This window comes from Chenopodium album, chromosome 13 (genome assembly GCF_948465745.1).
Source record: "Chenopodium album chromosome 13, dcCheAlbu1.1, whole genome shotgun sequence".
Lineage (NCBI taxonomy): Eukaryota > Viridiplantae > Streptophyta > Magnoliopsida > Caryophyllales > Amaranthaceae > Chenopodium > Chenopodium album.
In genome coordinates this window covers 24,263,742-24,335,830 of record NC_137846.1, presented here as the reverse complement: position 1 = coordinate 24,335,830, position 72,089 = coordinate 24,263,742, and the positions used below count along the sequence as shown (strand labels likewise).

Below are 72,089 nucleotides of genomic sequence, written 5' to 3'. Positions count from 1 at the left end.
AAATATTATATGTATATGTATTTAAGTTTATTTACATTTATTTATTCATAAATTATTTTATTCACGATTTAAAAATAAGACGGTTGGAGTGAATGGCTTTACACTTCTTATATTTGACCGATCCAACTTATTTTATTTGGGCTCGGACTTAAATTACTTACATTGTCTTATATGCGGTGGTCAAGTATGCTTAGTGTATATAGATTTAAAGTTAAATGTATCAAAATGTTATTAGTTAGGATCCCCTTTATTAATATTAATTGTAGTCTATGTTGGTTGAACATGGATTGTGTTTATTGTATTGTTGGTCATTTCCTTATAAAAAAACCTAAATAAAGATTATGAATATGTTAGGTCAATGGAATATTGGCTATTGGATTATGAGTACAAGTGGCCAAATAATTAAATTTAGTGCAAAAAAGAGAATATACATTTATGAAAAAGCGTACTAAGTGGAGATATAATATAGCCTATTTTGTTATTACATGCAATAATGTATTAAATCATGTAAACATGCATATTTTTTATATATAAAAATTGCTTTTTTATCTCAAAAAAGAAATGTGGACCTTATTAACTATAGAAGGAATTGTGGGTGTTATTAACTCGAAAAATACTCTTATTTTAACCCAAAAAACATAAACATAAACATATATAATCTTGAAAATATATTTAGAAAGTCTAGTTGATTTTGACTTAAACAAAGTTGCTCAGTTAGACATATGGACATATAATAGTAATTAACTATAGGTTGCTCTTGTTCCCCCCCCCCCTCTCTCTCTCTCTCTCACTCTCACCCCCGACCCTTTTATCTTTCCCGGCCTCTCTCTCTCTCTCTCTCACTCTCTTTATCACTCTATCTATTTCTCTCTATTTCTCTTCTGACCCTTGTCTTTCTCTCTTTCTTTCTCTTTCTACCCCTTGTTCTCTCTCTCTTCTCTCAACCCTTTTTCCTCTCCTTTTATTATCTTTCCCGACCTCTTCCTCTCCTAGCATGCTCTCTTCTCTCTTAGTCTGCCCCCCCTCTCTCTCTTCCAGCCGTTCTCTCCATTCCTAGCAAGGTCTCTCCTCTCTCTCTCTCCTCTCTTAGAACTTATTTGCACTTATTGAGTGACCATCTCTCTTTCTTTCTCCTTCTCTCTCTTTCTCTCTCGGGATCCCCCCCCCCCGACGGCAAGATAAATAAAATTTGTGGTTAAGTTGTGTTCGGTTTTTGTGATATTCGTGGTTATGTTCGGATTTTGTAATAGCAAGGATACAAGTAGTAACAAGGAGTAGTGATAAAGTTTCTAAGGAGAAATATATATGGAAAAATAATTTTAATAAGTGAAGTTATCTAGAATTTGGTAGTTAATTAAACATGTATCTCTAAAGTATTAAGTAGAGTATAACTACTCACTTAGTTTTTACAAAGTGTCTTATTAGTTTCGAACAGTAGAGTAAAATGGAAATGAGTGGAAAAAGAGGATAATTTGAAAAGGGTGGTAAGAAGCAAGTGATAGGGGAACAAGTCCAACCTTTTAATTTCTTTGTTGCCCTATATTGTCATTCTCTCTTTTTCCTTTTCTTTTCCCCTTGCCTTGTCTTAATTGTTCTTTTTCTATGGATTTGAAAGTTATTGGTCGACTTGCTCCTCTCTCACTCATTCCTTCTTTTATTGACCTAAACTCTTTCTCTCACTCTCTTCTTTCCTAATCTTTCTTGTCCTTGTTCCATCCTCTAAAAGGTTGTGAAAATTAATAGGTTATATTTGCTCCCTCTCCCCTAGCCTTACTCTCCCCCTGGCCCTTCTATCTCACCCGACTTCTTTTTATCCCGCTCATTCTTTCAGCCCCCCCCCCTCTCTCTTTATCAGTTTCACTTTATCTCTTTCTTTCTTTATCGATATATTTGTCTCTCTTCTAACCCCCGTCTTTTTCTCTTTCATGACCCTCCTTTTCTCACTCTCCTTCTCTCTCTCTTAAGTTCTCTTCCAGCTCTTCGTTCTCTCTCTCTCTCTCTCTCTTCTCTCGGCTCCTCTCTCCCTGACCTTTTTTCTTTCATGCTCTCTCTTTCCTCTCTCTTGACCTTCTAACTCTCAACGCATCTACCTTTTTCACATTCCCCCTCTTTCTCTCTCTAATTCTTTCTCCCCCCCTCCCTCTCTCAACGCATCGTTCTTACACCCATCCCCCTTCGCTCTCTCTCTCTCTTTCTCCCTCTCTCATCCACTTCCTCTCCTATGCTTCAATTCCACCATCTCTTTTTCTAAAGTTATCTATTACTATGGTTGTATAAACATAATTAAAAACACTTACTTATATATTAACTCAGCACGACGATTCTACAATAATGTTAAAATTTTCATTCTAAAAGGTGCTATTAATTAGTTGACTTCCTCATAATTGTTACAAATCCATGTAGGTTTAATCACAACATTTTTTTGATGAAAGGAGTTTGTTGAGATCTAATTGTTGAAATCTTCTCCCCGCTTCTTGCTTACTCTGTTTCTGCTTCCTTTTAGCTTTATGATTTCTCTAATTAGGATTCCTACTTCCATTCAGCTTTATGATTTCTCTAATTACAATTTCTCTTATTTTTAAAAAAATTTCCTACTTTTATAAAGCCAATTTTAAACTTATATTTATGAATTTATCACCCTTACCTTCCCCCTAACTCTTAATGTATAGAATAATTCAAGGTATGAGGCAATTTTTTTACACGCAAATTAAAGTTTTTTTTTTTGTTAATTTTATGTCAATTTTGACTAAAAAGTAAACTCTTGACGGTTAATATGATTCCCAAAATCTTTACCGAATAACTTATTCGACATGTAATCAAAATGATTTTTGAACACGTAAATTGAGGGAAAATTAATAATCGAGGAATACATAGAACGCACCATCACATTAGATCATCCAAAGCTTAAAAAACCCCTAATTATTTCTCATAAGTTTTAAAAAAAATCATCCATTTTTGTTAAAGAAAAAAGCAATAATTTAAAAAACCCTCCTAGTCATTATTTATTTAAAATAGAGATGTATTCCATGGTTAGATTACTCTAACATTTAACACGCCTCAAGTAGTTAGCAAAACATTTAAATTTAGAAACTGTGACACTAATGTAAGATCAACAATATTTTTTAAGGTACAATTATGAGTTCTTTAATGACTCATTATGATATTCTTGATAATCTGGCAAGGGAGCTTAAATAGATGACATCTTACAAATCTGATCTAGATTAGTACTATATATTGCTTGTATCTTGGATGTTTTCTAGCTCTCAACATCTCTGCAGCAATGTTTCCTGACTTGTAAAAATGTATCATACCATACACTTCATCAAAAATTGCATTCCGGTAATAAAAAAAATAAAACAAACATACCATACATTTCAGTCATTACTCAATAATCGGCTAATCAGGACACCATCTAATCTGTATTTTAGTATTACCTCTTCAAGATACAAACCACTTTGCAATTCTGCTGCCCGACAATCAATAAAAGAGTAAGTTGTACTAATTGTCACTAAGGAAACTATTTCTATCCTTATTAATAACCTAATTGGTTTGGCAAATACACAATTTCTAGAAGAAATGGCAATGTATGTCATAACAAAGCTTGAGTATATATAAAACCTAACAATTGTTAGATTAAAAGTTAAAATTCTAATGAAGCTGCTGAGTACAAATATGGTTTTTTCTGAGACAAATCAATCATATGAAATATAACCAGCACAAGTGAACAAACTATGCAGTATTTGATAGCCTAATACTATTTTTCCAGATCAGATGCACAATTACCCTCTTAAGGTGGCTACTACTTTTCCTTAAAAAAAAAAAGAAAAATAGAAGGAAAAAAAGGGTGGCTACTAAGAAATAATGTCCAGGGAGAAGGGGACAGGAGCCTTGAACCCAGGACGACCTAGGTAGTGAGCTGATGGAAACCAGGGCGTCTAATCACTTGACTCTACTCAATTCTTGATTAATAGCTTAACACTACGATCTAGGAAATTGCTAGCACTAATAAACTAGAAATTAAAAAATCAATCCAAGACCAAGCTCCAAAGTTCATCTATATACATATAATAGCAGCAACTCATATATTTTTGACTTCCTAAGTATGAAACAGAATCAGCATCACCTGGGGCAAAAATCTTAGTATCATCATAATTTAATTTGACTAATAATAAGTCAATATATATTTCATATAGTTGATTAAAAGATGCACATTCAATAATTGAATAATTGAAGAAAATATGCAACTGAAAAAAAAGAAATCAGGCAAAGAGCTAACCATGCAAAGAAGAAAATCTTGCTATTTTGGCAATTATCAGATGTCACAAAATCATAACCAATGACCTCATATCAACAGTCATTTTCCGATAAGGCAGCCAAAAATTCATCTTATCTTTTGGCTGGATTGCCATCCTTCTCAACTACAACTCCTCTTCTTCTCATCAATGTCGTCTCCATCGCTGCATTCACCGCACTTAAATTCATTATTCCTGTGAACAATAAAACAAAATCAGCAAAAAATATGTCAACAAATCAATTTAAAAACAGCATCAAAGCAAATTAAGAAATGATAAATGAAAAGAACTGTGTAAAGCTTTCTTCAAGTCTGCTTGAAACCTTTCCTCTTCATCTTCTTCAGCTTGTAATTGTCGAAGCGTTTTTTACCCACCGTCCCCAACTGATTAACAAGCAAGCACATAACCATTATCTTCATTCTCCGAGAAAATAGATCATAAATTAATTTAATAAAGCTTCAGAAAGTAATGACCAATGGTAACAAAAGGTAATCATGGAAAATGATAAAGCTAGTTAGTGTTTTCCCAGTATCTACCCACTAATAGTGGCTTTTCATCAGATCAAAACTCGAAAAAAACCTTGACAGTTATAGAGCAGTTGCAATTCTGTTGATTTTCGTATAAACTGATATTACCATGTGTTAGCTCTTTCTTTCACATCCTCTTCATTTTCATAAATATAAACAAATACTACCTATAGACAAGCCTTATTTTGATTTGGATTGTTTGTGTGCCCCAATTTTTGGTTTATTCTTTGAATGTAGAATATGATCAAGTTTATTTTGTAATTTAGACCTAGCTAAATGTCTAGAAATCAACAACTAATACAAAAATGCACATAATTGATAGAAAAATAAGCATTATAATACAAAACCCAAAGCAAATTTAAGGAGTAAGAGATAACCAAGATGAACCCTTGCTTTCCAAGAGTCCAGTAATACTAACACTGACTGTAGTTGGACCTGAAGACAGCATCAGCAAAAAATCAATTCAATCCACCATAACAAATTTAAAACAAAAATAGCAAAATTACAAGAAACAAAGGGTTACGCATTTATCGGTGGTAGAGTGTGGAAAAAGATGATAATTCAGCACTTGACTATAACTATGAAGGGGTGAGGCCCGTGAGGATGAGAGTGAGTGTGAGGTTAAATGCAGTTTTTTTCTCAGTATTCTAGTTCTATCACTTTTCAAACAGGAGGTGACAAGAGTATCTAAATGCAAGTTGTGACTCTTAATAGCATATGACTAAATATTTAGAAAATAACAAGAACTTGTAGGCAATTAAAACTTGCTTTGAACCAATAATATTATGCATTGTAGTTAAAAAGCTAATACTTGGACATAGAAAAATCTATACACATAGACATCCTTCCCAAATATATATAAACCAACATAAAAATGATGTAATAAAACACTTTAATACATGTACCCAAGCAGAAACACCCTACCCAAAAGAAAGGGGGAAAAGGAAAAGAATACAATAATTCAGAAAGCCCCAACTTTGGCAAGGTATGAGCGAGGAGAAGACAAAGGATGAATGAGAAAATTTGTCCAATGTGATCAGCACCAGAAACAACCCCACAACCCAACAATTTAATAGTCAATTTAGGATAAGCAAATCGCTCAATTACTCTTCAATTTGCCCCAAAAGGTGGATAATCATCCTAAAATCTCCCATTTCTCAAAACCAGGCTACCCAAAATAGCTCATATCTTAATCAAGCATTTAACATATGACACAAGCATCATAAAATTCACAAAATCAGAACACCAAATCATGCAAATCAAAGATAAAAACACTCTAAATATGTCCCAAAAAAACAACCAACAGAACTATAATCAAGGGAGACTAACACTAACACTTTCCTCGGTATCCTCACCACCAGTAAAACTCTGAGTAGAAGAACGACCACCATCAAACTCACTTCTTGAACCGTTGGTATTAAAAAAAAAAAAACCAGTCAACATTCATATAAAACTATAAAAGGTTAAATCCAATAGAAAAGACGAAAATTTAACCAATTATAATAGGAAAGAGAAAGGAGACAAATATGGTATCCACAACACATTAGTATCAAATTGCAGGAATAGGTTTATAATTTGAGAGCAGAAGATAATTTGTAATCTAAGCAAAACCTTGAATAGAACCTAACCAATCACAATATATTCAACATACAATATCACAAAACTATAAAGATACTTCTAGGGGAAGCTTGAATTTGGTTTGAGGGTTGTATAAAGTCGAGAAGAAATAAGAATACACCCTAATTTTGTTCAAAATTCCAAACAAACTTGATAATTATTTTAAAATCCAAGTACAATAAGAACCTAATTAGATTAACGATGAAATGCTAGATCGAGAAATGATTTTCGATTATTAAAAAACAAACATCTAAATTAAAGAATTTGAGCAAAAACCCGGGGGGAAAAAAAATTAAAGCCTAATTTTCCAGAAATGAGCAATTTTTACATCTTTCTATTCAACCACATCAAATTGAAGGAGAGAAAATACCTTACAATATTATATGTATATGTATTTAAGCTTCATCAAGCAGAGTGTCCCCCCAACCTTTTATATGTATATGCATAACCTTTTAGTAGCCACAATATAAATTAGAAAACTCCAACTATTCACAAGAATGGGTTTAACACATATTTCAACCACTTGTCATCTGCACTCATCAAATATATACCGTATGTAGGTCATAACTATCAGCAATACATGCAACTAAATACAACAAGAAATACTAATATGTGATTTTATCTCAAAACTGCATGGTTCAAGTCCTGCACAAGAGATATAATGATCCAAACTGAACTAAAGTTTACGGTAGCTTGCTCGACTCAAACCAAGTCAAATTCATTTTTAGTTTAGAAACTTCAAACTCAAAAGATTTTCCACCGATGATATTCATATATCTGACCTATAATCAATTTAAACATACAACTCAGAAATATTACATCTGTGATAATCATATATCTGACCTTTAATATATACTTCGTATCATTACTCACATGCTTACAAATCACTTTTTAATTTTCATTTGATAAAGACATTTGAACCTACACAATGCATGCTAGCATTTCACATTTCAAACTCTGCTTGATCAGCTGATTTCAGTTAAGTCAAGAGACGACCTTTGACTGAATTCTTGCTGGGTCTCAAGCAGCTTGCTAATAGAATAGACTCACTAAACCTAGTTATCGTGCATACTGCCGCATTTCTTAGCATAATTAAGTACATCTATTTTTGGGTGAAAAAGTCATAAAGTAAATCTATGAGACTCAACCAAGAGTTTTCTCAGTAGAAAACTAAACAAATCATTCAAAAAACGAACCAAAATGCAGATAAGCAAAGTAAATTACTACTATAAAAGAAATTGTCAAAAGGCCATAAAGATCGAAACAACAATGCTAACATAAGATCCAAATTGCAAGTGTAAAATAGGTGCTGAACGAAAATCTAAATACTATGTATTTAGGATGCATCTTAATAAGTGGTGTAAATTGTATTAGGGACTCCAACTACACAAATTTATCAAAACATGATCATATTATCAAACCAGATCAAACAGGCCACTGAAATTCTTACCTTTGCAACGACATCACATAAGTACTTAGCATGATAAGCTCCAAATGCAACTGCCCAGTCTGACCTTTTGTTCCTCTTTCTCCCTTCTAGCATCGCTCTACATCCTCAATAGCTGCTATCGGAATGTCACCTATAACCTCCATTTTGATTAATACCTAGTTCATTAAATTCAACATTAATCACTGTTAAAAATTTTAAAAATCAATCTCCAATCAACAAATTTGAAATTAAGTATCCCCTAATAAATCAATCTTTCACCTTATAGTTCAAACTTCATATAAAAAATGGTAGCACTACTAAATCAACTTCAAAGTAGATTACAACAAAAATCAAAGCTTAACAAATACCCAACTAAAAATTGCAATCACAATATTAGATCCCAAGAAATCACACTATCAGAAAAACACAAGTAAAAATAACAAAAACCCATCAAGAAATACACCAAGCAAATCTTTAGCAATTGAATAACACGATGCTAGGATCTTAGTCAACTACAAATGAAGATTAACAAAGTCAATGTCTCAACAATTCATAATTATTTCATCTTTAACAACAAATGAAACAATTCTTCAAGTTCAAAATTTAAACCCTTTAATTGCACCAACCTAAACTACAATTCTAAGAATTAAAGCAAAGTAGAAAACCCAATTCTAAAATCCAACTAAACCCATTACAAATCAAAGAAAACCCTACAAAAACATAGCTCAATAACATCAAAGTTTACCGAAAATGGAGAGAAAAAGACGGCAGAAAAACCTGTGAGATCGCTAGTGATAAGAACAAGAGAAGGGTTGAAAATTGAACCAATAAGAACAAGAAAGAGAAAGGAAACAGATATTTATACACAACACATCAATATTTCTATTAAACTGTAGGAATGTTCTCAAATATCCAAAACAAATCCAAATATTCCTATTATAAGTGCAGAAATTTACTCAAATATCCAAAATACATCCAAACCCCTATTTAAATGCCATAATCTTAGTATACATGAAAATACTCCTATAAAGCTGCAGGAATTTTCTAAATTATACAAAATACATCAAATATATGCATATTCAAGTATCAAATCGCAGTCATTCGACCAATATACTATGTTCAGTAACTTAACAAACAACATTAAGCACTTGTTTAGCGATTGTTAGCTCGAATCTCAGTTATTCTTCCATATCTCAGTATATAGAGCAGCAAAATTAGAAAATAAATTCAAAATAACAAATACAAATCGAATTAAATCTTTTATTAAGACAGATCTCTGCAAAATTGAACATCTAAACCCTAAAAACCAGAAAAAAAAAACAAAAAAATTAAAGAAAACACACAAACCTAAGCAGCTTTGTAAGCATTCAAAGTATCATCAGCAGTAGTTTTCCTTTCATCAGCAGTTTTAAACTCAGTCAATTCTCTTATCTTTTCTCCTTTCTCAGGTCAAAATCAAAAGGGAGAAATCACCACTCCTTCATCAAGAAATAGTTCGATTTTTCAATCGAAATTCAGAAAATTAATTAAGAAGAATTACCTTTGATTTTTCAATCAAAATTCAGATTATTAATTAAGAAGAATTACCAAAAAAAACATAGCACAAAAAAGGATTAGTGGACTTCTATGAAATTAAAGCTATACCCTTTATTGTCAAATTGATATTAGATGCTTGAAAAGGATAAAGATCTTACCCCAAAGAAGAACCGAAGCTCCATAACCATCATCGAATGGATGATCGGTGATTGCTGAAGGTGTCGAAGGTTTCTCTCTCTAGGTTTCTGAGAGAGAGCGAAGGAAGTCGGTGAAAAGGAGAGTTAAGGAATGATAAAGAGCAGCTAAGCATCAACCTACCTTAGGTGACAGTCAAAGGAAGGGAAAGCAAATGCAATTGGCTAAGCAAGGGCAATTTTGACAATTCATTAAAAGTAAGGGTGTCTATGTAAAGCACTATTCACAAGGAACAGTAACTTTGTTTTACATTTTTATAAGGGTTATAGATTTAGTATTATATCCTGAATATCAAGAATGAGTCATAGGATAATGACCATTACTTCGTACATTAGGAACCTTCGAACTGCTACATGACAACTTTTAATCAAACCATCTCGAGATCTCCTTTTTGATGAAACAATCATGGTCTCCATCAAGGCCCAAGTGGAGGGTGAAACCCGCATCATTGCTTTATCAGTTTCTTCAATAAGAGTTTTTTCTCTCTGCCTCCATCTTTTCTAGTTGATGGGCAGGAGGTTTTCTATTGTCTTGTGCTTCTTCGCCATTGGCTAATTCTCTAGTCAAACTATCTGCCAAAGAATTCTTCGATCCTTGTATATGTTCAATTGTAAAAGAGAATTGGTTTAGCCATAATTGCCAACGCAGGATTCTCCCTTGCACTTGCATATTAGACAAATTCTTTTTAATAAAACCGAGTATGCCTTCGCAATCGATTCTTATTAAGAACTGTTTAGGGGCTAAGAAGATAAAGAACTTCTCAATCCCTCTAATGACTGCAAGGATTTCCTTTTGCATTGTAGGATAATTTAACTCAGCTTTATTAAAACTTTCACTACTGTATCTGCATAGTCTTTCTCCTTCTTTGAATTTCAACATAGCACTCCAGTGCTCATTACTAGCATCTGTTTCAAGGATTAAATCATCTTTACTAGTAGGTAGTGTTTGTTTTGGAAGATCTTTACACATAGCTTTTAAATCTTGAACAATTTTGGAATCACTTTCCTTCCAGTTCCAAGTTATTCCTTTCTTGAGTTTTTGTTGTAATGGTTTTCTTAATAGAGAAAGATTTTCTATGAAATCAGAAGCATAGGTTAAACATTCTAGAAATCTTTCTAGTTGTTTTCTATCTTCAATTTTATCTGGGAATTTTTCAATCTTTTACAGAATATGTTTTTAAAATATTATTTTTTCCGCTTTAATCTCTAATCCTAGAAACTCAATTTCTTGTTTAGCATAAACACATTTATCTTTTCCAAGGATTATACTATGCTTATCGCATTTCTGAGTTACCGCTTTAAGATCATTCTTATGTTACTCTAAATTTTTTGAAAATATTAGAATATCATCTACATAGACCAAACAAAAAGATTAAGTTCTCTAAAAATATTATCCATTCTTCTCTGAAATATTTGTGGAGCATTTTTTAATCCAAAAGGCATTGCTAACCATTCCTAATGCCCTCGAGGGGCACTAAATGCAGTTAATGGAATGCTTTCTTCTTCCATTTTAATTTTGCTAGTAGCCACTCTTACAATCCATCTTAGAAAACCATGTGGCTCCTTGTATTCTATTAAATAACACAGTTTTAATAGGAATGTAATAGCCATCAAAAACAATATTGTCATTTAGCTATTTATAATTAATGACCATTCCAGCTTTACCTCCTTTTTCTTCTGCATGATTCCTTACCATGAATGCTGGACTATTATGAGGACTCTTGCTATTCCTAATTAACTTTTTATTCAACAATTCTTTTATTTGTTTATCAAATTCCAGTATATCCTGGTAGGTATAGACCATTTGTCTTACTCTAATAATCTTATTAGGATTTGTTAGAGTTATCTTAGCAAATGCCGTATCCTTTTCCCAATGTTCTAATGGATTTGTTGAATATAATTTTTCACATAATTTTTCTCGTTGTTTATTTATCTGATCTATTAATGATGAATCACACTAAAAAATTCTTATTGCAACCTCTCGTTGTGTAGGTGTAACCCTATCACCACACTAGCTGCGCGTAAATTCCATAGTCTAATGAGTATAGGCCTTTGTTATTTTCTGTATAGGAATATAATGACCATTAATAGTAAAGATTATTTAATCAATGGTTTGAGTGCATGGAGAGTATAATCTTTGAAAATTATTTCCTATTATCATATAATGACTAGGTTGATTAGTTGTCCATAAAATAGGAATAACACATTGAACTCCTCTAATTTCTATTGGTAATTCTTCAATTATTTTCGTATGCATCATGACACTATTATTAGTAATTCTAACTTGCATAGGATTTTTAACCTTTTTCCACAAGAATTATAGAAATAATGACCTTTTTCCAAAACATGTAGAACAACCATACCAATGTATGCACATAATTTATATTTATTATAATCTTCAATGCATATATCAATTGGAATATAAATGCTATTAGGATTAGTACTAAATATTTCATTACAAGCTTCCATTTGCATATTATCTTCATCTTCATATATTGGTTCACTCACAGTTTTGGTTTTATATCCAATTACCTTTCTTTTATCAATAATAGAAATATTCGGATCTTCATGCATTTCTAAATTAGAACATGAACCAATATCTATACTATGCCTTGCTGGTTGCTTCCATGCTTTCTTAGCTTCATATTTTTCATTTAACTTTTTTATTAAAGCTAATATTTCTTCTTCATCTTCTTCGGGTTTTTAATTGACTTGTTTTTTCATCCTTATTATAGTTGAATTTTGTCTACTTAGACTTGGTGTTTTAAGAATCATACTTCTTTGTATTTTAGGATTTAATCCAATATGAAGTAATCCTGATTCATCAATTAACATCTTACTTGTCCTATTTTTTTACTGTAGGATTCATGAAGAATTCTTCCCATGTTTTTTCAATTTCTATTTCATTAGGATTTACCTTTATAGGGCTAATTTTCTTCTTAGGACCTCCTCCTTGCTCATATTTATAAGCATCTACTATTTGTTTCTTAACAGATGAATCTATAGTTGTAGATACCTAAAAATGTCTCCCCAAAACCAAGCCCAATGATGAACAACCTTTTGCCGCCAGTTGAGTATTTAATCTTGGAGTGCTTAAATCCATATTCAATCCCAATAAATTTCATAAACCAACCCAATTCCTAGCCCATTTCTCCAAACCATAACTTATTTTCCTCTTTTTGTGCCTTTAAACCTTTAAATCCATTCATTTTGTATCCTTTTTATAAAAATGTTTAGACCAGTTTATTTTGGTCCATAGTCTGGGTCCAATGATTGAATAGTTGGATGAGGGTTGAAAAGAGCTCCAACGATATATTATAAGCCCAAATTTGAGTTATAACGAATAAGTTATGGCCAAAAGACTAAACCGAGCCCAAACCGAACCTGAGCCCTCCTTAGCTACGACCCAATGATCATGTGGAGGGTCCAAAGGCTTTAATCCCATTAATAAACCAATTAGGATTAATTAGAAGATTCTTTAAGTTTCTAAAAGATCTATCTTAATCATCCTTTTGAAAAGATAAGATTGAAGATTTTGAAATTGAATAAAACCCCTCTTTTTAAAAGTCCTAATTCTATTCGAATTAAAAGAGGTTCAAAGATATTCAGATCCGATTTTCGTGCCTCATAGTTTTTATCCAAATATTAGATGGTTAGATAGCCCTTGAAATTATCTTTTCAATGATACATTATAATATTAATTCCGAGCTATACGAAAAAGATATAAAAGAAATACGAAACTCTATCCAAAACTAACACCGTCCCACTATTTTGGCTATATCTGTTATTCTACAAATGATTTTAATATTATTATAATTGGGTTAGAAATTACACTTCAAGATCTGTCCAACGACATATGATTTATCTTATTCCAATCGTAGGATCAAAAGATATGATAAAAATAATAACCGCAAAAAATGTTGTTTATCGCAAGAGTTTTATTCCGATTCAAATTCGGATCTTTTCTTGATTCTTCGACCCTTATTTTTTCTTTATAAATAAAGGTCATATCACCCCTTTTTCAATCATCAACAAGCTTGAACACCAAAAATCATTCTCTCTTTTCTCTCATATTCTAATCCTTAAACCTATATTCCCAATTACATCATTCCTTCCTTAAGCACTCTAAGGATTCCATACTTTACTCGAGGTTCCATCCTTAAACCAAGGCCTGAAAGGTAGAATTAACTGAGGGTGTGGACCAAATCAACTCTACCTTTTATTTAATTCAATTTCAATTTGATTTATTTTTATTGAAGTTACTAACAATTTGTTCTTGATGTAGCAATTCAAGGAAACGCGGAAAGTGAGTAATTAATCACTTAATTACTCTTATTTTTATTCTTGTTGCTAGTATCATGATTAGGTTTATTTACATTTGATTTGACTAACAATTTATTATTAAATTGCTTCCAATATTAATGTTGATTTTATTTTCCATGATCACCATATTGCATGTTTAAAGGGAATACGTAATTGAATATTACGCCTAATAAGATAATTTGGACAACTGGTTTTGATCCTTTTTAATCTTGTTATTTAATTAAGTGATCGCGAATATTTTAGAATTATGTGTTGCATTAATATTCAACCAATTAGCATAATAATAGTTTGGAGCAAATTGAATCTTTGTTTGCATGCCTTTGAGATCGCATGAATCACTTTTCACAATAAGAATCGAGTAGAGGCCAATACAGGTGAATGTGATTCCATGACTTATTTCGTACCATGTTCTCCGATCCTCCTTTCGAGGTTCCAAACCGTATGGAGTTTGTAATATCATGGATTATGAATAGGGTGTAACCTTCACGGGTCAATCGTTGTTGCTTTTCGTTGTCCCTTAATTGTGGTTGTCTTTTATGATCCGTGAACAACATTACAAGTTCCTTAAAAACTTGTTAGCGGCTCCCTACTTTGCTTTGTCCCTAATCGTGTCCCTAATCGTATGTCAATTCCCACTTTCTATGAGTGCCAAACATATTCACAACATGCTTAACGTAGGCGTGCTTCGAATGCTGCCTACAATTTGGCGACACCACTTGGGAGGATTCTTGGTTATTTATTGATTTGAGTAAACGGTATTTAATTAAGATGAGTGGATGAGACTTGAAAGATTCTTGAATTGTATTCCTGTAATTTAATGGCATTGTCACATATACATATGCATTTTAACTTACCTACTTTGCCACAAGAGTACGTGTTCTACGTATGTGGCTAGCCCAGGGGATTTAAGCTCTATCAACCCGAAAATGTTTATGACAATAAGGGTTCATCCAAGTTATTAAATCCACCCAAACCATGGAGTCGAGTTCGATTTCATCACGAATTTTCAGAGCCGCCCGTTGGCATACACCCTTAAAGGAGGCTGCCTTGCTAACACGTCCAAACTCTTAACCATGGTACCCTTTGACACCCGAATAAGCTTGACCATAGTGGAACATAGAACTCGACTATAAGTTGCAAACTTCATTGCATCATGCGTGACAGTGTGTTTATGTGTGCATGTTTTTTGTGACTTTTTTTTTATTTTTTTCTCTCTTTTATTTAATCCCTTATTTTTTTAATTATTTTTTATTATAGTCGAGTCATAGTCTTTTTATTTTTATTTTTTTTTATTTTTGAGTCAACCTGAATTTTTATTCCCGTATTCTGCACAAGAGTCAACTTGTTTTGGTCATAACCGGATTTCTAGAAAGAGTTACGTGTTGTGCCATCTATGGATGCCCCGAGTTTTATCTTTTATTTGGAATTGGTTTCGTCACAATCAGAGTCACAGATTAAAAAATAATTACCGAAATACTACAGCCTATCCAGTTTTGGTGTCTTTTTAGCGTCTAACCTTCTTATTTATTTATTTATTATTATTATTTTTTTGTGTCAATCTAGTCTTAGCCAATCTTGTACTTCTCTTAGTCCTCTAATGCGTGTCAACTCGTATAACATAGGATTGTAGTTGTTTTATTTTTATTTATTTATCTTTTCCCATGAGTCATTACTCTTCTAGAACTCTATAGTCAATCTTCCTATTCTTTTGTGATTATTGTGCTAATCTTGACATGTGTTCTTTGTCTTTGATTGTGATTAATTTTATTTTATTTATGACTAACGATTGCCAATGGACCGTTTTCACCTAGTAAATAGCACGAATAGGGGTGCTAATTGAGTTGAGCAACTCGTGAGCAACTCGGTCAACGCTCGGTCAAAACTCGACTCGACTCGAAACCTTAACGAGCACTAGTTGAGCAAGCTATTGCTCGACTCGATAAGCTCGTGAGCAGCTCGATAATTTTTTTCTATTAAAATATTATAAGAAATGTAAAATTTGAATATGTTAAAAATCGTTGCATATAGAAAAATTAAAACAAAATATTAGGTATTATACATAAGTGCTCCGCTTATTCTATAAAGAGTAAAACCAAATAGGAAAGATATATTGGGCCTAAAGGCCTTAATTCTAGAAAGACTGAAAGACAAATTACTTACTCATTTTAATACTACTAGTAGACAAAATAAATCCTAAAACACTATCTAACTCCCAAAGTCCTAGCTGCTGTTCCTCCTAGTTGTTTCTCTCTCTACCATTAAGCAATAGTCTCACATGAATTAGATCTGAAGAGGGAACAAGGGATCAAGATTTCAAGATCAACTAAAAGGCTATTTGCAGTTTTGAACAAGGATCAAGCATTCGATCTTAACTCTTATTTCTTGTAGATTTTGTGTTATTCTTCTAATTGATATTCACATTCAGATATCTTTAAGCTTATTTTTTTTTTGTTGTCTGATATTTGAAGAATTTTGCATTCTCATATATCAAACCTTTAGCAATTTGCAACTTTCAAATTCTGCATACTATCTTGCAATTATGGCTATCTATCTATTTTTCTTCCAATTTACATTAACCTCGAGAATTTCATAAGATGATTCTGTTAGGAAAATTGTAAACTAGATTATGGGATTTCACGAGTTACGAGCTGAGTCGAGCACGAGTCGAGCTACGATTTAATTAAACGAGCATGAGTCGAGCAGTAGGTTAATGCGTTTAGAGAGCAACAAGCACGAGTTGAGCACGAGTTATCGTTTTCAAGCACGAGTCGAGCACCCCTTAGCTTGTGATCGACTCGCTCGATTAGCAACCCTAAGCACAAACATTAAGATTGGACAAAATTAATCAAATTAGTTTGTCTTTTAGTCTTCCGTGCTATTTGGTCCTTTGATCCTTCGTTTTTTCACACCGTCTTCATGTCTAGCCATACGATCATATCACGAGTCTTAATAAACTCACCTTATCACACTTGTTGAGTCATTCTTCGAGTAATGCACTATATTGTTTATGATCGTATAATAAGACCATGCATGCGTTGTTTTACGTCATTATAGGAATAAGTGGAGTATTTCCTATCAGTTTTCAAAATTATTTCATGCACTCTTCCTTTCCAATCCGAGTATTGAGTCAATGCATTAAGTGAGTTCATCCTTCCACAATACTTGAGTCTAAAATCACTAGGCAATAATTAGAAGAATAAGGGGAACGTCATTCCTTCCTTCTTTCCTTCCAATTAAACATCAACAACAACAAACTTCTTTCCTCACAAGGCGGCAATAAGTAACTCATAAACAGCCACAAAGAAAAAGCGCGATGCAAGCTTCTCACCAAGATTTCATGTTTTCTTCTTCTTTTGTATCAAACACTAGTACAAAAATTGCTATGTGTAATGCCCTATTAGTAACTGGCGTATGTTATGCCAGTTACGAAAGCATCAATAGTAACCGACTAAGATAATGCCAGTTACAAATTTCATGACATTAGTAACTGGCGTAGTAAATGCCAGTTACTAATATGTGGTTTATTATTATTTGAAGTTTTATTAGTAACTGACTAAATAAATGTCAGCTATAAATATTAAGTCAAAGAAACTTTGACTAAAAAGTTTGTAACTAGCTTACAAACGCCAGTTACAAATATTAAGTCATAGTAACTTTAACCAAAGCATTTGTAACTAGCTTACAAACGTCAGTTACAAATATTAAGTCAAAAAACTTTGACCAAAAAGTTTGTAACTATCTTACAAACGCCAGTTACAAATATTAAGTTACTACTTCTTATTAATTTTATTTAATTTTCATTAAATTTTTGTTGAAGTTAGAGGAAACAATTTCTTGCTGAAAACAAACAAAAGATTTAAACTTTTTATTGTTTCCACTTTCGCTCCAACTTCTCGCGCTACTGGTGAAAACTCCTTCTTCCTCTTACAGTTTCTTCTTCACTCCATTCAGTATTGTTTTGGTTTTTCGAATTTGGGTTCAGCTTTAGTGGTTCTATATCAAGGTTTTAAGGTATGTAATTTTTCGAATTAGGGTTCTTGTAATTTTCCCTTTCTTAATTCAATAATAGCCCTAAAATTCGAATTAAATTTTGTTGTTATAAGTTAGCCGAGTAACACTACTACGAACACTAGAATAAGAATCGCAAAATACAAAACGGTTAGCAAAGACAGGCGTTCTCTACAATTATATAAAGGAAATTTTAGAAAATAACACCTGAAGAAAGAAGGAATTTTGAATTTAACACCACAAAATCTCAAAGTTTTATTATGACACTACATAAAAAATTTAAATTTTGGTTTCACCACCAGATAACAGATTATGTGACGGAAATTATGTGTGGGTCCCACAAGTTAGTTTACCCTCCAAATTTCCTCATATTCTATACGATTCTCTCTCCTGCAATTGAATGCTCCACTACTCCTCCTTCATTGAATTCGAATCCTTAATTCATCAACAACCAAAATTCTGAAGGCAATTCAAACCCTAAGTTGAATTGTCTAGTTGAGAAATTGAATTGCGAAGGGAGGTGTTAGTATTGGAGCGAAACAACTCAGCGTGAAGTCGTCAACCATTTTGAACCAAAAAAAGCTTGGATCTTTCATGGATTCTGACAGAAACAGCAGCAAGATTCCAAAACAGGTACTTTTCGAACCCTATAAAGTAGTTTTCAACAAGTTTTGAAGTTAATTATGCCATTTTCATGAGGATTGTAGGGTATTTTGGGGGAAAAAAATAGGAACCCTAATAAATGTAAAATTGGTTATGAATTACTTTGTGTACGGTGCGACCATGTAATTAAAGTTGTGTGTGATTATTTTATGGTTCAATTAGTGCAATTGGTTAGCTTTTTTGTTTAATTATTGAGTTGATTATTGTGAACTGTTGACTGGTTTGTACATATGTTGTGTTAAATATGTTGGCTTTTCTTGATTAAACCATTTGTTTGACTGTGTAATTACGTTGAGAAATGTTGCCTTGTGTTGACTTACATTATACCTGTTTATTGGATAGATAAATGGCCAACAACCAAGAAGGATTAATTGATATAGTATTCAGAGTGGGGGTGCTTTTGTTCCCAAAAGAGTGTCCAAAACAAAACATTTGCTTTGCTGGTGTGGTGGGTTATGTTATTGGAGGAGGGATGTGGTAGGGGACAAGATAGATGTGCATTATCTGAGGGAAGGTGCTGTGCGTGGGTTTGTTAATTATAATGTCCATGTCCCACCAAATTACAGATTGTGGTATAAACAAAGAGGGAGGACCTTTAACACAGGTAGGAGGGAGTTAGTTAATGAAGAGGAGGTTAAGGGGCTGTTAGAAACAGTGGGTGTGGAAGGGTATGTAGAAGTGTTTGTGACTGCAGATGAAACATTAAGGCCCATACATGAGGCCCAGTCCACTCCAAAAAAGGCTGAGAGAAAGGGGAAGAGTACAAGAAAGCTTGTACTAGTTAGGAAGAGCCCAAGACTTAACAAAATTGATCCTAAGGTCAGTAAAAGGGATGAATCTCCTCCTAAATCTAGATCTAGGCAGGATAAGGGGAATGGGAAAAAGAAATCTGTAGCCAAGGGATTGGATTTTGAGGATGTTAGTGAGGGCAGTGAATCTGGGAGTGAGGAGGGGTATTCTTCAACTGACAGGAGTGACATAGACATAACTTGGGAGCCTGGTGAGGAGGAGTATGATAGTGGGGATGAGAGGTGGTTTATACAGAATTCTGAAGAAATTTTGGAGAAGGTAACAAGGAGTCTTGGGAAGCAACTGGATGTACATGACCAAGGGATTACAAAGGATCCTAGGTCAAGGCTGAATGAGAACTTGGATGTGAGTGAGGTTCAGTTGCAGGAAGAACTTGAGGGAGAGTCAGATGAGCTTAGGAGCCAGGATGGTTCATCAGATGAAGAGGACAATAGTCCTTGGTTTAATGAGAAAACTGACTTCACAAGGCCTGTTGTTCTTGTTAACATACTTAAGTTCAGCAGTGCTTCAGTGTTGAGGAAAGCCCTTAGAGTGCATGCAATTGAGAATAGGTATGAATACTACTTTTTACACAATGATAGTAGTAGGATTACTGTTCAGTGTAGGAACAGATGTGGATGTAAGTATTAGACAAAGAAAAGTAGGATGCCTATGTGTATTTGCAAGGGTGGAGTGAGGTGCAACTTCAAGATTCATGCTACAAAGTTAGTTAGGAAGGAGACTTGGCAAATTAAGAGCATGAGGTTAAAGCACAGATGTGTAAGAAACAAGGAGAACAAGAAGGTGACTGTAGAATTCATTGCAGAGAGGTACCTTGAGGAGTTCAAAAGTAACCCTACATGGAAGATTAAGCAGATCAGAGATAGGGTGCTGCAAGATTTGGGAGTTCAAGTGACCTACTTCAGGTGTTGGATGGCTAGATGTAGTGCTAAGTTGATTATTTTTGGTTCTGCAAGGGAGCAATATGCAAGGGTCTGGGATTATGGGAAGGTTGTAATGAAATACAACCCAGGTTCTGGTTGTAATATAGTGGTAGATGGAATTGACCAGCCTGAGTCTCCCTTGTTTTTGAGAATGTTTGTGTGTTTGAGGCCTTTGAAGGATGGATTCTTGAGGGGTTGTAGGCCAATTATTGGGGTGGATGACTGTCACTTGAAAGGAGCTTACCCATGGCAGATTTTAGTAGCAGTGTCTTAAGATGGAAACAGCAGCATTTACCCTATAGCTTGGGCAACTTGTGAGGCAGAAAACAAGGAGACATGGGTGTGGTTCTTGGATTCATTGATGAATACTCTTGGAATTTCAGATGGTGCAGGTTTCACCTTCATGTCAGACAGGCAGAAGGTAAAAATGTTTTCCTCTCTCTTGTGATTAGTGTGTTCTGCATTTAACTTTATTTGAATAATGATTGGTGTATTTGGATGCTTTAAAACAGGGACTAGTTGAAGCTTTAGCTGAAGTAGTGCCAAATGCAGAAACAAGGTTCTGTGTTAGGCATATTTGGGAAAATTTCAAGCTGAAGTTCACTGGGTCAGTGTTCAAGGAACTTTTTTGGAGTGCTACAAGGGCAACAACACAAGTAATTGATCACACTCTTGCTTTTTTCATTTATCTATTCATATTCTGCAAGTGTTGACTATACTCTTACTGTTATGTCCATAGCTTGACTATGAAATAGCAATGAATGAAATTAAGGAGCTTGATGGGGAGGCTTATGATTACTTGTCCAAGATCCCCATTAAACACTGGTGCAGACATGCATTCAGTAGAAACTGCAGGTCCAACATGTTACTAAACAACATGTGTGAGACCTTTAATGCAGTTATTAAAGATGCAAGAGACAAACCAATCCTCACCTAAATGGAATGGATGAGGAGGTACATGATGAGGAGAAACAATGAGAAATGGGAGGACTCTAAGGAAATCAGAAGCAACTTGACTCCCTATGTTCATAAGTTGTTTCAAAGGATGAGCTATGTGGCTAGGAATTGCATTATTCAAGCTGTCAGGGATGAAACTTATGAAGTGCAGCTCAAGGATGACCAAGTTCTAGTTAACTTAGGAAACTTCACCTGTTCTTGCAATAATTGGCAGTTGACAGGCCTGCCATGTGTTCATGCCTTTGCCTGCATAATGGATCAAAGAAGTGATGCTGAGCAATATGTGAACCCCTATTACAGTTTGGCAACCTACAGAGCAGCATACCAGCCTGCGATTTAACCAATGACAGGCCCAAAGCACTGAGACAAGGTTAACATGAGAGAGCCTCAACCACCAGCCTTTAAGGTGCAACCTGGAAGGCCCAAATCCAATAAAAGGAAGCTGAAGCCTGGAGAGGGATGTTCTGCAGCAGGGGGGAAAAAAGAAGGAAAGAAAAGGAAGAATCAATGCAAAAATTGTGGTGGATTAGGCCACTATGCCAAGACTTGCAAGCACCTAGTGTTCCCGAACCAAGTGAGCAAAAATCTGCAGGGAGACCCCCTTTAAATTCACCATGGGTAGTTGAGCAGAGGAAAAAGAGTGAGATCAGGGCTGCTAAAAAGGTAGCCTTTGGAAATTGTTCAATTTGGTTTTTGTTTGTTTGTTTGTTTTTTTTTTTTTTTTTTTTTAATTTGTAGCATCTTCACCTTTTTTTTTTAATGGTCACCACAGAGTGCAGTAAGGGCTGGTCCAGGCAGCATTGAAACAACACTTTCCCCCAAAACAAACCAGGCTGTGAACCACTGAGCAAGAGGAAAGGTTCAAGTAGTCAACCAACCAAGTAAAGGTCCAGCCAACATACCACCCCTTCTTCAAGTCAACCTGAATTCGGAGGAACAGAAACAGTGAGGCAAAATGGGGTTCAGACAAGAAGATCCAAGCTGCAGACTTTCAAGGATGTAAATTTGACTCAATGAACTAAGTGTTGTAACCAGTATCCCACCTAGACTTTTTTGTTGTTGTTTTGAACATTATCATGCAGTAGACAATATTTAACAATTTGATTGTATTTTGAACTGGTACTGTTGGTGTAAGCTTTGTAAGCTTATTTTGATCAATTTCAACTTTGGTTTTAGGTTTGAAAAAGCCTATTTTGTTAAGCAATGCAAGTAATTTGGTCATTTGGTTTCAATACTTGACAAATATTGGTACATAGTTGCATATATAATCATTCCCTCCAAAAGTAATTGAGTACATTAGATTGCAAATGTGGTTCAATGCCACTACTAAACCATTACAAATAGAGTGCTATTACTGTTCATGCCTTAGGATAAATTACATTTTAAGCATTATAAACCCCCCAATAACTAGCATCACCATCATGACAAAACTAATCCCAACTACAACACAAAGAACAAAGTGCTCTGATCTTCCATTCCTTCCATTCATCTCTCTGTTCATCTTCTTCCTGTCTGAGTTTAATTCCTTACATTTCATCTTCAGGCTGTCCACTTCATTGAGCAAACACCTCATCTGTCCACCAAAGTCATCAACTTCCCTTTTGTAGTCAGTAATTTCTCCCTTCAACAACTTCTTGTCCAATAATAAGTTGTTGATGACCTCTGTTTGCCAGGCCGTCCCATCAGGTTCATCAACCCATTCAAAAGCTTTGCAGCCCCTGCTCTCAGTTAAAGGATCATAGAACTTGCATGTTCTAAACTTCCTTCCTGGGTTCTCCCTTGTCCAACTTATGAGCCTCGCAAAGGGTACACCACACTTGCACTTCTTCTCTCTTGAAGGAGAGGAACTTATGAAAGACATCTGCATCAATATTCAATCCACAATAACAAAAAACCATTCAAAGTATGAAAAAACAAACAAATGCACCAAGGAAATCAAACAATCAGTCTTAAAAATCAAAACCCACAATTAAAATTTTGCGATGATTCCTAAATTCATTTTTCCCCAAATATGATGACAATTAACACACTTACTCCATGAAATAAGTACCAATTACATGATTACTTACACAAGCGAACTAAATTATGCAATTAATTCAACAACATGGACTGATTTTCATACCAACTAACAATTCTTCACAAAATTAGGGTTTTCTGCAGTCATATTGACGCAATTACCTTAGTTCAATTCTTGCTTCCCTGAAGAATGATGCTTACAGCAGACAATTTCGCCAATTTGATTGTTGATTCGCAAAATTTGAGCCCTAATTTAGTGTACACATATCATCAATTGAATGCGTTTGTAGGATATCGCAACTATATAGAAGACTTAAAAAAAAATAGCCGTTACAGTGGGGCCAACTAACAGTTTCTCTAACGTCTTAACCATTTAGGTGGTGAAACCAAAATTTAAATTTGTTATGTGGTGTTATAATAAAACATTGAGATTTTGTGGTGTTAAATTCAAAATTCCTTCTTTCTTCGGGTGTTATTTTCTAAAATTTCCTTATATAAAACATATTTCTGCTAGAGGTGTTTTATGAACTTATAAATAGAGAACCATCTCCTATGAATCTATGATAACCGTTCTCTATTGTTTATTACTAAAAAAAAAAAAATCAATTAATTAATGGTATATTTTCTTGAGTTTTTTATTTATTTATTTATTTATTTATTTATTTTATTTTTTTTAAAGATATTAGAATTACTTTACCCTCAATCCTTTAATCTATTCATGAAAGAGAAATATATCCCACTCTAATTTTCACTTTCACCTCATTTACTCTGAAAGAAGCGTCAGTCTCTGCACCGCCGAACCCACCGCCGCTCCCATTGACGCACTCCCATAGCCATCGGCACACCGGCGCACCGCCGTACCCATTGAAGCACCGCCGTACTACTGCACCGTTGCACCACCACTGCACTAACTAGGTGAGTTTCGAATTATTCCTCTTCTGTAGGAATTTGATTCGAATTTGTTAAAATAATTGCAGTATATATTCATTATTCGAATTATACAATTAAATTGTAGTTATAATTCAATCATATATTCCTCGAATTTCAATATTTTGATTCGAAATTTAGGTAGATTAAAAGGAACTTCAAAGTTCTAATTTAGGGCAAATTATTCAATCGATTTTTTTAGCGCAATTAATTCTATCAAATTTCAGCAATTTCAATCAAATTACACTTGATTTATTTGAACTACATTCATTTCATTGTCAATTAAAATGATTTTCGCCAAATCAATCTTATTGCGGTGGAATCTACAACCTTAATTAGAAAGAAATTCGAGGTTAAAGTTTCTGGGTTATTTAGCTATGCGTTATTGGATGGTTTTGGTATAAGCCTGGATGCTGCTAATGTATTGAGTATCGTTCTGTTTTTGGTGTTTCTAAGTATTGAAATATGACTGTATCTTAATTACATGTCTTCTTTCTCGTTTTGCAGAAATTTTCCTTGTTCCTCACATGGACAATCTGGTAAACATATACAAATATATGGAAGTTGCATCAGGGGTTACTCTCTGTCTCTCAAAGTGGACCCTCGAGCAAATTAGTAGGTAGCGAAGTATCTTTGTCCAGATATATATAGGATTTCAATTAGCAGTTGTGAAAAAAATGCCCACTCGGGCCTTATTTTTTAAACCTCGGTCATTGTTGTGACTGAATTTGTTTGAAGATTTTAGCTTATCATGTTTAATTAGCTCTTTTTTTTTTACTTGCATGGCTTAATTGATTTATTGATCCCTTGATTGAGCTGCTCACAAACTTTACACGAGTGGCATCATTATCCGACGGTTGTTGTGTGATATGGAGTTATATTTTTTCTTGTAGTAGTGATAAAGTGATAATATGATGTAGAATTTAAGGCATGAATTGAATAAGTAGTCACTTAATTCTAAATTGACTCCCTGATTTAATTACTTTGCTTATTGAGTAACCTTGTGTTTATGATCTTGTTTTTTTTATCACTTGTTTAACTGTTTTGCTAGTTAATAAGCCCATGATTTTATCATTAGTATAAATAAATGTCTAATTGCATTCAAGGTCTAGAGAGTAGAGAGTTGATACAATAATAAAATAAAAAATAATCGATTCATAGGCTGTGTTGAACTAGTGAACTACTGGTCATCTACACATTTCCAGATCCTTTTGAGTTGAAGTTATAACTGTTGTCTTTCTATCTATTTCTGCATTTATTGTTCCTTTTCATTTGTTCTTAAGTTATTTCTTCCAACTTTTCAACAGAACCCTTTTGCAAAGCTTGCTGGCTAGAAACAATTAGTTGAGTTGAACAAAACATGGTATCAAATACTCATACTCTGTGCGTGTGTGTGTGACTATGTGCGTAAATAGATGATTAGCTAGATATCTCCTATTTCCAAGACAAGGGCACAAAATCTTTGACTAAGAACTCCAACTTGAACTGCAATAATATGTACTCGGTTAATAAGCGTACAACTCAGTTGAGTTGTCTTAGGAGGCTCAACAAATCTGAATTCATGAATCCATTCTTTTGTTATTTGTAGACAGATTGGCTGCAGCATTTTATATCTGATGATGGTGTATTGCTAGAGCATGCTTCTAATAGTCAATTTCATTACTGAATGCAGAATTGAAAGTCAGAACTGAAATCAAAGCTGAATTTCAGAACTGAAGCTCAGAACTGAAATCAGAGCTAAATTTCAGAAATGAATTCATAGCTGAATTTCAGAACTGAATTCAGAGCTGAATTTCAGAACTAAATTCAGAGCTTTATTTCAGAATCTGGTTGCTTGGGTAAGATTGCTGTTTCATATGTTAGATTGGTCTATTGTTACTTAAGCCTTTTATTGCTTTCATGTGATTAATTTCAGAACTATTTATCGGTTACCATTCTAGCAGTATCAATCTCATGTTCTATCTTATCTACTAACTAGTTATATGTTACATCTTTTGAGTTAAATTTTTTTTATCCTGTTAAATTTTGTGAAATTTGGGTTTGGTTTAATTCTTTATCTTATTAGAGATGTATTATTTTGTGAAATTTCATTGATTTGGATCTAATTTGAGAGTTTTCAACTGTAAATTCTTAACTAAATCAATTTTGATTTTCTGTTAATTTTTGTGGAATTTAAAGTATTAAAATGATAAATCTGATTGGATTTGTATAGTATGGTATTTAAAGTATCATCCAGATGTGTGCAGATGAGATAATTGCACCACCATTGATTCTTTTCTTTCTATATTTTAATCAGTTTTCAAATGAAATTTCCACAGCACAATAATTTTGAACAATCGTGGCTTAGCTAACTTTGAATTTGGTCTTCACGTAGATGTTAAAATGTAATTTTTGAGACAAAATGATAGAGGAAAGCAATGGAAGCATATTATGATATAGATGAAGGATTTAGATGAATGGACTGATTCAAAATGGGGTTTATGGAAGGAGTATGGGTTGGGATTTTTGGGAAGGTGCTAGCTAGAATTATAGATTATTCTTCTCATGTTAATCAATATATGACAAACTGTACATTCTATAGTATGTTGGCTAAGTGCTCTCACTGCAACATACACCAAGGAGCTGGCCAACACCATTACTATGGGTGAGGGTGGTGGCAGCTAGTTCTCTTTGTTCAGCTTCTCGAGCATCCCAGCTCCACTATCAACAATAACCTTTCTAGTTTTTTAATTACTTTCCTGCGTTTAAATTTCCTGTCTTCTAAATTTCTGTTGCCTACGGTTGGGTCAGGCACCATGAGTGCAATTTTTAGTCTCAATAGCACTATAGTGGCCTACTTTTGTCCTCAAAATTGATTAGCTCTGATGCTTTAAGCATCTATTTATAATATAATTTCCTTTTCTTGTTAAAAGAAAAATAGTATGTTGGCTAAAATATATTGCTACTTTTGATTCTTTGTTTCAAGAATTCTCGGGTGAAGCTGTCTGTTTCATACTCTCATATTGCTTTCAATAATTAAGCTTTATAATACTTATATGTCGTCTTTATTAGAGTTCTTTACTCACTTAATTGTTCTAGCATCATATCTCAAGCCTCTGTTTCTTCTTTTTTTCGTTGTGAAAGTGCAAGAGGCATGACTTTACGCATTTTGTGTTATATATATAAAACACTATGCTCCTCTCATTTGCAGGTCGGTCGGAAAAATTGTAAACCTTGACGATCATTTTGCTTTAGCTTGTGTTGGGCTCAAAGTAGATGCTTGTGTTCTAATAAACAGGGCATGTATTGAGTGTCAAGCCACAAGTTGGCCTTGGAAGATCCAGTAACAGTTGAGTATATAACTCGATACATTGATGGACTTCAACATAAGTATACCCAAAGTGGTGGCGTTAGACCATTTAGGTTGTCCATTTTGATTGTGGGATTCGACCCACACACTAATGTACCGGCATTGTACTAGACAGATCCATCTGGCACCTTTTCAGCTTTGAAGGCTAATGCAACTGGAAGAAACTCTAACTCAATAAGAGTTTATTTCTAGAGAAGAATTATAAAGAAACATCGAGGGCAAGAAACTGTCAAGCTGGCTATTCGTGCATTTGCTTGGAGTAAGTTGTCTTGGAATTTATAAGTTTATTTTAAAGTTATAACATTATTATGAACTTCAACTGGTAAGATCTTGCTTTATCTTAGCTGTAAAATTTTTATATCTATATCCCTCATAATGTCAAATATTTGGTAAAGCTGCCCAAAATGTCATTGTTTGACTTATAAACTGGGCAACTGACATAGGATGTGTGATAACAACAGTTTAATCACTATATTCTTAATCCTTAAGAGTGTGGTTTGAATCAATTAGTTAATAATTATTAAAGAAGTTAAATGTTTTATACACGTATTTTGGCCAATGTTTTATTTTTAAATAATAAACATATGTGTTTTTATTTTTTATTTATTTATTTATTTATTTTTTTAGCAGGAGTATTTGGCAAGACTTGCACCCTACAACAATGTAAAATTGAACGAGATTCGAGAATAATGGGTTAAGTTTATTATACTTAATTTTTTGTTGAAAGCCTAGTTATCTTATTGATCGATGTTATGATTAATCGAATTTAGCTTAATAAAACTTATAACACATTTCTATATATCTACTTTTATTTAGCCTACTGATTATTGTTACTACATTCCTAAATTAGAAATCAATAATTATTTTAATTCAAGTTTTAGTTGTTTTGTGGAAAGTATATTTTATTTTGGTGTATTGTTGTGAATGAATTTAAGTTGTCTGGAATTATTTGGAGTATTTGATTGTATTGTATGTAGTGGGTGAATTCAAGTTATGTGGAATTATTTGGAATACGTGTTTTCTAGGTTGAATTGTAACAGGTTTTAACCCATCTGACAATGAGTCGTTTGGAAGGATATACTACCAAGCTTGTATTCGAATAAAATATTTATATAAAAAAATTTATATATTTGTTATTAATTGGCGTATTCTAATGCTAGTTACTAATAGATGTTTTTTTTTAAAAAAAAAAAAATACTATTCGTAACTGGCGTTAGGCTATGTTAGTTACAAATAATACCCTAATTGTAACCGGCGTAACTTAATGTCAGTTATGAAATAGTATTCTTTATAAGTGGGAAAATAGACTATTTGTAACTGGCGTAAGGTTAAGCCAGTTACGAATAGTACATTATTTGTAACTAACATTAGCCGGTTACGAATAATTTTCACTAGTTGTAACGGTGGCATTCGCAACCAACAATGCCAGTTACAAAAAGTCAATTTCGCTAGTTACAAATAGCATTTTTTCTACTAGTGAAACCATTCCCCCTAAAAATTCTAGCATAGGTTCTCCTTATCCACGTGTCTATGTACCTTCTTCATAAATGAGCATCTCTTTCTTACATTCGATCATGTGATTAGCAAAAAAAAAAAAACAAAAAAATTGTCGAACCGAACACAAGGTATACCAATGATTTGAGGCACTTTTGCTACCCATTATTTCCCCTTAAACCATTCAAACATCACTCCACTTCTTCATTAACCATTTTGAGCCTCGTCTAGCGTTTGACCTTCTTTCTTCAACCCACATTCACTTAACCCTGGGATTCGAAGGTGTACAATTTGTGTAATGTTCAAAAGCAAGTTAAAAAAAAAAAAAAAAAAAAAAAAGAGCAGCAAAGCTGTTCCAATGTCTTTGATATGAACACGTCTTGAATTGCGTCTCTCATCGAGTGCTTGGTACCGTGCCTAAGAAACATGAATGCTAAGTGAGTGATGGACTGCATGATCCGAGATTGCCCACATTGATTCAAAAGAAAAAAAAAAAAAAATTCAAAGCAAAAATATAAAAAAGCGAAAAAAATAAAACTTGCAAAGTTCAAATTTAAAATACACAATTACACATCTTGGGGGCTTCTCTTGGGTCTTGAGCTTTTTACCCCTTTCTTCCTCAAACCATCAGCCTTAACCACATTACAACCCTTGAAAGACCTCTTTGAGGTGTACATACACTTGTGCAAAGTTCGATTAGAGCTACGTTCGGCCTGATTCCTAACTGTAGGGAATATTTCAAGTATTACCTCAAACTTGAACCCCACTGTGATCATACACTTAAGCATGGTGGCGTCCAAAGGAAAGGAAGCTAGAGCAAAAGAGTCGCCAACAAGTTTTAGGAACTTGTAAACCGTTCACAGGGTACGAATCCAATCCATGAGATCGTCAACTCCAATAGTTCTGGAACCATGACTGGTGTTCGGGGATGAGGGTACGAATCCAATCTAAAAGAGAAAGAACTCGCCCTATAAAATAGGCCTCTGCTTTATTCTACTCGTATTCATGTGCGCTTTCTGACTAACATGCAATCATTAGGTTAACCCTAAACCTGTTTATTTATGTTGGTTGAATATTAATGCACAAATAAATCTATTATTGGCGATCACTTGAATTATAATCAAATTAACCCTAAAAAAGATTATTAATTATCTTATTAAGCGTGATTACAAGTACAAATTCCCTTTAAACATGCATAAAAGGCGTGATCAAGCAATAACAATGAATAAACATCAAGCAACATGATAATCATAAATCATAATAATTATAAAAATAATCATGTTAAAGCATAATAATAGCAAGATCCTAGGCATGATACTAACAAGATTAATAACAAACCCTAGCATGTCACTAAAAATCAAAGCTTTAGCTCTAACATGATACATGATATTAGGAAAGAAATAGGAAGCCTTCTTTTAATCATACTTGATATTAGAATTTTTAGTTGTTACCCTAAACATGATACTAGGAAGCAATAAAATATCCTAACATGATACTAGGAATCAAAATAACAATCTAAGCATGATTTCTATATCAAAAGATCAATAAAAAACTAAATTACTTACTTCGATGCCTCGTATCTCTTTCTAATAACAAAATACACACGTTAGTAAATTCAAGGGAAATATAAATCAAAACAATTAAATTAAATAATTGAAATAGAGATTTGGGACCAAACCCTCAGAAATATCAAACCTTTCACGTCTAGGGCGAAGGCAACTTCGAACTTGGCTAGGTGTGTCTAGTGCTAATGTATGAGGAATTGTGTTTGTAAAAGGGTAGGCTATAAAGAGGGAGAGAGAGAATAAGCTTTAGCTTAGAGAGAGAGAAGAATTAGAGAATTCCGGTTATTGAAAAACGAAGGTCCAGGGACCCTATTTATAAGAAAATAGTTCGGAATTGATAGAAACGAATCATAGTTCGAAAAGGAATAAAACATGCTTCTGTCGCCAACGACAGGGCTTGTCGCTAGGCGACAAGCTTTGTCGCCAGGTGTAGACACCCAAATGGGTCTCCCCAAAACCAAACCCAGTGATGAATACCTTTCATGTCATTTGATTATCGAACAAAGAGAAAGTGTGAAAAGTCTAGTGATGAGGATGTTTTTATTAAAATATCTCTTCTTTCTGTTTTCAAATATATTTCTTTTCTTACTCTATTTTATGAAAAACGTGCAGTCCAGCTTAGTTTGGTCCATGATATGATTCAAATAATAGTGTAGTTGGATGGGGTTTGAAAAGACCTTTCCAACAATATATTATAAGCCCAATTCCGATGAATAATGAAGAAGTTATGGCCAAAATGCTAAATCGGGCCCAAACCGGATTTTACCTACGACCCAATGATCATGTGGAGGGTCCAAAGGTTTAATCCTATTCCTAAACTAATTAGGATTTTTTAGAAGCTTCCATAAGTTTCTAAAAGATCTTAATTATCCTTTTTTTAAAAGATAAGATCATAGAATTTGAAATTGAATAAAAACTTTCCTTTTTTTAAATCCTAATTTTATTCGAATTTAAAGATGTTCAAAGACAATCAGATATTATTTTCGTGCCTCATAATCTTTATCCAAATTTTATATGGTTGGATAGATCTTGAAATTAGCTTTCCAATGATATATTATAGTATTAATTCCGAGCTATAACGAAAAAGATATGAAAGAAATACGAAACTCTATCCAAAACTTACACCGTCCAACTATTTCGGCCATATCTTTTTATCTACAAAAGATTTTAATCTGATTCTAATTGGGTTGAAAATAACACTTCAAGAGATTTCCAACGACATATTATATGACTTATTTGGACTTCTGGATCAAAAGATATGATAAAAACAAAATCCGCAAAAACTGTTTTGCATCGCCAAATGACAGTTTCGTCGCCTGGCGACGATTTTGTCGCTTGGCAACAAGCCCTGTCGTTGGCGACAGAGAGGTGTTTTATTCCTTTTCGAACTCTGATTCGTTTCTGTCGATTCTAGACTATTTTCTTATAAATAGGGTCCTTGGACCTCCTTTTTCATCAACTCTCAACCAGAATTCTCTAATTCTTCTCTCTCTCTTCAAGCTAAAGCTTATTCTCTCTCTCCCTCTTTCTAGCCTAGCCTTTTACAAACACAATTCCTCATACATTAGCACTAGACACACCTAGCCAAGTTCGAAGTTGCCTTCGCCCTAGACGTGAAAGGTTTGATATTTCTGAGAGTTTGGTCCCAAATCTCTATTTCAATTATTTAATTTAATTGTTTGATTTTATATTTTCCTTGAAGTTACTAACGTGTGTATTTTGTTATTAGAAAGAGGCACGAGGCATCAAAGTATGTAGTCTTATTGCTCTATTCTTGTAGAAAGCATGTTTATTATCTATTAATTCCTAGCATCATGTTAGGATGTTATTATTGCTTTCTAGTATTATGTTTAGGGTGCTTCCTATGCTTTCTAATATCATATCAATATCATGTTAGTATCATGTTAGGGTTCAAGCTTTGATCTTTAATGCTTAGTGACATGCTAGGGTTTTTTATTAATCTTGTTAGTATCATGCCTAGGATCTTGCTATTATTATACTTTAGCGTTAACATGATTATTTTAATTATGATTATAATTATGATGATTATTATGTTGCTTGATGATTATTATTGTTATTGCTTGATCACACCTTTTATGCATGATTAAAGGGAAATTGTACTTGTAATCACGCTTAATAAGATAATTAATAATCCTGTTTAAGGTTAATATGATTATAATTCAAGTGATCGCCAATAATAGTTTTATTCGTGCATTAATATTCAACCAACATAGATTAAATAGGTTTAGGGTAAACCTACTGATTGTATGTTAGTCAGAAAGCGCACATGAATACGAGAAGAATGAAGTAGAGGCCTATTTTATAGGGCGAGTTCTTTCTCTTTTAGATTGGATTCGTACCCTCATCCCCGAACACCAGTCATGGTTCCAGACCTATTGGAGTTAACGATCTCCTGGATCGTTAAGGGGTGTAACCTTCACCCTGTGAACGGTTTACAAGTTCCTGAAACTTGTTGGCGACTCTTTTGCTCTAGCTTCCTTCCCTTTAGACGCCACCATGCTTAAGTGTATGATCACAGTGGGGTTCAAGTGTGGGATGGCTTGAAATATTCCCTACACAGGCGACAAACCTGTCGTTTGGCGATGAAAGACAGTTTTTACGGATTTTGTTTTTATCATATCTTTTGATCCAGAAGTCCAAAAAGTCATGTAATATGTCATTCGAAAGCTCTTGAAGTCTAATTTCAAACCCAATTGAAATAAGATTAAAATATTTTGTAGATAAAAAGATATGGCCAAAATAGTGGAAGGGTGTCAGTTTTGGATAGAGTTTCGTATTCCATTCATATCTTTTTCGTTATAGCTCGGAATTAATATTATAATATATCATTGGAAAGATAATTTCAAGATCTATCCAACCATATAAGTTTTGGATGAATATTATGAGGGACAAAAATAATATCTGACTGTCTTTGAACATCTTTAAATTCGAATAGAATTAGGACTAAAAAAAAAAGAAAGTTTTATTCAATTTCAAACTCTTTGATTTTATCTTTTCAAAAAGGATAATTAAGATCTTTTTGAAAATTAAAGCTTTTAATTAATACTAATTAGTTTAGGAATAGGATTAAACCTTTGGACCCTCCACATGATCATTGGGCCGTAGGTAAGATTCGGTTTGAGCCCAATTTAGTATTTTGGCCATAACTTCCTCATTATTCGTCGGAATTGGGCTTATAATATATCGTTGAAAAGGTCTTTTCAAACCCCATCCAACTACACTATTATTGGACCCATATCATGGACCAAACTAAAAAGGAATGCACGTTTTTCATAAATAGGGTAAGAAAAGAAATATTTTCAAAAACAAAAAGAAGAGATATTTTAATAAAAAACATCCTCATCACTAGACTTTTCACACTTTCGCTTTGTTCGATAATCAAATGACATGAAAGGTATTCATCACTGGGTTTGGTTTGGGGAGACACATTTGGGTGTCTACACTAACGGATACGTAGGCAACCTCACATCGAGGTGCAACCATATTCATATGCATGATCGAGTCATAGAATATCTAATGCTTATCCCTATCCATCTAGAGCTAGACTTGGGGGCTTGAACCCACATCAATTAGCCTACCCAGCCTAAAGAGTCGCCATCTTGACTTTTCTCACATTTTTTTCCATCACCATAGCCTTTGCAACTAGCCTTAATATCACGTTCACACACTTATTTTACACATAAATAGCCATACATCCTTCCCTTAGGAACCCTTTATCTTCAAATCTTGTTCCCCTACCGCGCATGCTTCATCATCTTTCAAGACAACGTTCATTTAATGAAACATTGTATACTTGCTTAGCTTCCTTACCTGAGCAATATTCATTGTTTCACGCATCGCACAATGTGCTTAGCAACATTTATAATCAAAGATCTGTGATTATACAAAGCATATCGTGCTTAGCTCCTTGACCTGAGCTACGTTCATTATGCAATACTCAACAATCACTTCACCTATATACGTGCTTAGCTTCCAGACCTTAGAAACGTTATTCAAGATTGTTCTTCATACACTATGTGACACTTAGCTCCCTGATCTAAGCAATACTCAGCAATCACCATTTTATATATGCTTAGCTTCCAGACCTAAGCAACTTTCAAGATGGTTTATTTGTTTTTCACACATTACATATGATGCTTAGCTTCATGGCCTAAGTGCATTCATTGATCGTGTCACATGATGTAATTGTCCTTAGCCTCGTGGCCTACGAACATTCATCATGCATAAATTATTTTCAAGACGAGCAATTCAATTTGACAAGAAGAAAATCCACGGGATTCATTTATCTTTTCTCAACGAGGAAGTTCAAAACTTTTTCCCATTTTTCATGTCTTTTCTTTTGGGGAAGTTCAAAAACTTTTTCAAAATTTTCTCGGCGTGGAAGTATAAAACTTCTTCGACTTTTTTTTTCATCTTCTTCTTTTGGGGAAGTTTAAAAACTTTTTCAAAATTTTTTATCAAGGGAAGTTCGAAAACTCTCACTTCATTTTTCACGACTTTCTTTTTCAGGAGAAAGTCAATACCCTCCACTCATGACAAAAAATGACGGAAATTTTGCTTTTGCATTTTCATTTGCTTGTGTCTGCACACACACTCAATTCATATACATATAGTCACAAGTTATACAAATGTCATGTCATGTCAAGTCAAGCTTGGTCAAGTCATTTAGTCAAGTCAATCACAGTCTATACGAGTCCATTGGCAAATTTTATTTTGCATGTCTCAATTACAGCCCACGTTTGGGGATAAGCAAACCATCTATAGCCAACGTTCGGGGACAAGCGAACCATCTACGGCCCATGTTCGGGAATAATTGAACCATCATCATCATCAAATACTCAATGATCCTCATTCAATAGGCTACTCGAGGCGGAGTAGCTCACGATCGCTTTTTCAGAGGCGAGGAAAATATCTTCATCCAATAGGCTGCTCGAGGCGGAATAGCTCACGATAGCTTTTCCTGAGGTGAGGAAAATATCTTCATCTAATAGGCTGCTCGATGCGGAGTAGCTCACGATAGCTTTTCCTGAGGCGAGGAAGTTATCATCATTCAATAGGGTGCTCGAGGCGGAGTAGCTCACGATAGCTTTTCCTGATGCGAGGAAGTTATCTTCATTCAATAGGCTGCTCGAGGCGGAGTAGCTCACGATAGCTTTTCGTGATGTGAGGAAGTTGTCTTCAATCAGACAAGTTTTTCACCTGGCGTAGGTCGTTACCACCTCTCAAGGCGAAGAAGTCAGCAATTATAATGGCTAAAGTCGTAATCACCCAATAAAAAATAATACCTAAATCCACTGACTATGTAGATAGGGAAGAAAGATCGAACCACAGGGAAACGAGTTAATTTATTCCTAATTAATCAATATAATCTAAATTAATCAATATAATCCATGAGATTACTAACTCCATATGGTTTGGAACCACGAAAGGAGGATCGGGGATGATGGTACGAAGTGAGTCATAGAGTCACATTCGCCCGTATTGGTCTCTACTCGATTCTCATTGTGAAAAGTAATTTCCGCGATCTCAAAGGCATACAAACAAATATTCAATTTGCTCCAAACTAATATTAGGCTTAATTGGTTAAATATTAATGCAACACATAATTCTAAAATATTGTGATCACTTCGATTAAATAACAAGATTAAAAAGGAACCTAAACCGGTTCTCCAAACTATCTTATTAGTCTTAATTTTCAATTACATACATATTCCCTTTAAACATGCAATATGGTGATCAATAATAACAATAAAATCAACATTGGAACCGATTTAACCATAATAACGTTAGTCAAATCAAATTATAATAATAACCCTAATCATTATACTAGCAATAAAGAATAATAAAAAGTGTAATTAAGAGAATAAATTACTCACTTTCCGCATTTCCTTTAATTGCTACATCATGAATAAATTGTTAGTAATTTCAATAAAAATATAAATCAAATTGAAACAATTCAATTAAACATAAAGTAGAGTTGATTTGGTCCAAACCCTCAGTTAATTATACCTTTCACGCCTTGGTTTAAGTATAGAACTTTGGGTTAAGTATGGACTCCTTGGAGTGCTTAGGGGAAGTATTATGAAAGAATAGGAAGGTTAGTATTTAGGCTAAAGAGGGAGAAGAGAATGATTTTTGGTGTAGGGAGAAAGAAAATGATTTTTGGTGCCCCGAAACTGGAGAAATCAGGTTCGTATTTTTAGAGAAAAAAAGTAGGGTGAAGCACGGAACCCTAGAATTGAAGCACCGCGAAAATAAAACCCTAGGAAAATACCGTGTCATGGCATAAAATGCCATTGCGCGGTATATCTGCCGCTGCACGGTAATTTTAGTTTTTACGCGTTTTTAAAACTATGATAACTTTTGATTCGTAACTTGGAATAAGGCATATAATATATCGTTGGAAAGCTTATCAAGTCTATATTCCAACTCAATTAGAATTAGGTCAAAAAATCTTTTTTAGATATTAAGATATGGCTGTTTTAGTGAAAGGGTGTTGGTTTTTGGCCGAGTTTAGTGTTTTGCTTATATTTTCTTCGTTTTAAATTGAAATTAGGCTTATGATATACCGTTGGAAAGGTTATTTCAAGACCTATCCAACCAAATAATATTTGGATTAAAATTATGGGGCCATGAAATCATGTTAGCTCGGTTTTGTGATGTGGACGCGAAAAGTGAAAAGTAAGTTATGGTTTGGGCAAATGGGCTAAGAATTAGGTTGGTTTATAAAATGTATTGGGATTGAATATGGATTTAAGCACTCCAAAGATTAAATACTCAACCCGACCAAAAATGGCGGTGAAAGGTTGTTCATCATCTGGTTTGGTTTTGGGGAGACATTTTTAGGTGTCTACACTATCTAAACATGTAGTACTTGGTTAAAAATTCTATGGCACAAAATGACATGGATTTTAAGTAAGAATAAAGTACTCCTTTCTTTCAACTCTCTACTCGAACCAATTGGCGATGACAAGTTTTACTCATGATCGGATTTCGGTCAGGGAGACTATTTTAGGTGTCTACACTTATCATTTCCTTAGCTTTCTTTAGAGCTATATTAGTTTTCCATTCACTAAGTAGCCAAGAGATAGTGTACGTAGTTTCCTTAGCATGTATTGAAGATACATTGTTTCTTGCATATGTATGAACATGGAGGTAACATTTCCTTCAACTTGTACAATTGTTACCTCGACTTTATCTCTTAATTAATAGAAAGCATTTGCATCTTTTGTAATATGTTTATCTACTCGTTTCTTTAGCAATCTAACTTTTCTAAACTTCTTTAAGGATAATCTCTTTACCGTTTTGTTGTGTTACGTACGTTAGCAAGGTTATCAAATTTGAAACAAGTAACAATAAGGACAGTCTCTTATACTCTAAAATAAGACAGGGTATTTGACTTGTTGATAAAAACAATATTTACCTCAACAACCCCAAATTTTATTTATTTTCACGTCTCCATTACAATTGTGAAATTGTTTCGCTCTTAGAGTCCAAGAAAGAATTATGTGTAGGTAGTTCCACCTACAGATTTGTAGCCTCAAATTTTATCTTTCATTTTGCACTAGCTTTGTCTTAATCTAAGTCATAAATCAAATTAAAAGTTATGATCAAAAGGAATTCTAGCTTGAATGTGCAACCTCAAATTATAATCTTTTTGTGTCAAGCTCATCTAGATCTAAGTCATAGTTCAAATTTTACTTTCTTTAGATTTCTAATGTAATCCATGTTAAACTCGTATAAGATAGAATTATAGATTTTATTATCGTATTTTATTTTCCTTATCTCATAAGTCCTAACTCTTCTAGAATTCTAGTTCATGTCAAACATTTAGAATTCTAATCCTATTCTAATTGTCATATGTTAACAACCTTCTATCTCATATTGTACTCTTTTTTTTATCCATCTTCTAGTTCTTTTGTTTTCCATTTATCTTAATTCTACTCTCCTTATTTTCTATCTATTGTAAATCTATCCTTTCTCATGCTAGTCAAACCTCGGTAAACCTTCCGAGTCAACACTAGTCAAAGCAATCAAGTCAAACTTTGGTCAAATTCAAAGTCAAACTTTCTAGTCCGATTTTTCTAGTTAAGCTTTAAATCAAAGTCAATTCTCGAGTCAAACTAGAGTTAAGCTCCTGAGCCAAAATATAGTTTAATTCGTAAGTTAAGCTTAGTCAGTAACTATGGTCAAACATTTCAGTCAAACCCAATTTTCGAAATAAACTTCCCTTTTTCAAATAAAGCTTTATTTAATATTTCCGAAATTCTTATCCAATGCGTGTAAAACCCAATTTCATCAAGTGTCAGATAATTATTAAAATTATAATAAAAGTGAAGTTGGTTGAATAATTAAATAATAAAAAAGTAAAAGTAATTAAATATAATTGGGGAGGAGAGAGAATGTGATATATATTAAAATATGATATGAGGAGACCACTAGTGGGGAGGAATATAGTAAAAAATGTTGTTAAAAGTTTCCAAAAATGGAGCAAGTAATAAAATACAGCCTCAAAAGAAAAGTGGAGAAAATAATAAAATATGGTCGCAAAAGAAAAGTGGAGCTAGTAATAAAATACGGATAGAGTGCCACTAGATCATTTTGGATGCATGAGTCATTCAACTTATATCAATCATTTACAAGATATTATTTAGTTGCCTTATTTTATGTACATAATCAAACATGTTGATTTCTTACCTTTTTTAACGATATGTTATAACATTTAAAGTTTTAAACATTTAATATTCAATTATAAAGATAGAAATATTTGATTTGGTATCTGATCTTGCCCTGATATCATGATAATTTCCATTATTTACTTGATATATGACACATGTCATTAATATCAAATTATTTACATAATATTTATAACCCCTATAAATACATATTTTCACAAGTTGACATCAGTCAAAAGACAAACACATTATATGTCTATCAAAGCTTCCATTGACATTTTTCTGATATTTTGATTAAACCTTAATCGAGGTTTTTTTTTTCTTTTTCCATTTAACAAAATGTCTCTTATTTCAAATGCTGACAAGGATCATCCTATGTAGCAAAGCCTTATTGTTCCCATAGATTTTAGCTCAATCAAAAGTGTTCCTGAGTCTCATATATGGGCACAATGTTTTGACGATTCAAAAATCAACCCTGATAATGAAAAATCGGGGGCTTCAATCTCTATTCCAATGATTGATCTTGAAGATCCTAAGGCATTAGGCCTCATTTTTTATGCATGTGAGACATGGGGGATTTTGATGCATGTGAGACATGGGGGATGTTTCAAGTCACAAATCACGGGGTTTCTAAGGAGTTATTGGATCAAGTCGAGTTTAAAGCCAAAAATTTATTCAATCTTCCATTTGAACAAAAGATGAAGGTTTTACGAGCCCCTGGTGAAGATACTGGATACGGCTATCCTAGACTTGCTTTATTCTTTAGCAAGAAAATTTAGAATGAAGGGTTTACTATCATGGGTAACTCTTATCATGATCACGCTCAGATACTTTGGCCTAATGATTTCCAAGGTTTTTGGTAAGTCCATTTTTTTGAAAGTCATATGATACATTTCATTATAAAGATTAAATAAAAAATTTGTGAAACTAATTAAAATCATCATGGTTTATAAAATTAACAATAAAAAACTATGAACCAAATTTTCTTATTTCTTATATTTTGTTTTTAGTTTAACAAAAAAAAAAAAAAGGCCTCACACTTATTGGCAGATCTAGAAATAATATTTATTAGGGTCAAAATAAAGTTGTATATGTTAATGCGGATTCATATAACACATTATTTTATCTAATTAAGAAAAAGAAATCAATTTTAACAAGGGAAATTTAAAATATATATATAAAATTATATGGAGTTGATTATCCCCACAATTGTTAAGGTCAACCTGCGTGCATGTGTTTAACTTTAATGCATAATACAAGTATGCACTCATTTATTATTATATTTATAAAATTTTATGATATACTTATGTCCAACTCGTTAGCCAAGTGTTGCATAATTTTGTGTAACATTGTTACTTATTCCATTTTAATGTGGAAATAACTAGAGTTGTTCACGAATCCAATATTATATACATATTGAACCTAGTCAATAATTGAAAATTCAAAGCCAAATGATTAGGCCAGACCATGAATGGACTTATATAAAATAAGTTCAAATAAGCCCAGACAACACCAGTTTAAGAACTATTTTCCGACATAGTAAACTTTCCTAAATATTTTAAAATTGTACATACAGGTCTCCATGTATGCTATTTACACTAATTCACATTGCACACTATTTTTTTTACCCTTTAAGATGTATTTGGTGATCATAAACGACTTGAGGTATGTTGGATAGTCATGTTGTTTTACAAACTAATTATATCATTATTGCTTATAAAACCATGTCTATTGTTGTTTTTCTTTATATAGTGAAGTGATATTTGAGTACCAGACACTAATGAAGGACCTTGGTGACAAACTCAAGAGTTTGCTTTTCAAATCACTTCATATACCTGCACCTGAAGAAGCTACACATAAAGACCATACTTATGCACTTCATCTCAACTCGTACCCGCCATGTCCTGATTCAACCCAAACAATGGGCATAGGGCCCCACACATATACTCTCATTTTTACAATCCTCCACCAAAGTGGCAATGCAAGTGGGCTCCAAGTATACAAAGACGAATTTGGGTGGGTCTCGGTCAACCCACAACCAGGTGCTTTGGTGGTGAATGTGGTAGATCTTTTACACATAATTTCAAATGCAAGATTTCCAAGTGCAATTCATAGGGCAGTTGTCAACAATAAACAAAAACAAAGGTTATCCTTTACATACTTCTATGGCCTTCCTGTAGACTTTGAGGTCTCTCTCTTTTTGGACTATCCAAATTGTGAGGGTCCTCAATTTAAGCCTGTAACGGTGAAGGAATATGCTAGTCTTAAGTTGAAGTACTTAGATTTGGCATTCTCCTTTGTAAGGAAAAGTGGTTAGGATTAATTAGAGTTAAAAATATGTTTAGGTGTTCCTTTGTTTCTGTTTTACAATGGGAGAGTTGAATAAACTAATTTCTTACATGAAGAGTGATAAAGTTTGCCATTTCTTATCCTTATATTAATGTGTCAAGTGTAACTTCTAATAATTTTATGCTTATTCACAAATAGAGAACATAAATCTCACTTAATAACATCATTATTATCATCATCAGATATTGTGAGTTAATTACTTACGCTGCTCCTTTAAATTGCTACATAATGAATAAATTGATAGTAAATTCAATCAAAATATAAAAAAGTTAAAACAAATTAAGTTAAAACAAAAAAAAAGTTTAGATTTGTCCAAACTCTCGGAAATTCAACCTTTTACACCTACGTTGATGAGTAAATGTCCAAGTATTGCAAAGGAACTTTGAATTATGTGCCTGAAAACTATTAGTAGAACAAGTATAATGATGAGAAAATGATTGAATTATTGAGTTTAAGCTCGTATATTGTTTATTCTCCTCGTTCACTGTCTGTTCTTCAAAATCCTAAAAATAGGGACGTATTTATAGGCGAGAAGACGGAAAAAGAGGGGCTAGCATGAAATTTTAGTATCGTGACATAGTTTAGTGTACCGTTGTAAGATACAATGTATTGTTGAAAAGCTTATTAAAAGGTATATTCAACCAAATCAAATTTGAATCAAATTTATGGAGCCAATAATTCAGTTTTGCGCGGTTTTAGGCTGTTTAATCCCAGAAAACCTAGGTTGTTTTTTTTTAGTTCCCAATTATTCTTTCTCAAAACCGACTTAGCCGAAAAATATACAAAGAGCAAGATAGTCCGAGTGAGTTCGTAATTGGGCAATTGGAGAAGAGAAGATAACCATTAGAGGGAAACTTAGTCTCAAGTCCAAGGTTGAACAAGGACGAAGGTGAATTGTGGGGTCGAAGCCGAGTTTATTCGGAGGTTCTTGGGAGTATAGTTCATAAGTCTTCTTCTTAATCAATTGTTCCATATTACTGTTATTTTGGATTACTTTGCTAGTTTGATTAATTATGTGATTAGATTATTGATGTGATAAATTGGTTTTTGATTTTATAATCTATTTGCATAATTTCTTTCAATTTACTAACTATTTGAAATTTGCTTGATCTTGATTATTAATTTTGCAATTTAACATTTATTATTATTTTCCAAGTGTTTAATTATGAATTATTGCTATCTATATGGTTTAGCTTAGTTTAAATCGTATAGTAAAGTAGTCCCTAATTTTATATCGAGTCTGCAATTACGGTTTGGTTTAAATTAGAGAGCAAATTCCATCTAAATAATCTGTAATTTAGGTGTTTAGATAGTTAGGACTAATGGGGTCTCCTAGATATTAATGCGTCCAAGACTAATTCCTGCAAGTTGCGACCATATTTGTGTTAATTAGATTGGTTTAGAGTCAATTTTGGCTTAGAACAAATTTGGTTTCAAGTAAGGGAAGACAGGAAGTCTTTATTAATAAAGTATCTACAATTAGTCTAGTAATTAAATTGATTAGTTATGCAAGGTCGGTCAATTATTCTCACTGGTAATTTAATTCGAATAAAGTTGGTTAATTATGTCGTCAGATGTATACAGTAGATTAGTATTTTCTCTCTCGTTTAGTGTAGTTGTTTAGTTTAGTTTCTTGTTCAAGTTAAACCCTCCATTCTCATGCATATAGTATAAATAATATTCTTTATGTGTATATAGCTTATTTATTGAGTTGACTTTGAATTTATAGAGTTGTTAATCTCCTCGTGGGATCGATCCTTACTTACCCTTTTTACTAGTTATTAATTGTAGGCGTCATTCGAAACACACCTACGTTGACCATGTTGTGAATATGCTTGGCACTCATAGGAAGTGGGAATTGACATACAATTAGGGACAAGGAAAGTAGGGAGCCGCCAACAAGTTTTTAAGGAACTTGTAAACCGTTCACGAATCATTTAAGGCAACCACGAATAAGGGACAACGATAGGCAACAACGATTGACCGTGAAGGTTATACACCATTCATAATCCATGAGATTACTAACTCCATATGGTTCGGAACCACGAAAGGAGTATCGGGATGATGGTACGAAGTGAGTCATGGAGTCACATTTGCCCGTATTGGCCTCTACTCGATTCTTATAGCGAAAAGTATTTCCTGCTATCTCAAAGGCATACAAACAAAGATTTAATTTGCTCCAAACTATAATTATGCTAAATTGGTTGAACATTAATGCAACATATAATTCAAAAGTATCGTGACCACTTGATTAAACAACAAGATTAAAAAGGTACCTAAACCGATAGTCCAAATTATCTTATTAGTTGTGATTTTCAATTACATATTTCCTTTAACATGCAATATGGTGATCAAGAACAAACGATAGAATAAACATCAACATTGGAAGCAATTTAACCATAATAATGTTAATAAAATCAAATAATAATAAACCTAACATGATACTGGCAACAAGAATAAAAGTAAGAGTAATTAACTAATTAATTACTCACTTTTCGCGTTTCCTTGAATTGCTACATTATGAATAAACTGTTAGTAACTTCAATAAATAATAAAATCAAATATAAATTAAATTAAATAAAAGTAGAGTTGATTTGGTCCAAACCCTCAGTCAATTCTATCTTTCACGCCTTAGTTTAAGGATGGAACCTCGGGTCAAGTATAGACTCCTTGAAGTGCTTAGGGGAAGTATTGTGAGAGAATAGGGAGTCTAGTATTTAGGCTAAAGAGAGAGAAGAGAATGATTGTTGATGTAGGGAGAAAGAGAATAATTTTTGGTCCCCAGAACTAAGGAAATCAGCCTCGTATCTATAATGAAAATATGAGGGGTGAATCACGGAACCCTATAATGGAAGGCGTCGCGAAGCAAAACTCTTAAAAAATTTCGTGTCACGGCATGTGTGCCATTACATGGCGTGATTTGCCGTGTCACGGTATTTCTACCGTGGCGCGGTATTTTTCAGTTTTCACGCGTTTTTAAAACTATGATAACTTTTGATCCATAACTTTGAATAAGACATATAATATATTGTTGAAAATCTTGTCAAGTCTATTTTCCAACCCAATTACAATCAGGTCAAAATATTTTGTAGATTTTAAGATATGGCCGTTTTAGTGAAAGGGTATCGATTTTGGACCGAGTCTAGTGTTTTGCTCATATCTTCTTAATTTTAAATCGGAATTGGGCTTATGATATACCCTTGAAAAGTAATTGAAAGACCTATCCAACCAAAAAGTAATTGGATCAAAATTATAGGGCCACAAAGTCAGATTAACTCGGTTTTGTGACGTGGACACGAAAAGAGGAAAATAAGTATGGTTTGGGGAAAATGGGCTTAGAATTGGGTTGGTTCATGAAATGTATTGGGATTGAATATGGATTTAAGCACTCCAAAGATTAAATACTTGACCCAACCAATAATGGCAATGAAAGGTTGTTAATCATCGGATTTGTTTCTGGGGAGACATTTTTAGGTGTCTACATTAATATTTTTGAAGGTCTAAGTTAAGTAAATAATTAATTAATTTTATACCGTAAACTACACGTATCACTTACGTCAATTTTGAATATTGAATAATTGACCTTAAATCGAGTACTTTTTGACAGGATGAGAACAAGAAAGACACTCGAGCTAAGCTCGACCTAAGCTAACTCCAAACTAACTAACCACCTAAATTGAATATTGAATAAGCATTAAAGAAAACAAAACTTATAGCTACAACAGTAATACGCACATACATGTTTTTTATATAATCTTACATAAGAATCTTCAAGGGGACCCACAAATTAATTAAACTAACGCTTTTATTCTTGTGTTGTGGTAAGTGTCACAACACGATGTTGGCCTAAGAATCACCCTACTATTATATTAATATATTCTCGATCCAAGACGAAAATGTGAGAGCCCAACACTCTCTCACATTAATTAAAAAATAAAATACTCCACTATCACCTTATCATATTTAACTAGTGTGTAGGCCGAGCGTTGCACCGGATTGTTATTCCCGGTGATTATATGTATTTACAATTTATAATTTCTTTTTTAGACCTTATGATTATCAATTATATACATTTATTTTCATGTTTATAACATAATTGGTAATTGGCTTAAATGATTTAAAGAACTATATTTCTTATAGGAGGTTGGGTGTTCAAAACTTCTTATTATTATTATTTTAATATAAAGCAACATCGAGTGACGTGGCATAATGATTCAGGTTAATTGAGTAACAATGATGTGGCATAATGAAAAATAAAATAGGTGACATGGCGTGGTTTACGTGACACAGATACGTTTTTAGTGATGTCTTTAATAGATTAGTATAGATTTTAATAAAATAATAAACTATTTCCTTTCAAACTTTTAACGGAACAACTAGCGTCACCTAAAATTATGTGTCATGATAAGTATCAAAACTAATTTAAGATAGAGAGAATTGTAACATTGTTTTGTGATAAGTGCAATTTAGTTACGTACTGTATTATGCATAAATAACCCAAAACAACGATCATTTAATTTTTCAAACAAAATATCTGAGCAGATCCCATAAAGGAAACAAGGTATCATGGAAATGGTTTGACCTATTTCCTTCCTTTTGCATATACAGGTATAGCATTTACTCAATACACATAATTTGTTCCTATAGCATATCATCAAAAGAATATATTACAGATATTCAATATATCAAGTTCACTGAGTAAAGTTTCGACAGATTCGTTGTATAAAAGAAAAGGACATCATGTAGTTATAAAATATGTGGATGCTCGATCACCATGGTGCTGCAACCATTCCGACTGAGGTTGGAGATAGCTTCTAATCGCTCCCGGTTTCAAGGAACTACTACTACCTCCAGCAGGACAACGTAATACCTTCGATTGATGATAGCACAAAAATTTAACTGGTATTGACCTAAGATGCCAAAAGCTACTCTGAATTCATTCTTTGGTTTCAAGGTACCTACAACTAATATCAATCACCCAGAAGCTCTTTGTATTCTTCCAGCAACTTCGGGATATCATCCATGCGCAACTGGAAAAAAAGTGAAGATAACTATTACTAGCAAATCATCATAAAAGTTCTAATCACACTTAACAAAGTACTTCTGATTCAACTTCATATAACAGAATCATTTTAGTTTTATAAAGGATAATCCAAGAAGCTTACAGTAATTTATTGTTGAATAAACTCATTCATCAACTACAGCTTCTAAATTTTAAATATTATATCAAGAAAAACAAGTTAAGGCAGAAAGAGTATTTAGAGAATGGTCTTAGAGTTTATAATAAAGAAACATAAACCCAAAGATAATTGTTAAGAATAAACAAGCTTGATGACAATTGGCAATCTTGTAAATAATATTTGCAGAACTAGTGACAAGTATCACGTAGAAACAATTTTTGTAAAGAATAAAAAATTACAAAATAGAACATTTAAAAGGGCAAGATACAAGATCTGGTCTCTCGTGAGGATATTAAGGATGATTTCAGTCGCAGATCTTTAAATCTCCCAGTCTAACTTTGCATTATTCATATATATATATATATATATATATATATATATATATATATATATATATATATATATATATATATATTGGAAAGATAAATTAAAAGAAATTTGGTTAATCGGTGATTGTCCGTTGAAGTTGTTTATTACCTAAAGACAAGAAATAAAAGCTTCAGTTTTAGATGACGCAAGGGTTTCCTTGACTGAGGGACAAAACAATGGTTCAGGACAAGGAAAGAAGGTAGGCATTAGAGCTGGTGGTTGTGTAGCAGTCAGATAACTTTTGTATACATCCAGTGTACAGTAATTTACTATACATCGGGGGTCACTTTTTATCAAATTTAGGGTCACTTTTACAATTTTTTGAGTAAATTTTATTAATAAAGCATAAATACTTCGGAACTTTTAATTATGTCAGGGTAACTTTTATTCATATTAGGATAACTTTTGCTCATTTTAGGGGTAACTTTATAACAGATGTATTATTGTACATCCGATTTATTTAAAATTTGTCCAAGTAGTAATGGTGGTGGTGGTAAAGGTGAGAGAAGGTGGTGCTTAGAAGACTGCAGGAACTTAGTGGTTAAGGAAGTAGGAAGGCGTTAAGTTGGTTGTAGGAAGTACATAACCTTTTAAGATTTCTTCCCTTATCCTTACCCATCAAACAAATGACGGACCCTTGCTAGTAGAGAGTGAAATGTCAAATATTTTTATTACAAATATTAGAAAAAATGATGGATCCTTACACAGAAACAGATTCGACTTAGATGATTAATACGTATTCCAAACTAAAATAGACCACATGAATTTTTTTTTTATGACTTCATAACAATATGGAGCTATAATCACATTCTTGGAAAAAACCAAAAAAAAGATTTTTACATACTGTCTTTCTCATACCTGAGAAGCATCTTTGATATGATAGAACCGATAAGCAACAGAACATCCAGTGGAGACAAACCCTAGTGATGCTGGATTATATTCAGAGCTTATACTGTCCCTGCGACGGCCAAAAAACAATACATGCAAATAAGGTTAACAAAAAAAAGCATAAATTGCTATGCAATAAGAAAATAGAATAAAATACCAACTCAATTTAACCCCTTTTTCCCAAAACAACCTATCTTTTACTGCGATTTAGACTATCCTTTCAACCTTCCTTTCCCCTCAGGCTTCCTGGCCGCACTGACAACCTCACCAACCCCCTTTTGTTTATCACCCATGCCATCCTCTCTCTCTCCTCCACCACTCTGCTTCATTCCTCCTCCCAATCCCTCCAAAACATCACCTCTTTCACAGTTCCACCTTCTGCCACCAATCATTGTTGTTCTAACACAGCTTAAAGTATATGAAAGGATAAATTTATAATTAACATCCTTCAAAAAGCACTATAAGCAAGTTACCTTTTATATTTTTTTTATTAAGTTAGAGCCTTTTATAACACCTTTTTTGATAAATAAAAAACAAAATATATATGAAATAAACGAAGAGGCTACTCATTCACAAAATGAGGGTCGAGGGCATAAAAATTCCTACCCATCTTCAAAGTCCATTATTTGCATCTAAAATTTAATAACAAAAAGCGTTAAATACTGCTTTTACAGCACACTTAATTGTAAGAAAATTCACGCACCCCTATGTGCACCCGGGTGTATATAAAATGTTTTGATATAGATTAAAAAGTAAAAAGATCGAATTTAATCAAAAATATTCTGTTTTCTGAAAAATAGGACTGTCATCAATGTAAATATTATATCAACAAAAATGCCAGATTATAATCAATATTTGTAAATAAATCAATCCATCAAAGCATCAATCCCATAAGTGGGGTTGGCTAATCAATCAACAGCTATAAATATAATTAAAAAAATATGCCTGGTTTATTTTAGGAAGTCAGAACTATGAAATTATATGCAATTTTATATAAATCAAATAATGTAAAACTGTTAAAGTAGATAAAGTAAATGAGATGTAGGATTTTAGGAGATACTTTCGATCCACTAACCATCGACAGTTTGTTGCTTTTGTTTATCCCACTTTTCCTAGTTTATATATATCTCTCCTTACCTTGTATCAAAAATTTCAGACACCCAACACAAAAAGGAAAGAAACTTTTACCAAATTACCATCACTTGTGTTGTGATAAATTTAGCAAAATTTTTCCCGAAGTATAAGATCTAATAAACTAAATTATCATAATTCAGCAAACCAAAAAAAAAAAAGAGAGGCCTTACAGACAATGATGATTAATCAAGCGTTGATAGTCACGAAGCAAGGGCCCAAGCTGTCGTATCTCAATGAAGTTAGGCTCAGTGTTCCTCCAGTAATCACGAAGCAACTGAACTGCCTATTTGTGGCCAATTTTTTTTTATTTTTTTTTTTTTTTTTTTTTTTTTTTTTTTTTTTTTTTTTTTTTTTTTTACAAAAGGTAAGTACAACAGAAATTGAGTTAACTACATAGACTAAGCAACAATGTCAGCTTTTCAAATTTATATCTTCTTTCTCATAGCCAAATGTAGCAAATTTACCTGATTGAGTGAAATTGCATCATTACCAGACATGCTTCCTTCCATGAACTTTAAGGCTAACTCATGTAGTTCCTTGTCATTTGATTCATCCAAAATCTGATGTTCAGATCTAGAAAATGAAGAAAAAGACTTGAATCTTTTTTGTAGTTCTGAGATTGCAGACTCTTGATGTAAGTTTTCCTACAAATTCAAATTCGGAGGAGCCTACTCAGTTTATAACAAGGGAATATAGACATCAACTCAATCAAGTAGGATCACAATATACAGGTACAATTGACTGGAGATCATAATACACAGAAAAGTGTTATAGGTAAAATCGAATGCTAGGCCTTTTCTCACTACAGCAAGCAGACCTCCAACTTAGAGCTACAAAACTGAAATTTCGATAATCATGGTTTTATCAGAATGACGATTTCATATTTTTTAGGGTTATCAATTGAGTGCTTCTACTTAATTACTCATAGCAATATAATCCAAGAAGAACTCGGGAAAGGGAAAATTATGTAATTAAAGTTCCTGTTAGGAGGAGAGACTAGAGGGTAAGAGAGTCATTATAAATTATTGAGTTCCACAGAGTGGGGTGGAGATGATAAATCATGAAATAAAGGTTGACATTGATGAAAAAAAGTAAAAGTTAGTAGAACTTAGAGAAATAGATGAAATCTGAAAGTGACTAGGAAATTAATAACAATACAATTAAAACACAATCAAATCGATCTTGTGCTCAAATGCTTTTTCATAGATTATAGTGTTTGTGTTCTAGTATAAGAGGTCCCCTAGATACTTATTTCACCTAAGGCCCTGAAAAGGTCAAAAATGAAATGTCAACAAAGATTTGCAAATTCAATCGACAAAAAGATAAACTATCACAAAAGATACCATTCTATATAATATCCACATAAATCAACAGGAAGTTTATACTCAAATACGCATCATATCATTCAAACTTGTTATGAGAAGGCAGCAATTGAAACAGGAAAATTATACATGGTGTACCTATCAAACAAACATTTAGTTTCGTGAAATAATGAAACCTAGTACATATGTTGTCTTCACTGATCACAACCAGCCATTCACTAGCTAACATGATAAGAACATCATGCATGTTGTCTACTGAGGAGAATTTACGAGATCAAAATCTACCAGCTCCTTGATCTTAGGTCAGGTAATATACTGTTTCAGCTCACTATACCAAACCATATTCAAGGTGTGATACACCTAAATATGTAATACACCATAGTAGGTATGACCTATAAAAATGCATACTATTAAGGTTGTATCTTTGCTTTATACTCCCTCTGAGTGAAGTGCTTACAGATTGTATAATTTGGGTAAATAAAAAGATCTCTTGACGGTATAGAAAACAATTTGAAGGTGATTAATGCCATAATCCTTTCAACTTTCAAACAACCACATATTTAATGCACATCCAAGCTGAAAATGCATTGATACAGTACTGTAAAATCAACACCCTCCATAATTTAAACAGAAACAATACTAGTAAAGAACTTTGGATACTACTGCTACCAGGTCAGAGGGGGACAAGATATATCCAAACTTTTTCCGGCGATGTTAATTAGTATGACTCTTTGGTGACACTCACAAAAAATATTCTTGTAAGAGGCAAATTGTACAGGCAAAAAACCAATTATTATACTCTAAACCAATCAATCAAAGCCTTAATCCCATAAGTGGTGTCGGCTACATGAACCAAAAGTGATTATTCCATGTAGTCATCGACAAAAATCTTCCTCCTCCATCCCTTACGATTCAACACCTCATCACGCAAATTCATATACTTCATATCCTTCCTAACTCCTTCCAACCAAGTCATTTACAATTATCGTACTCTACAATAAAATTTTAAAACAAGCCCCAACTCATCAATTTTAAAAGTCAGCATGTACTGAGAAGATTTGCATTATACCTTCAGTACATTTGGCAATGATGAATCTGACGCAGCTACTTTTTTGTCTTCATGAAGTTGATTGGGAAAAGATGGGATTGACCTCTTTGAAATGGGATCATCTAAGCAACACACATAACAAGCCATTTAATTAGCAAGTTTTTAAAATTATGGACTCAAAACACTCTTCAGAACTAATTTCAATATATAAAAAATTTCAAAATGTTCATATGCTCATTATGTGTGATAGTGTACCTTAACAAAAAAGAAGTAAAGCACAACCTGCCTCTTCACACGGCAACAGTGCCAGCAAGAGGATTACAGACATATTGGTGCCTTTAGGGCACTAGATTTCAAAAGATGAACGGCAAGATTCAGGGTATTCAAACACTAAATGGATCTCCAAATGAAGATTACAAACAATGCTGCACCCAGATCTAAAATTTCATTACAAAGTACCATACAAGAAAATGAAGCACATTGTATATCCAGGTCATTCACCAAGATGGCTATTAGATTAAATGTTATGAAGAGGCAATACAGGAGAGGAACTATCATCCACTCCTACAGGGAAATTTTGGGACTTCAGCTTGGACGTTACATGAATGATCAAACTTAAGTATTGACATGCTGGAGTTTCCTTCTATAAAGAAGAGGAACTCATATATAAACTGAATATTTTAATTAAATGTTAAAGAAATCATATACTCTGGACATCGCTGCAAATTTTCAGGAATGAACAGCAACTATTCTAAATAGACAAGGACCTAAAATTGAGACACTAGTTGGAAAATAGAATACCTTCGGGAACCAGCCACCAAATATCACCAAAAGTAGATTTCCCATCAAAGCCACCAAATAACAAATATCGTGAACCAATTAACGTCATGGAATGATATGCTCGTGCTGGTGGGCACTCATTGCTAGTAGGCAATTGTTTCCACTGAACAGACACTAACCATGCATAAATAAACAAAATCAAGTTGACGTCAGGAAAAACATAAAATCAAGTAGCATAGACGCATCATACATCAGCCTGTACGGAGTATTAGTTAAAAATGCATCAACATAAGTAGAAAGTAATGAAAACAAACAGATTAATACATAAAATATAATAATTGCACAAAACCAAGACAATTAGATGACATAAAACATACAATTATAGAAAAAGACCACAAATAAGGAACTAGTAACCTGTATAAGTCTAAGAAAGACTTACAAGTTGGGAATAAAACACACATACAATCAATGATTTTTTACTACAACTACACAGAATTCTAAGCATGATACATACATGAAGCATGTCTCCACAAATCAATTAATTCATGTAAATCATAACTAATGAAGTTAGCTCAATAGGACATCTATAACAGAGGTATCCTACCAAGAACTTGTCACCAAACCTTAGCATTGATAAAGGCATGGTGCAAGGTCTACACACCAGCAGGGTACTCATTAGTAGGAGGAGGGGTTGTAAGCACTGTATAAAAAGGCTCAAGTTACACTAAGATAGGGATCATTATATCCCTTTTTGTGCCTCAGTGAGCAGAATAGAGTGAGGCACACTTGAAAAGAGTTAAAATTTGGTGCGCACTTCATGAGCCTATCAGTGCATCTTAGAGCAGTTGTGTGATCAGAGGCAAATCATTGATATTGGCACATCTAGATAGAAGAAGAAGAAAAAAAAAAAAAAACACCCTTACCGCTGAGCGTTTATTAATATACTGATTAGTGAGGTATTCACATCCTTAGCCTAGTAATTGTGAAGGAGGATATTTGCTTTAGACCTTGGATTGGAAAAGAACATAAGATATGGCTAGCTAAAACAAATACCGTAATCATAGAAATAAAATAAATAGGGACGTTAGTAAGACTTATCATTATTTAACTATGATTAGACCACTTATACGACTCATTTACCCCTTAATTTAGTCTTTTCTATTTTCTTAATCTCCTACCTCTTCTTGGTCTTTGGTTATAATTCCATGATTTTGGACGTTTTTATGCTAGTTTCACCTCTAATCTTGCTCTCATCTTTTCTTGTGATCCCACACCTTTGACATCGATCACAACTCTTGATGAAATCATGAGCATTTTGTGTATTGTAGGCGACCAAAGGAGAGATTGAGATATCTTAGCCACCGTCTTGGTTACCCCCACCATGCCTTCCACAAGACAAGGAGTGACAATGGTCCAAGACTCTTGATCTCATGATCTAACACACAATGCCAGAGAATCTCATCACCACACTTTTGAATAAATATGTATCATTCCAAAAGTGTGCAATATTCGTAAGGCATAAACCGCCGCTTCTTCTCTCTTATCTCAATATCAAAGAAGAAGGATGACCCAACGAATGAGAAAAGGCTTAGCATCCTTCTTACACATTGGATAACAAACCGCAACATGATCTATGAGCAAGTAAGATGGGATCTAATTTTTTCTATTGCAAACACAACTGCAAGCAATTCCTTTTTAGTGGTAGTATAATTTTGTTTAGCATCATCAAGAGTCCTACTACCATAGCAAATGGAATGCAACTTTCCCTCTTTCCATTGACCTAGAACGACACCAACTGCAAAATCACTAGGATCACACATTAGTTTAAATGGCAAAAGCTTGCACAATAGGTGTTGTGAAAAATGCTTCTTTGAGTGTGTTAAAAGGCCTTTAGACAAATTCATCAAAATGAAATTCAACACCATTTTGAAGGAGTGTGGTCGAGGATTTTGCGGTAATTGAAAAATATTTGATAAACCTTCAGTAAAAGCCAGTATGCCCGAAAACATCAGCAGTATTCATGGATGGTTTTAGTGTTGGTGGCTCGTGTTTTAATACATGCCCGAAAAGCCACGTATCCCGGTGATGGAGGTAGGTGGGGGTAACTTGGCAATTACAGACACCTTGGCCGGATCAACTTTAATCCCATTTTTTGACACTTTATGGCCTATCACAATGTCTTCCTCGACAACAAAATGACACTTCCCCCAATTTAAGACATGACTCATCTCTTGAGCATTCTCACAAGATTAGCAAGACATGTATCAAAAGACAAGCCACCAACACTAAAGTCATCCATGAGTACTTCTTCTTTTAGCATTTCGAAGAAGATTGATGTCATGCACCTTTGAAATATTGATGAGACATTGCATAGACCTAAGGGCATACTTCAGTATGCTTATATCCTATGTAGACATGTAAAGGTAGTTTTCTCTTGGTCCCAAATGTTCTCCAAGAGCGGAACATTTGTATCGATGAAGTGGAATGCTAGGTTGGGAACTTAAATTTTGATGCATTTGTTCCTTGTAAATCAGTCAACTAACAACCAAAAATTCTTGCCTTGCCAGCTTATCAGCAATGGCAGCATGAGTGTTGTGAGTCTATTTAACTACTACTTCCTCCGTTCTATTGTACTTGACCTTGTTTGACTTTTACACTATTCACATTCTTCCGTCATTTGTGAATTATATAAGGAAAAACATATTCATGTGGTATCTTATTAGAATCGTCTCAATAAACAATACTTCCTCTGTTTTTTTATATTTGCAACACACCTTTTATCACGCTTTTCGAGAAGGTGATTAAACTAGGTAAACGAATGAATGAAGCTATGAAATTTAAACCGTAGCAACTTATCCCTTTCTTCTTATAGGTGGTAAAATTTTGTAAATTAATTTATCCGTTTACCTAGTCTAATATCTTCCTTAAAATGTGTGCCGAATGGGTGTGTTGCAACTAAATAAAAACGAAGGAAGTATTATATTATCTAATTTTTTAATTTCTGAGAATTAAAGAACAACGGATGTATTTATTTGTTTTAGAATACCTCTTGGTTCTTTAAGGGAGTTCAATTGACATGACATGCATCAGATCATCTAGCATTAGAAAGCTCCTTTCCTAGTCATGCCGGTAGTTTTTGATAGAAAAATGATCAGATCTTTTGAAATTAATCTAGAATTTAGTCTCTTCATTGAATAAAGGATTGATTTCTTAGCATCACGTTGTATACGTGCTTCCGGGCCTTTCCTTGAGAGATAAAAAATGTCTATCTAAACTTGTTTATGATATTAGACATCCTAGTCTTCCCTCACTGCAACATACTCCCTTTTGATCAATAAGAAAACTTCTATTAATAAGCGCACAAAGATTTAAAGTCTTCTGAAAGCAGAATTACAAGCTTTAGTGATAAATAAAAACCACTGCATTTATAAAATGCTCAAATGCGCATTGTCTATCATTCCCAGAGAAAAGATCATCATCATTTTAATGCGTTAACACGCATCCTGTAGACATTTTGTGCGCTAAACTGAACTTTAAGGTCTCTTTAACATAATAGCATGAGGAGAAACCAAATGATCTAATCACTTATAGATAAAACATCATAAGTGAAAAGAGAATATAAGCTTTAGTTATCATCAAGTCAAATACTAATGAATGCCCAATCCTTTTTCTCTTTTTTTTTTCTTTTTTTTTTTTAAATATCAAACACTAATTGATGCCATTCAAAACATTGTTTTTTTTTACTAAGATTGTACAATTACAAGTATGCAAAGCACTCACCTCTGTCTAGGATGATGCAGTCATTGTAGTAAATATCATAACGACTAAGCCAGCCACCCGTCCCGTGCCCTCCAAATAATAATAGCTGATACAACACAAACAAACAAATCCAGTCAGCTTCATAGTTTAAGCAAATGAAAAGTAACATGATAAAAATATAATAAATTGCATACCCTTTTAACAACCTTGTCAAAGAAATAACACAAGAAACTATTTCAAGGGACACATCATCAAATAAAAAAGAATGCAAGAATTCCATGTGAATAATGATATACTTCCTTTGTTTTTTTCTTACTTACAACACTTCTCATTTTACGCTTGTCGATGCATCATTTTAATCACTAGTATCTGCCGATATATATAAATTAGAAAAATTTTGATATTATGAATGTATAAACCGAGACTAATCTAACAAGATCCCACATGACTATATTTTTCCTTAACCATAAATCATCAAAATTTTAATGATTTTAAGATAATTGTCATTGGCAAAACCAATTTCAAACACTAAGACATAAGCCAATACTATAGGTCACGTAGTATGCCATTTGAGATTTAGAAAATTATCATATAACTGTAGCATATATACAATTAATAATGTAATAATTTGGCCATTACTCTTGGAACAAAACAAAGCATTCTTGATTTCTACTTTTTTCTTCTTCCCTTCTATAAAAGAGGCAAATGAGTATAATAAGCATTTGCAAAGCTGCCTGAATAATCACTTTGGTTTTCAGACAAGTGCAAGGCATAATAAAAATTTGGAATTAGCATCAAAGTAACCACAAGGACACATTGTTTGTTGGAAGGTATGTGGTGTTTTTGTTGAGATTAAGCAGCATATACAGAAAAGGTGCATGATTCAATCTAATCCCTAAATCAGAACACATAGAGTGCAGCTGACCCTAAGGATTAAGTTTTAAGCATTTTATAAGCAATAGCAGTTTTATTTTGATATATCTGTCATTTAAGCCAAGAGACAAGGCTATATACGGAATTGAAAGCTTAAAGAGTCAACTAAGATGACACTTCGCCCATGTCTCACATCATTGTAATACCCTACCTCTTGAAAAGTTTGAGATAACTCTTGTGATTAGTTTTTGGACAATCATACCCTCTAAAATGTTTATTTACTTATGTGCTCTCATAGATGTTAAATTGTTAATTTCTTCTTTTTTATAACTCTTAAGAATAGTGTGCGGACATTTATACCCTTTAATATATTTGTTTACATATTTTCCCTTATTAATTCTACAACAATTAAAGTTGTGGCATAAGGCCAGAGTGAAAGAGCTCTCCGAACATGGCTAGCTATGGCGCGCACATTAACTGCTAGTTTAATTAAAAGCTTCCAAAAATTAATTTGATCTACCCGTGTCATTATTGGCATTTTTGTAATTTCCAATTTTAAATAAATGATTTCAAGTTATTTTTAAATCCTTTTCATTTGCTTTTAAATCAATTAGAATTACTTTTACTAGTTCCAACTTTAAAATCAAATGAACAAAAACTTGTTTTTTCTGTACCTCCACGACAAAGGTAATAAAACCAAAGTAAAAATTATAAAGACTGCAAATGTGTGCTTGAATAAGTTAAAATATATTCCGATACAATATAGTGACCTATATCATGCAAGGTCAAAATTAATACATAAAAAATACAACTTTGGACAGAAAAATACTTTGCATAATTTTCAAAATTATAAAATAAATTATTAGTAAGAATAAGACAAAAAACAAACTTGTGGAAAAAATATGTATGTGTTGGTAATATCATTGCTTTTCATATATAAAGGTTCCTGCTACATGTATTAATGTATATCATGTGATTAACATATACACAATATGCAAAAGTGACATATTGTGATTATTATTATTATTCACTTCCCACTTTCTCCTTTAGTGACACAATATCCACTTTCTCCTTATCTCCGTGTCAGGTTGTTGCCTATTGGAAGTCACACAAGGGGATCACACTTCGGCCTGGTTGCTGGCAGTCCTAATATATCAGGTCTGGGTCAGACTATGTATGGTAAGGCTTACCATTGTGTTCTTTGCTACCGGTTGGGTGTTCCTTTGTTCCCCGTTTCGACACCGTGTTCTGCTTGCCCAAGGGTTTTTGATGGGGATACTTATGAGGATCATGTAGTGTCTTGTGCTGGGATGGTGGGGTATTAAACATCGGCATAATGATGTTCGTGATACCCTTGTTGATATTTGTTTTTGGTATGGGATTTCTGCAAGAAAGGAGGTTAACATTGGGTTCATTGGAGGGAATGATGGGATTGTTCGACCCGCAGATGTGTTACTTTACTTTATTGTGGGACAGAGGCCTTGATGTGTGTGTTGACTTGACGGGGTCTTCTCCTTTAACACAATCAAAGTTGTTTGACTTCGTTCCTACTTAGCGGAAGCGGGACAAGTATGGGGTGCGTTGCAGAGCTATTGACTATGGTTTTCTTCCTTTCTCCTTTTCTTCATTGGGGGAATTAAAAACGATGTTGTTGCGTTGCTGAAACGAGTTCAGGCGTTTCAAGATATTGGTGCTCGTGCAGCTGCTCACATTTTCAGCAGGATCGGGTTCGCTATAGCTAGAGCGGTGGAGATCCAGATTGTATCTCGATTCCCCATTAATTTCTTGTAAATTGATTAACTTTGTAGGTTTTTGTCAATTTAAAAATAATAATAATAATAATAATAATAATAATAATAAATATAAATATAAACATAAACATAAATATAAAAAATAAAAAATAAAAATGAGATAGAGTGCAAGTAGGCAATCTGTACAATAATCATCTTAATATGTTGATCACCATTCATCCATCAAATTGGATTATTGTAAGATTTTAGGGGGCATAATATCATGAAGTAGGGGAAGGGTTAAAAGCAATACTTGATAGAGAAACAGTAGATAGTGATGGTTAGCAAAAGGGATAAATTATTAGCAAAAGTGATAAATAGTTAGCAGATGGGGTAAATAGTTAGCAAAAGGGGAAAGGAAAGTAAATTAAAACAATGGTAATTATTGTAAAGTAGCAAAACATCTTTGTTATAAGATACTATTTGGAATTTTATTATGTAGAAGAATGCAACAACAAAGAAATAAAAATATTAAATTTTACCCTTCAAATTTAAAGCAACATTAAATCCAAAAGAATCATCCAGCTCAGAACTTACGTAGTGCCCTCTGGATGTGACAGAATGACCACATCGGGAGGAAGGTGCCTGACCAGGAAGCTTCAGTTGGGTCCAACCAGGTGTTTCGTTTTCTTCCTTGCACAACAAAGAAAGAAAGCAGGAATAATTTAGCGATGCAGCTATCTAAAGCACTAATGCATGAGATGCCAATAAGATAATTCATATCCAATCAGATTTCACTTAAAAATACAGAAATAGCAATCAAACTGAGGAATGAGCAAATCACCTTAATCTAGATGCATGAGCTAATATAAATACCAAGCTTAGCTTAGTGTAATGCAAAGAACTCAGGTTTGTTTACTTCATAACCAAGTACAATTCCCACCAAAGGCACAACTGCACAGGGGAGCTTCTCCTTCACCCCAACGGCCCTACCTCTTTCCTTCTTTTACTATGCCCAAATCCCACCTGACTCACTTGACAGCCTGAGAGAGGCCTCAGCAGTAATTCCATAACAACCCTAAGGGCTTATTACTACCTTATCTACCAAAATATGAATTTAAGACTTTAAGTATATGTAGCTATGCTAGAGATAAAACTAAAGTTACCTAATATTGGTTTTAGACTGGCACACACAACAGAAAAACAAATGTCTAATTCTAGAAGGAATCACATAAAGCATTACTGAACACCGTTTATTCCTTTTAATTAATAACATTAAGGTAGAGGTCTGCTAATAGAATGCACTAGCTTCTATAAAGGTGGAGGGTGTGCTTAATTAGTTAATCATCCGTCCCACAAACTCAAATATGATTATCTTCTATGGCCCCTCATAAAATGCCCTTTTATGAGGTTACTTAGCAACAATGTATGGATACAACTCACATGACACTTGCAATTTGGGGAAGTAAAAGAATAATCAACAAGTTACCTTCTTCAATGATTCCCTTTAAAGCCCAAAAATCCCCCACAATTCCGCTGCTTCCTGCAAAATGTTCATAAATAGGCATTCTAAAGTAACTCCAACAAAACACAATTACAAAAAGAATCTTTAAAGAACAGAAGACAAATGTACTATAAATATATTGTAGTAGGATAATTTTTTGACTTTTGTCCTAAGATTTTCTTTACTGATTCATTTATTATGTTCCAACAAGCATCATTGATAGGGATTGTCAGAGTGGAACCTTAAAGAAACTGAGATAGATATAGTGATGAGACTGTCAAGGGAACGGCTGCATTAGACAAAATTGAAACCGGAGTACTTAAAAGACTTATTGAATCGCTGCAAATTTACTTATTTATTTGTTCACTTTGGGAAAAAAAAAAAATCAATTATGGTTCCAGGTACGCGGAAAGTTGGGCTTTCACTGTTTTATGATTAGGGCATATATACTATTTTTATCCGTTATGGGTACCTAGAGTATTGGAACCTCTTTTGACCTGATACCTAATCGGTTTTGGTCCCAAATATTTGCGAAATGGAAACCGACTCTCATTTTGTCACCCCAAATGAAAATCACCAACTCCGGCTCTGACTTTGGTTCCGGAACCGACAGTTCTGTAGCGGTTTCGGTTCTGATTCTATGTACCCTGCTTTTCTTTTCTTTTCTTATCTTTCTTTTTTTTTTTCTCTTTTTTATTGGTTTGCTCACCCAATTAGGTACTTTTTAAAGCATTGCAAATACCAACATTAAGTGTTAGCAAGGAAAAGAGAAGTTCAATTTGAATCACAATTCGGAAGTGACTCAATGTACTACCTAATCGTTAGTAAACGTGCAGTAACATAATTGCAAGCCTTCACTGAACCACAATTCAATAGCATAAACCTCATAGCAAACTAAGAGAATGAAAAAGGCTCAATCTCCACACAAAAAAATAAATTAAATCACTATAAAACAAATATAATATGAAAAAAAAATGAAGTTTTTTAGGGTCGGTGATTAGGATTTAGGAATAAAGCCAAGGGACAAAATCCTCATAGAGAAATACACAATCTTTAAATAAATACAAACTAAAATCTTTGAGAAAAGATCTCCTAAGACCCTAACATCACAATTGATATTGAAATTTCATTGGTTGCCTTTTTTTATTATTTGTTTACAAAAACTTCAGAAGAACAAATATTAGTCTGCTCAGGCATGCAATTTTTTTTTTTTTCCCCACCTTATTCAAAGACAGGAAGTCCTGAGAAGAGAGTACATATCATAGGAAAATGAAGAGAATAATGAATGTTACCTCTTCCCCCGTAAACTAACAGTCGTTTCTCAACCATCGTTGCTGAATGACCACATCTAGCAGGAGGCACTGTTCCCGAGATTGACAGCTCTGTCCACTCAAGAGATACTGTTCATGTGACACAACACAATAATGCCAACATCAACAAAAATATTGACAAATTAGCTCCAGCCAAAGATGGTGGGGAGGAAAACCATTGCCACAGAAAAGTGAATTACTTGTGTCCAAAACATACACGTCTGACAGCCACTTTTTACCATCCCAACCACCACACCTACAATAAGGCAGGATAAAAATGGCATCACTTAAAGTGGCAAATGGACATCAACAAAATATTAAAACGCACATGACAATCTTCTGATTTCCAATAGGTGCGGCAGCAGCAAAATCTCGAGCTGGAGGTAAGTCACCAAAACCTGACAATTCTGACCATTGCCATATATCTGATTGAACCAAATAGTTTCATTAGGAAATGTTTAGGAAGTACAAAATTTAAAAAGTGAATACAAACTCTGCTGTCACATAACTAATGCAAACAAAGAATCCTAGGATGATTATAAAGACGTTACCTGTGTCCAGTACCCAAAAGTCACCAAGCCTGAAATATAAATGTTCAACAGTTAGAAGAATAAAGAAAAATTCGGGCTAGAAACACAAAGCAAAGTGCACAAACCTTTTGGCACCTGAACGTCCACCAAATATAAACATATGGCAGTCGATAGCAACAGCTACATGAAATGCCCTGGGGCTTGGACCAACCTGTCCATCAGAACCACCACCAGTGCACTCAGGCTGAAACCACAGCTTTTTCTCTGACTCAGTGAAAAGACAATGTCAAAATAGAACAAGAACAGCAGATCCTAATATTCCTTATAAGATGATAACAGAAGCCTCATGTACAGATAAAATAAATAAATAAAAATAAAAAGAATGCCAGTATGCCACATTCCACATTTTAAAATATACTTCCTCCATGTAGCTGTCACATTGTATCAACACCTTGAATTTAAAGACTATGCATGATTTTAAGGCCACTTTTAGCTGAACCTTTCAATCTCTTCCCATCACTCAATTAATGCAAGAGAGAATTGAGATTCCCAGCTATAAAACATTAGTATTAATGGAAAGGAGACGACTTTTTTAAACTATTACAGTCATATGGAACTATTACTTCCAGCAGAAGGAATAGTTGGTATGCCATCGTCATGCATTAAATAAAGCTTTACACAATCATATATTGAATAAAGTATCATCAGATCACTAAGGTTTTCATAAGAACAAATTATAATACCATACCAAGTGTTATATGAGCACTAGGCTTCATGAATTCTTTTATAGAGCTACAACAAACTAAAATAATAAGTACCAAGAGGTGTTTTGCTTGTACCTGATGCACCTTGAGGACTCTTAATAGCAATCACCCATTCACCCCTTATGCCTCAACGATGCAGATGCATTATTAAACACACTGGTTCCAAAAGATACATGACTTGCCAGGATCACAAAGAGAAAAAGCTATTCTTAAAGAAAGAAAAAATTTCCTCAAACTGAAACTGATACTTTTGTAGGGAATATTAGCTGGGTTGTTCAGTTATGCCTCTAACAGAATTAGCCCAATTAGGTAGGTAGTAACACGATTCATTTACTTTTTTTTCTTCACTTTTTTTTCCTAGGGAGCCCATTGTGTAATAAACTAATCTGAGGGGCATTCTGGGTAGTCTAGTATTAATAGGTATTTAGGTTATCAGCCTTTAGTTTTATTTTTAGTAGAGAGAGGGGAAAGGAAGAGTCAGGCATATTTTTGGAGTGAATCCTTGGGAGAGTTGTGACTTCAAGTCACTATTTTGAGAGTAGTGACCTAAAGTCGCTAATGGAGATTGGCAGCCTAAAGTTCCTGGCTTGTACAAACCCTTTGCCTTTCATCAAAGATTCAACCTTTCTCTCTTTAATTTTCTGTCTTCTTTGTGTGAGTAAAATTAGTCAATCGTTAGTCTGTTACACAATGCTGACTAAAATTCACCTTTGCACAAGGATAATGGCAGACAATGGACATAAATAGAGAGACCTTGGTATATATTTGGGTATAGACATATAGTTGTTGAACAGCTCAACACCATGCAAGTCAAGATGAAACAGTTGATCGGATATTTTGAGGAAATAACAAAAGGATAGTGGTGGTGGTTTTCCCAGATGTCATCAACTACCTTCTCTAAGGCATCAAACTGAAGAAAGTGTGACAAAGATACCAAACTCCATGATCTGTCCGAATTTGAAGGAGACATGGATCCAAAAGTTGCTTTGGAAGATTCAGTGGGTCTTTTACAATAAAGATATGGATGATATTAAGAATGCAACCCTTATGTTCATATGAAATGCTTATTTATAGTATGATAGTTCAAAAGAGGAGGAATTTGTGTTCTTTGACTAATTTGAAAATAAAGATGCAAGAACGACTGTGTAATGCACCAGCCCAAATAGTCCAAGCCACCCATCCAGTTTACTAATGCTAAATTGCTAAGCACCAATAGAATAGTAGAGAGAGAAACACACAGTAATTCTGTGAGGCTTTGCCTTGAGCAAGAAGTTTCAAGGCATTCACCAGTGGAGAGTAGACCTGGCAAACCTGACCCTGACCAGAATGACCCGACCTATGACCCGAAATTGACCCAAAAACATTGACCCGAAAATGACCCGAAATTCGAAATTGACCCGACCCATATCCGACCCGAAAATGGAGTTGATCTGATCCTGATTTGACACTCAAACTGACCCGACGCGAAATTGACCCGACCTAAAATTGACCCGAAGTGTTTGACCACAACAGACCCGATACCCGAAATTGACCCGAAATGTCCCAAACTAAAATTACCTTATAATTGAATTTAAAATGTCTTACCAAAAATAACTCAAATTGTCCATATTCAACCGTAACTAAGCTCATAAAGTGAATTGATAGTTTTTATTATAACAATAACAAAATATATACTCCGTATAAAATTATTGATTGAGCTTGATTCACAAATGAGACAACCGATTTTGACCTGACCCGAATATGACCCGAACTTACTTGACCCGAAATTGACCCGACCCAAACATACCCGGATCGAAATTGACCCAATCTGAAATCGACCCGATACCTAACCCAAAGCCCAAATTGACCTGACCCGACCCATACCTTACCCGAATATTAACCGACCTGAAATGACCCCACCTGAAAGTGACCCTGCCCGAATGACCCATTTGCCAGGTCTAGTGGAGAGTATAAATAAGAGGTCAAGGCCTTGAAGATAATCTTTTAGAAAATATATTCACTTTCTTGTCTAAATTAAGGTAAGCACACTTAGCTGATGATTTTATAGCATTTATATCACAATCTAGTAGCAGTTACTTTGTAGTTCTTATCTTTCCAAATTCTTAAACTTAGTCTTCTACTCTTGTTTTTCATCTATATATCAGAGATTTACTCCTAGTATAAACAAAATTAGATAACTGCAACAAGGTAGTACATGTGATGAAAATTATGTAACTAAGCTAGAAAAGTAGTATACGTTGTGCCAATTGAAGAGCTGTAACGAACAAATAATGCCACATTTGACTTAAGGCTTAAACTCAAATGTTGTCGCAAGCATGCAACCAACAACAATACCATAGCCTTTTTCTCAAAAGGAGGGAACTTCGAACCAAGAATTTATCTCATGTAGTCATACACAGATCTTTCTTCATTCACTTCTATCTAGTGTGTATACTCCTAGCAAACCCAATTTCTTCATCTCATTCATAACACCCTTTTTTTAAATCATCTTTAGCCTCCCTTTACTCCATTTGAAATCTCCATTATCCTAGTTTCATAACTTCCTTACCGAAACATCTCGCATACCAAAAACTGACAAAGCCATGTTTCCCTTATATAAGTATCAATATTTGCAGCACCAACTTTCTTTTAAACCACATCCCTTATTTATCCCTTAAGGTTTTCCCACACATCCATCATTGATGTCAACATAGGCATCTCTACTAAACTCATCTTAACTTAAATATTGCTACCTCATTAGAATTGCAACATCCTTTGTGTCCTAGCAAGCAACATCAGAAACATTTAAGTGTACTCACAAATAATTCACACTCAACTACTTCAACCAAGAGAGAAGAACTAAAGTCTTTCCAAAGGCAAAGGAATAACATAATTGGTTATCCTAGCTAGGGAATGAAATCTAAAGGTGATTGCAAAAGAATGGTGAAGTGTTTCATCATTAATGTAAGGTCACAATCACACGTTATTGTCCAACAAAAAACAATACGAAGTTGTAATTAATGACCATGGATGATTGGTAGAAGTGTCAAAGGGAATTGCCAAATGATGCAAAAGAGGAAAGTTAGAGAAAGAAAGGATAGAAGAAAGGGGGGTAAATTAAGCACTTTGACATTTTTTATGCTAACACATTTGTCTTGATAGCTTAAAGGAGCATCATTTTCACTCAGTTAAATCTAAAGGGAACATTTACATCACCCAAGTAATTATACAAATGTGCATTCACAAATCTTATTGGTAAGAGAATGGCTCTTCCTCAATGGCCAAGAAGGTAAATAAGCATTTAGGAGGTGAACATTGGAGTAGACACTCTTAGGACACAATTCTTTTTTATGTTACTTTACTCCTTCAATGGCAATTTCATTGTAGAGTCATGTAGTGTGAACCTGAGAATGACAACACCTATTCTTTGGATCATCATATCAATACAAAAAGTTTACTTTAATGCTCATAAATCCAGAAGAGCTACACTTTATTAGGAATAAAGTACGGCCTTTTCTTGCTAGATGCCTTAGATAAGTTTATTAATGCAGGAAAACATCTTCGTAAAGGTGAAAACTTGGAAGAGAAAATGCAACCAAGATCAACACATCAGCAGAGAAACCTATGGTCTTGGTGGGTGATATTAAGGAAAAACAGAAACACATCCGGGTTTGTAGATTCAACGGCACCAAAAAATCAAGCTTTCCCCTCTAATTGAAATCAATTTATTAATAGTATAATGCAATATATTGATTTCAAAACAAGGATTCCATTCTTGCTGGTGAGTGCTGACTACAAGACAGAAATATCACTTATTTGTAAATTAATGCTATGGAAATCCAATGCTTTGAAACTTTTCACTACCCATTCCAGACATCAACATAACAACCATGAGGTCAGAATAGGGTCACTGCTGGGATGTTCAAAATTGAATGCAGCTTCATTTGGGTAGTGAAAGGCAACAAATTAGAACTCGTATGAATATTATGTCCAAACCAAATTGAACAATACAATGCAAAGTGTAGCTTATGAGCTTAAATTTACTTAAAATGTTCTTAATGAAAGTGAGAGTGTTGCTTGCATATTTTCAGAGCATGTAAATGATTTCCATAATTATTGCTGGGAATAATATGACTTCACACAACTATATGATTAGAATCATATCGTGAAATTTGCTGATTACTGTAGAAATTATCAGTGTTTAGTTAATTACCTATATATGACTAAAAATTTGGGTTGATTTTTTTCTTACGCATGACTGATATTTTGAATTGTATCAATACATTTTTCTTTTTACTGAACTATATAGATACTATGATGATTTCAAAGCACTAAAATAACAAACTCACAGCACTTTGGCTTGGCACATGGCAGTTGATAGAGAATTTTTTGACCCACATAATTACAGCTGAGTAGGTTAGTTTAATGTTTAGGCTGCTTAGCAATGTTTGGCATTATTGTCAACACAACTGCAAATGACCCACTTACCAACTGGACATCGAAATAAAGCCCCAATCAATATCAGACATGAACCAAATGAAGGCCAAAAAACAAAAGCTTCCACTTCAAAAGTTCCAATTCCAATCACCTCATTTGAATTTTACATTAGGCTTCAATTCTGATTGCTAACTAGAAAGTAGAGCGGTTGCTAATTCTGAGAGCTGATACTTTTGACTCTTTAACTTTTATTTATCATTGACAACATGCAGGCTATCTATATAAGCAAGGATATATAAGGACCCAAACCTTGCAACATAAAACCCAAAAGTGTTGAGTTTAGCTAGAAAATATTAAACCCACGTTAAACCTGTTCACTACCCTTTGCCTCCAAGCTCAACCATAGGCCTATGGGCTACGGTAGCTATGTATGGAGCACTCTCATTACCAACCCAAGATCATTAGAAGCTTCCAAAGACTTCAACATCATAATACTAATTTAATAAGCAAGACAAACATAACTTTTTCAAATATCCGGATATCCCATCTCTTTTCTCTTTTACTATCCTCAACTTAACACCACTAATCTTTATATATCGTAAATGTTCATAATTAATTCTCAAAACCTTAACATACCATTGGATAGCAATCAGTTTCGACAAAAAACATGTTCATCGAATCTCTTCCCCAATTTTTGAAAAGGCGCGCCTGGGGCTACAGATCTAACCTTAGGATTATTGCTAGCATAAAAAATCGATTACTAACGCTCCGTATTTAACTTATAATCCTAAGGTCAGATCTTTAGCAATAATAATACACCATCCATCCTACTCTAATTGGCCACATTAAATAAAAAGTCAGTCGTAACAAAATTCTCACAAAATTAGCATAATCATCGAAGAAAACAAGCATCTGATTACAAGATCACGGATTAAATCCCAAACTTACAGCATGTATAAAAAAATAACACCCAATTACAGTGTAAAAATTTGTTGTAACAATCAAAAGCAAAGAGAAAAAGAAAGTACCAGCATCATAGACAGTGATATCATTGAGGAAGCGTTTGTCAACCAAACCTCCAAAAATCACGACTTTCGATTTCCCAATACTCACAGCACTATGCCCACTGATCATATTCAACAACCCAAAATCCAGAATCCATTAATTGAAATGCCAAAAAAAACAAAAAGAGAGAATTCAAAGTTGTTTAATTTGATGGAAAATGAATAAGAATGTACCTTCGGGCATGAGGGAGAGTGCCTGCAAAATCAGCAGAAGAAGCTCGAATCCAGTAATGCATATCTTTCTCTCTACTCATTCTTGCTTACAGCGTTTTGCTTATATAAGATCTAATTAAATTCAATAATCATTAAGATATTGCAATTTTGTATTCCTTCTGGTAAATCGGGTGGTCATCCTTGAAAATTAGGATATATCGAGTAATAATTGTTGTAGTTTCACTATCAAGTCAAACAACTTAATAATGGCTTTTATGATTAGGGGCAAATAAAGAAAAGAAAAAAAAACGGTGTTTTCACCATATACCTTTGAGTTATTCGTTTATTTACCATATATATCCATCAAAATTTTTAAATTCATCGTATATTCCGAGTTTCACAAAAATGTCATCAAGTGCCTAAATTTAGTCATTAAGGTTGATTATGCCACGTGACTTCCTCTGATTGGCTCTCTTTTAGATTATTTAATCAATTAATAGTAATAAAAAAAAACCACCCTAGTGTAGCCACCCTAGGGGTGAAAGTGATAGGGATTAAATCCGCTAACCGGACAAATCCAAACCAAATTAACATTTCGGCTCGGTTATTTTGGAAATTCGGTTTGGATCGATTTGGGGTTTTTCAAAAATGCGGACTGCGGATCGATTTTGATTTTGGGCTTCTTAAAACCGAAACCGATCCAAACCGAATTTGCATGAAGCCCAATACCCCAACCCATATTCCCCTTCATATGTAAACCTATACCCCATTACCTTTTCCCTCTTTTCCCTTTCAGGCTTCCTCACCTTAATTTTTCCCCGCTTTTCTCACTCAATCTCCGTCCACCATCCACCGCTCGTCCCTTACTACTCTTTCCTTGCGGCAACAGACCAACACCCTAATCTTTTTCCCTTCTTTCGTCGCTAAGTCACTACCCCTGCGACCACTACCACCACTCAACCGCACTCACTCTTCTCCTACGATCGCTCACCACAAGCCCATCATCTCCCCCGCTTCGACGCCAACACCATCACCACCCAACCCATCCCCTTCCCCCAAGACCGACTCTTCACCCTCCCTACACAATTTCATCGCCCCTTCCCTATTCACTACCATCACGAAATCTTAAATCAGAATCCCTCCACCCTCTAAAACCCTAGATAGAAAACCTCCACCCTAGAAAACCCCTGGTTCCACGATCCCACCTGAACCCCTAACCACCACTCCTCCACCCTCAAAACCTCTAGCCACTAGGGTTTCGAGGGTGGAAGAAGGGTGGTAGGTGTAGGGCTTTAGATACTCTAAGAGGAATTGTATGAATCACATTCATAAGCATCTAATAACCAAGATCAATGCACAACACATAAAGAACATATAATTGTACCTTTGAAGCGTGATTCCACATGTGATCGAGCAAGAACAACAGGAGAACTAGAACCCCAAACGTGATTCCTCTACTTAGTCCACGGGCACATATTGAACCTCCATTAATGCTAGTTAGTTGTGATCAAACCCTTTCGATCAACCTTCTACAGAGAGGAGAGGGACGAGCTAACCACGATAAACCACCACAAGCACCACGCGCCACCAAGGAGGGGTCGGCCGTACAGATGGGGGAGAGAGAGAGAGGAGGGCGTGCGTGAGAGAGAATTAGGGTTAAGGAGTTTGGTTGCCTTGTTTCACAATTTACTGTATGATTAATTGTGATGTCTTATGTCAACCCTAGGCATGGACTTTATTTATAAATCATATCTAGAAATAAAAGTCCATGTGAAGCCCAAACTTCTAACTTAATTCTAACTACTCTACCCCAACTCCTTACATAGTTTGTCATCACCTCATGAGGCCATTAATGGGCCTTACACTTGTTCAATCCAATACCCTTGTGTGTGACCTCATAGGATCCATTCTATTGCGCTTTGGGCTATTTGACTAGCTCAAAGATCATTTATCATATCTAGCAACAGACAATGACGACCCAAAAGAATGAACTAATTATCTCTATAATGGTGATCCTTTATATATCTTGTAATTGCACTTCATGAAGATATAATTCCTTCAACCTCCCACTTGTCTGAGACAAGTGTGCAATATTCGAATTCCTTAAGTTAGTGTGTGTCGATTTGATAATATGATTGTATCTCATGTCGTGATCATATTAATCTAGAAAACTTTTCTTGAAAAGTGAGTTACAATTACAAAACAAATGATTACTATGTAATCCATTTGAGCACGGCCATGCATTTCATGAATTCTCCCTCTTCAAGGGGTCGTGATACAATCCTAATTGAATGGGTAGACTCAATCTAATCTTGTGGCAACCAAGGCTCCCACTCAACTTTTGAAGTAACCAGAAAGATCTTTTTATAGTCCCCTTTTACGGAATCATGTTTTGGTGTACCACAGTTAAATCAATCATTGAATGAAATCAATGTTCCACTCATGTGAAAGGAATCCACTAATATATCCGGAAGCTCTATACTTGAACTTCAAAGTGGATCAATAGTTTGATCATGCATCATTCATGCATACTGTACCCCGAATTTTTATACGTATTTTTAATTTAAATGAGTATTTCTTGAAGTATTTAAAGAAGTTGAAATTAATTATTTATGAGGTTTATTAATTTAAAGAGTTTTATTAAAGGTCACATTTATTTATTTAATAATTTTGAAATACTTTATTTTATAATTTAAAAATAATGGGGCATATAATTTTATAAAAGGTAATTTTTAAAAGTAAAAAAAAATAGTTGGAATAGGTTAGGGATCATTAAGGGTAGGAAAGGAATTTTAAGTAAGATTATTGAAAGAGGATATAAATACCCATCATATGAGGAAAATCAAACTTTGCCCAAGGTGGAAAGTACTCAAAGATAACTCTCTCTATCTCTCCTCTTAAGTTCTCTTTCTCTCTCTTATTTTTCCCCTTCCCCTTTATTTTTATTTTTAATTTTAATTCACCACCACACACACACCACCACCACCACCGGCCACCACCACGGCAGCCCGCCGGCCAGCGACCACCACCACCGACACTCGCCGGCAGCAGCAGCCAGCCACAATGTTTTTGTGCGCCGGTGGTGTTGTTCGAAAAAAAGAAATTATTCTTTTTGTTTTTAATCCTAAATCTAATTATTGTTCTTGGGTTTTGTGATGATTTTATGATGTTTGATTATAAGTATGATGTATATAAATTTCAAATTTGGTTTTAAATTAAAAAGCCCCAAATTTCAAACCCTAAATCTCTTGTTTATGAATATTGGTGGAATTGATTATGGGTGATTTAAATTATTGAAATAGGTGTTTTAAAACATATTTACAGCAAGTTTTGATGATTTAATAAAGCTGGAATTTTTGTATATAAGCCATAATTAAGTTTCTTGAAAAGATTTTGACTACCCATTAATTGGGGATTAAAGTAAGGGTTTTAAATTAAATTTTAGCTTATTTTAAATGATTTATGAGTGATTTATCGAGTGTATATATTGCTGGAAATTTTTATGGAATAGGTATTAATGCCTCTTTGTAATTTTGGATTGTAGGAGATTTCCAAGTGAGTGATTTTGTGTAGTCATGGCGATTTTGAGA

General features: G+C 33.9%; 2 protein-coding genes, 1 long non-coding RNA gene and 1 pseudogene across 5 annotated transcripts; 3 read left to right on the top strand and 1 right to left on the bottom strand.

Moving 5' to 3' along the window:
• Positions 1–21,259: 21,259 nt before the first annotated feature.
• LOC145575405 (uncharacterized) lies at positions 21,260–21,619 on the top strand. Its single transcript, XM_081633280.1, has one exon. It carries the CDS (start codon positions 21,260–21,262, stop codon positions 21,617–21,619), a length of 360 nt encoding a protein of 119 aa, XP_081489406.1.
• A 2,032-nt stretch (positions 21,620–23,651) lies between these two features.
• On the top strand, positions 23,652–28,453 carry LOC145576531 (uncharacterized). Of its 3 annotated transcripts, XR_014098425.1 has the most exons (5): positions 23,652–24,210; positions 24,730–24,761; positions 25,895–26,060; positions 27,413–27,830; positions 28,199–28,453. It is a non-coding gene; the product is annotated as an uncharacterized LOC145576531 (long non-coding RNA). The 3 variants fall into 3 exon arrangements; XR_014098423.1 differs by lacking the exon at positions 25,895–26,060; XR_014098424.1 differs by lacking the exon at positions 25,895–26,060 and having other exon boundaries at positions 24,730–24,841.
• An 11,212-nt stretch (positions 28,454–39,665) lies between these two features.
• Positions 39,666–41,643, top strand: LOC145575404 (gibberellin 3-beta-dioxygenase 1-like; annotated as a pseudogene).
• Positions 41,644–46,140: 4,497 nt separating this feature from the next.
• Positions 46,141–68,667, bottom strand: LOC145574707 (protein GLUTELIN PRECURSOR ACCUMULATION 3-like). The gene is made up of 16 exons (XM_081632558.1): positions 68,521–68,667; positions 68,311–68,408; positions 62,228–62,366; positions 62,124–62,152; positions 61,901–61,997; positions 61,773–61,828; positions 61,555–61,662; positions 60,248–60,301; positions 59,356–59,447; positions 56,177–56,261; positions 52,418–52,570; positions 51,638–51,738; positions 49,711–49,890; positions 49,417–49,529; positions 48,083–48,182; positions 46,141–46,705 (listed from the first exon to the last, which is right to left on the bottom strand). The coding sequence occupies exons 1-16, from the start codon at positions 68,598–68,600 to the stop codon at positions 46,646–46,648; spliced, it is 1,545 nt and encodes a 514-aa protein (XP_081488684.1). The 5' UTR covers positions 68,601–68,667; the 3' UTR covers positions 46,141–46,645.
• Between the last annotated feature and the right edge of the window lie 3,422 nt (positions 68,668–72,089).

Excerpts from the sequence above, each read along its gene's own strand:
- LOC145575405 (XM_081633280.1), top strand. The coding sequence starts at position 21,260 with ATGGAATGGATGAGGAGGTACATGATGAGGAGAAACAATGAGAAATGG.
- LOC145574707 (XM_081632558.1), bottom strand. The coding sequence starts at position 68,600 with ATGAGTAGAGAGAAAGATATGCATTACTGGATTCGAGCTTCTTCTGCT. Across the intron at positions 61,663-61,772 it reads CGTGTATGTTTTGGACACAA|TATCTCTTGAGTGGACAGAG; the intron begins GTAATTCACTTT and ends TCACATGAACAG. Across the intron at positions 59,448-60,247 it reads AAAGGGAATCATTGAAGAAG|AAAACGAAACACCTGGTTGG; the intron begins GTAACTTGTTGA and ends TGTGCAAGGAAG.